Here is a 65,557-nt window from a genome sequence, read left to right on the forward strand (position 1 = left end):
TTATTTTTGCTCCCTCAACTGCAGGTGCCTCCAACTCTCTTTCTGGTACTCCACCATTGTGGTACCTGGTTTCAGCCATCTCCATTTTGTGTGCTAGGTTTTAGCCAGGCTCTCAGGCCAAACTCCCCCATGGATGATACGTGGCCTGCATAAGTTCTGAAAAGTGACTTTTATAGATAAGGATTTTCTATATTATTCTGGAACCCATACCTATTCTTCACAGTTTATGCCATTGTGCTGTGTGCAAGTTAGGAGTATGATGTCACTTAATGTTTCTCCCACTTACAAGTGTTTCCTGGAAAACGAGGAGCTTTCTGACAGAGCTCATGATTTTGATGGGACTGAGAATAAAATCTGCCAAGCTTCTTCGGTGAGAACTACACAGAAAGGGAACAGACATGTGTAGGCTTGGCTGCTGTTGCTCTCATCGGTGGAGCCAGCCAAGCAAACACAGAATTACCAGAAGTGGACCACAGAGGCCTCCATCAGGCACCACATAAGTTCTGCTAGACATGAACCTGTGATCTAGCATTGCAATTGCCCCAACCTAAGCAAATATCAGAGATAGGACAAGAATGAAAGAGAGCTTAGACTCAAAGATTCTCCATGCTATATGCAATTGTTGCTATCCTTCACTTGATTTGGGTTCTGTGGAGAGGATAAGAATAAAATGAAATGAACTCAGAACATTCTTATTTTAAAAATATATTTTATTAATTATCCTATTACAGTTGTTCCAATTTTTCTATCTCTGCCCCACTCCACCCAGTACACTCGTTCCCTTCAGCAATCCCTCCCTTAGTTCATGTTGTGCATGTAAGTTCTTTGGCTTCTCCATTCCCTATATTATTCTTAACATGCCCCTGTCTCTTCTTTATCTACCAATTATGCTTCTTAACCCCTGTACCTTTTCTCCCATTCTCCTCCTTTCCCCTTGCAGCTGATAACCTTCCAGGCAATCTCCATACCTATGATTCTGTTCCTGTTCTGGTTGTTGCCTAGTTTGGTTTTTTTTTAGATTCAGTTGTAGAGAATTGCAAATTTGTTGCCATTTTAATGTCCATAGTTTTAATCTTCCTCTTTAAATAAGTCCCTGTAATATTTCATGTAATAATGGCTTGGTGGTGATGAACTTTAGTTTTACTTTGTCTGGGAAGCACTTTATCTGCTCTTCCATTCTAAACAATAGCTTTGTTGGATAGAGTAATCTTGGTTGTAGGTCCTTGCTTTTCATCACTTTGAATACTTCTTTCCAGTTCCTTGTAGCCTGCAAAGTTTCTTTTGAGAAATCAGCTGACAGTCTTATGGGAACTCCTTTTTAGGTAACTCTCTGCTTTTCTCTTGCTGCTTCTAAAATTATCTCTTTATGTTTAACCTTTGACATTTTAATTATGATGTGTCTTGGTGTGGTACTCTTTGAGTCCCGTTTGTTTAGGACTCTCTATGCTTCCTGAACTTGTATGTCTGTTTCCTTCACCAAATTAGGGAAGTTATCTTTCATTATTTTTTCAGATAAGTTTTCAGTTTCTTCTTCTCTTTCTGGCACCCCTATGATTCAGATGTTAGTATGTTTGAAGATGTCCCAGAGGTTCTTATACTAGCCTCATTTTTTTAAATTCATGTTTCTTCTTGCTGTTCTGGTTGAATGCTTATTTCTTCCTTATATTCCAAATCATTGATTTGAATCCCAGCTTCCTTCTTTTCACTGTTGGTTCCCTGTAGTGTAACCTTCATTTCTTCCTTTATATTGTTGCCGTATTCAGTGAGTTCTCTGAGTGTCCTGATCACTGGTGTTTTGAATTCTGCATCTGATAGGTTGGCTATCTACATTTCTTTGAGTTATTTTTTTGAGGTTTTGTTCTGTTCTTTCATTTGGGCCATGTTTCTTTGTCTCCTCAATCTGGCAGCCTCCCTGCACTTGCTTTTGTGTACTAGGTAGATCTATTTTGACTCCCTGTCCCGGTTTTGTGGCCTATTGTAGAAAAGGCACCTATAAATTGTTTGAGGTGGAGCCTTAGTTGATCTCCAGGGCAGGGCGACCCACTTCACTGCTTTGTGGTTCTTTTGAGGGGGAGAGTTCAGAAAGAGAACAATACCACTGCCTGGCTTCTGAAGGTTTGCCTGGCATTTGTCTCATTTCAATCACTTCACCCACTCACCATATGTGACTGACACTCTTCCACATGTTGCCCTGGTGCTAATTCCAGCATGGGTGGGTTTGCATACATTATAAGACTGTGCAAGTCCTTTAAGCAGTGTCTCCTGAGTAACCAGCAAGTTTTTCTGCCACCCTGATGCCCCCTGGTTTTTACAGCTAAGAATTATGGGAATTTATCTTCCTGGCACTGGAACCCTGGACTGTGCAGTCTGGCCCGGGGCTGGGACCACTGGTTCCCAAGGTGTCCCTCCCGATTTTTATCCACCATATGTGAACGTGAGACTGTCTGTTCCTCCTCCACTGCCTCTCCAAGACACACCATACATATCTCCTTTCCTCCCCGACCGTCTCCATGATTCCATCCCCTCAACCCACCTGGATGAATGCAGCTTCTTTAAATCCTTGGCTGCTAGACTTCTACACAGTTCAGTTTTCTGAAAGCTCTGGTATTATTTGTTTTGAGGTTTAGTTGTAATTCTCCCTGTGGTTGCATGAGGAGGGGAAGCATGTCTACCTACGCCTCCATCCTGACTGGAAGTCTTCAACCACTTCTTTTATCCTTCTAAACTGAGGACAAATCTGCACAATGTAGTTCATACCTTTCTTTTTTCTTTTTTTCCCTTCCAGACAAAAAACCTAATTTTTATTAGTTTTTATTATTTTATTATTCTTATTATATTGTTGGCATATGATATTTTATTGGTTTCAGGTATGTAATGTACTCTTACAATGTACTCACCACACTAAGTCTAGTAACTATCCATCACCGAGCAGTTATCACACTATTATTTATTATATTCCCCTATACTTTTTTCACCCATCCTTCCACCCTACCCTCTTCCCTCTGGAAGCCTTGTGGCTAATTCCAAGCCTTTCAAAATGACTGACTGGTACTTTTATATGTTAGGAAGTACTGTGAGCACACCCTCTGAAGCACAGAGAAAACTCCTCTTTCTCTGTTCTTCCTCTATTAACGTACTGAGCCTACTACTTTTACAGTTTTACTCTCCTTGAATCAGAGAGAGGTCAGGGTTTTATCCAAAGTCACATCTGGTAAACAAAGTCAAGACTCATACTCAGTTCTTCTGCTTCGAGTCTACAGTATTTGTGTCTATACCATATTGCTTTTAACAAAGCTAATTTATAATTTAGGGATATATATCCACTTTAAGATATAAATTATTTTGACTTGGAAATATACAGCAGTTTAAACAACTTGCTAGCTTAATTCCTACTATAACAATAGTCTTCAAATTGGAACTCAGATATCCCTGATATACAAAAGCACTTCAAAGGCTACACATGTACAGATAGTTTTAAAGGAACCGTTTACTAGATCTTCAGCTTCCATAAGTACATTCTTTCCTTAAGTCATTTGGCTGAACATGTGGCCAAACGTGAGACATCAAGCTGGGTCTCCTCTCCCAAACCCCCTTTTAAAAAAGTCACACCTCTCACCCACTGCAAATATTACTGTTACATCATGACAAATTATAAAAGTATCTTGTGCACTATACTAAGGGACAATTCAAAATATTCATGTCAGTACTGAGAAAACAAACTGACTTTAAAACTCATAATAAATCTTTTTTGTAAGTCATGTGGTTTTTCAATCATGTATTTTCAACAAAGTTGTAAGAGGACATACTGGAGTTGTCGACTTAAAAATAATTTTTAGAGAGGGAGGGGTGGGGAGAAAATACAGACAACTGTAATTGAACCACGATAAAATAATTTAAATTAAAAACAAAGATGAACAGAAAAAAATCATTTTAATGCTAGATGACTCTGTAAATTTAAGTGATAAATTCAAAATAAGGTTTAAGAATTAATGACTGTGCTACTAAAAGAAAATTCCAATATCACCCACCTATTTATGTGAACAAGATTTTTCCCAGTACTTACAACTGAAAAACAAAACCAAGCAAAACAGGGTTGATGCTAAAATTTGTTTAATTCTAGCAGTAATAGTTGTTCATGAACTATTTTTTAAAACCTTCATCCATGTCTTTGCAATAAACTTCTGATAAAATTTTACTTCCTAGATTAATGATATTGTAACAAAACTTGTATATTTGCTGAAAATCAACTGTGCTGCTAATAATTGTAAAGCTAATTTAATCTAGAAGAAATAGATTTTTAACACCTATACAGTTATAAAAGTAACAATAATATAAAATTTCTAATCATATACATATTTTTGTTGCAGAGAAGTACCATATTTTGATCTGGATAGTGCACACTCAAATTTGCTCAAATTTTGTAGGTAAAAATAAATGATGAGGATGTGCATCCTTATATATGAATAGTACTAATTCTATATCTATATGTTTTTAATTCTTTTACTTATGTTTATGCATTAAAAGATAATCTAGAAAAATAATTAAATAAATTTAAAAAAATTTAAGTATAATCTAGAAAGCAATAATGATATCTGTATGCAGAATAATGCCATTTGTGATATAAATAATGAGTATTTAAATATAAATCAATAATTGAATTCAAAAAATTAAAACATAAGATTTTTCCCTGAAAGTTTGGGCCAAAAAAATGGGTGCACATTATATGTGGCAAAATATGGTAGGTTGCTCAATAAAATAAAATATATTTAAATATATTTAAGCTTAAAAATATATTCCAATCAGATGAACTTATGGAAGATATAATTCACTACATGGAAATAACATATAAGAATTCAAGGAGAAAAAGAAATGAAATAAAATTTCTAACTATTATAAAAGAATTTGTTCACCTATTTTTTAGTGGATGGAACAGTACCTGAAATAACTACAACACTCAAATCCTGCAGGATAATGTAACTGTTTATTTTAAAATATCAATATTTATAAATTTTTAATTCCATCCTTTGTAGCTATTCAAACTTTTAATAAAATTTTTCGATGTCACTATAGAAAATTTTGAAAAACATATTTTTTAAAGTTAAGGCTGCATGAACACAATCTTTTGAAGGCCTTTTCAAAACAATATTAATAGTGATCAACATAAACATCAATATTTTCCCAGAGCCAGAGGCCACAGTTATATAACAGTAAAGTTTCAGCAAAACCAGAGTAATTTAGTAAAATATCAGATGATTCAAGAGAAGATTTAGGTGTTGTGTAAGTGGATAGTTAAAAGATAAGCTGAGGCATATTAATTTTTTAAAATTTATCTAAGCCCAAATCGACACCAGAGTGGTTAGAATCATTGCACCCATAGAAGTTGGGGAAGAGTGTTTATCAAGAAAAGATGGAAGCAATGTAAAGACATCACTGATTGGCTTTAGCTTAAAGCCTAACTGAATGTTTGCGATTGTTTTTAGGTTTCAATTTTGTAGCCTTGAGGCGCTTACAAACTTAGATTTTGGTTGGCTTTCCTATGCTCCATGGGCATCAGAGCCACCTTATTTTAATGGCTTCCTGGATTAATTAATTTAACAACAACAACAACAAAAAATAATAGAATGGTGATTTGGGTCCATTCAGGAGCTGGTGTTTTAACACTGTATAGACACAATATTCACCTTACAGGCTTGTTGAAAGCTAACAGAAACCAGGGTGAGGATACAATGAAAAGGACCTGCCACATCTCTGAGGGGAAGCAGCATAATGAGGGGAAGCAGCATAATGAGGCTACCCTGATTCTCTGACACACCTAAGAAAAGGTCAAGAAGGGCAAGAGGGAGAGAGAAAGAAGAGAGAAAAAAGAAGTGGAGGAAAGGGTAAAAAAGAGAAAGTGGGAATCTGAAAACAAGGAGAGAGACCTTCTTGTTAACCATGGGCTCACGTGCCAAGCTCACTAACCTTCTGGCATTCACCAAGGCAGCCTTCTACTTATCCTTCCCATAGAGGACAGTGCCTGAGAATCACAGCAGAGGTTAGTCTGCAGCGCTAAACTGCAGAATCTATTGGTTCTCTTACCCTGGTATCCTATCATCACCTGAATGGAAGTTATACAAGGCAACCATCAAAATGTATGACATCTGCATGTATGTGTGTGTTCATTGACATGAAGGTTTATCATGATAATTGTTGAGCAAAAAAGATTACTAAATGATGTGTATATTACAACTTCTTTTGGTTTAAAAAAGTTACAATTTGCCTCTATTTTTGAACAAAAAGTCTGAAAAAATCTCCAAATATTAACAATAATAAGTAATCTCCAAGTAGTTAGGTTCTGTGTGATTTTTACTTTTCCTTATATTTTTTAGAATCATCTACTTTTCTAAGAAAAGAACATCTAACCCCCAAAGGCAATATTCATTATGACACGAAACACCTTCTGCAACCAAATAGTAGAAAGCCATCTTCTATTACATATTGAACTTTTTTTCCAGGTCTAGATATTTTACTAATGTCTAATAAAATGACACATCAGAGAGCAAGTGAGTTAAGCAGAAACACTATGCCTTACTGGTACATTTGTCATCTCTGATTTTCCCCACTCTGGACTCAGCTACCATTCCAAATCCCCACCTGCGCCCTTCACTCCCTCTTATAGCCCCTTAAAATCTGCAAAACCTGCTTTGCACACACTGCATCTGGTCATGTCTCCCTCACCTCTGTTCCCTGGATTTACTCCACTCCCTGAATCTCTGGAGTTCACAGTGGTGGCTTATCACTTTCCCAGCCCCCACTCTGCCTCTGTCTCCAACAATCTCCAACAACTCCGGAAGAGCCCTCACGTTCCCTCTCCTCAGACTCCCAAGTTGCCAAGTTCTACTAAAAAAGGCACAAAGCAGACAGGCTGTGCATTATACTCTTGCTTCCTAATGCCAGCTAGTCCTCAAGCTCTTCATCCACTGTAGAATGATAGTTTATTTTCTCCATTTAATTAGCTCCTTGTATTGCATCACACCTCCCACATGTCTTTCATCTCCTAACCTGAAAATGCAATCTATGATTGTCATTTCCACGTTCTCAGAAATGCGTGCCTTGACTCCAGCAATTTGGCTTATACCACTCACAAAGGTTTGCAAAAACTACCTGCTTAAGATCCCAAGAACTTCTCAGTGCCCAATCTCCTTGACCTTGCAATGAGACATGAATCCTTACATAGTTCCTCTTTGTCTAACTTCTTATCACTGAATTCCCTTATCACTGAATTCATTCAGCCTCTTTTCTGGCTACTACTCTCCTATCCAGTCTCTTCTTTCTGAACTCAGCTTGCTTACTCACCTTCCACCACAACGACACCACTGCCACTTTTTACCATTTTCATGTCAATAGAACCTGATCTGCACCCACAAACCTGGTTCCTTGGTCTCTCTGTTCTCTGCTTTTAGACTTCTTCCTTCTGTCCCCTATTCTAATAAAAGCATTACCTGTAAGATTCTCTGCCTACTTCGCTGATCTTCTTAAACTTATTCATATACTATCCTCATTTTCTGCAACTTATTCTGTTTAGATAAATTCCACTTCTCCAGATTTTATATCTATCCCAAATTTTACAGGCACATTAAAAATGAATAAAACAAACTTCAGTCATTATCTCCCTGCTGTGATTCTTCTGTTGACTCTCCTGTTATTATTAAAAGTACCCTTATTGCCCCAGAAAGCCAACTTAAGGCACCAAAATCATCTGACACACCCTCCCCTTGCACTCATGATCTATAAGCCTTATCAGTTTTTTATAAATGTCTCCATTCCCTCCCCTCTCCAGTTGCACATATGTTCTATGTTCTAACTATGTCTTACCTAAGCAATTGCTAATTCTTAAGTGTCTTGACTTCACGTGCTTTTCCCTTGTAATCTTCCCATCAAAACATTGACATGTTTTGACAGGTTTTAAAGATGATGTTTCTGTTAATCCTAGTATCTTATAAAATAAAGCCAAAACTCTTTAGTTAGGTATATAAGACACTTTGTGCCCTGCCTCCCAATGGACATTCCTCATCTTGTCTCTTCACTATTTCCTCTACCCTCCTGCTAAAATATTGTCTTCCATTCTGGAACATACTCTGAAACTTAATGCCCTTACACCTGTGTTTATGTTTTACTCTGACTAAAACAATTTTTTTCCCATCAACTTCTCTTATCACAGTAGCTTCATCCTGCAGAGCCCTTTCAAATCCCCATTCTCACATGAGGCCTTCCTGAAATCCACTTGATAACTTGAGTTGTCTGCTTTTCCTTCCACTGAACCCATGGGTGCCTGTGTTGAAGTATGCATCCTAACTTTCCTTGCTCTATTTATGTCTTTGTCTTCTTTAAAAGTTTAAAAGACACTGAGGGCAATGAGCCTATGTTATTAATTTTGTATTACCCACGTTTATTCCATATTATTAGCAAAATGCACACTTAAGAAATGAATTAATCAGAGAACATTGTCAATAGTTTTATGGCACTGCTTTTTTTAAATTATGCAAATTTATACTAATGTTGTGCTTTCTATAACAGGTGGTGCTGGAAGTAAACAGTGAATTTATTGTTGAGGTAATGTATAAATATTAAAACTATTTTTTCAATGTAAATTTGAAAGAAATAATAAATTTTATAATGCATCATATATCAAAAATCAGAATATTTGAGAATAGCTATAGTAATACCCATAATTCTATATTTCCATGCTTTTAAACATGATTTGTGACAGCTTAGAGTCATAGTAACCCCTATCAAACTACAGTAGTAATTTATTTATATCCTCCAACCTAAAAGAAGAGGAAAAGAACCATAGTAACACATTAGAGTTGGAGAAAGATTTTAGACAGTTATATCTACAAGAAAGACAATTGGATGGTCAATCAATGAGGGGGAAAAATGCCAAAAACAAAAAGAAATCTGTAATCACAACTAAATAAAGCAACAGAGAATCCCATCATTTAGACTGGGACTCAGGAAACAAAACTACTGTCTTCTCCGGCAGGGCTTCATTTTGTTATGGTAATTAGATTTTCAGTATGATAATACTAAACAATGAAGAAAATATCATTACTTTCGTAACTTCTGCTGACAAAATGGAGAATAAGTGGTACATTTTAGGACGTTGCATACAAATGGGGAAAATGTTAATGCTTTGGTTCTTAAAAGTAGAAGCTCCATTCACAGGGAACATTTCCTTCCCCCAAAGTGGTAATTAAATGAAGCCTTAGCTTAAACAAACATACAATTATCTATGTCTCAACAAGTACATTGAGCTACAAAAAATATATATGCAAATGTTTATGTGTGTATACAGATATGTTTATACACGTAGTAACACTTCTAAAGTCTTTAATGGTATAAAATTATTAAACAGCTCCCCACAATAGCAAATAAGACTATAAGAGAAAAACCTACACCCAGCACAGACACAAAAGGACAGCATTGAGAACCCATATAGGTGTCCATGGGATTATGACAACTACCATCATTTCAGTTAACATATTCTTCTAATCCTTTCATAATGTATGCCAGAGTGGTCTCCTCCCTTCCCCTCTTTTAGGTGAGTACACTCACCAGCACAACTTTCCTTTTGCAAGGGCTACACTTACCTGGAATAGCAGCAATCTTTTAAACTCTGGAGACCAGAAAGGTTGGTCAGAGCTCAATGAAGGGTGAGGTGGGCAAGGTCTCTACCAAGTGAAACATTTAATCCTGTTTAAAATACCCACAGAGACATCTGGTCCACACCAAAATGTCCTTGATATTTGGTGCTGTCCAAAACGTCCAAGCTTAGAAAACATTCCTGGGTTCAAATAGCCTGTAACACCCATTTATACTTTAGGTTTATAGGATTAATACATAAAAATACTATCATGTTTTATTAGTCCAATGACTATGGTGTTACTCTGTCTCTAATTATAACCCTTCTTGCCTTGGTAGCCTAGCTGGTCATGGCATGTGGGGTTAGGTAGATGGGTCAGCTTGGACATCTCCATGAACGTTTTTGGACAGGCCAAATATCAAGGGCCATTTGGTATGCACCAAATGTTTCTGCAGATGTTTTGGACAGAACCAAATGTCTACTAACTTGTGAAGACAGATTGAAAGAAAAAAAACTACATACACCATATTATCCAGTATAACATATTATGGCTCCACACATAGCTAATAAAATTTTTTTCACGAAAATCATATAGTTAGTAATGACATGATTCCAAAAAAAGTAGCTAGTAAGGATGGCCAAACTATATCTCTCCAGAATTGCAAATTAGTAAAGACTTTTTTTGTTCCTCAAATTCAATACCATTGCTTCTTCTGGGTGAACCTTACAGTGTTGAATAAATGTGCTTGCTAAGTAAAATTGTTCTAACACTGTATGAAATGTGAACTATCTTTGCTTAAGGTAAAAGAATTAGACATAGAAAATGGCGCTACAAAATGGCAAACTGTCAGAAGACAAAAGCGGGAGTGGATCAAGTTTGCTGCAGCATGTCGAGAAGGAGAGGACAACTCCAAGAGGAATCCAATCGCCAGAGTAAGCGATGGAATAACAGGAGCGTCCTGTGCTGATAACAAAGGCTTTTAAGAGGCAGGAAAGCCCTCAAACACTTTAAGGTTTTGCAGTCTTTGCTACTCCATAGAGATTCAAGAAGACAGGTGACATGCAGTCATCTGTTCGTGTTGCTGAGGCACCGTTTGGACCATCACATCCTGAGCGCTGCTACAGTGCAGAGGGTCCTTGAGTGATCCTAGAAGAAAAACTTGGATCTCCAGCACCACTGGGCTTTGGGTCTCCATCTGTCTTCTGCTTATTATTGCCTGTGCATTTTAGGAAATTTATGCATATACTAAAATTTTTCTCACTAGCCCTCCCCAAAACCAAAAGTATAAAGAATTCAGTCCTGGTAGATCAGTTGGTTAGAGCGTCCTCCTGACATGCCAAGGTTGCAGATTCAATCCCCAGTCAGGGCACATATAAGAAGCAACCAATGAATACATAAATAATAAATGGAACAACAAATCAACATTTCTCTCTCTGTGTCTCTCTCTGTTCTCTAGCTACCCCCTCTTCTCTTTTTCTCTAAAAATCAATTTTTTAAAAAAAATTAAAGAATTAACCAATTCTCCCCAAGAAAGTAAGGAAGCAAGGACAGTGTTGAAAGTTTTCACTAGACTCCCAGATCAAGAGATTAGGAGAGTCTTAAAAGGTATTTCAAATAGTGGCTCTCCATTTGGAAGGACCATTATGGGAAGAACCGTCACAAACTAACTCGTGAAGGACAGGATCTACATTAACCACTTCATTAGCTCTTTCTAGGCATCTTGGCCTTGGGCCATTCTTGAAATCAAAAGTAGTGATTTATCAGAATTTGTCCTTAAAACTTTACATCAAAAATATAGTAAGCATCGGAAATAATGTTATAGATCTATTCTCAGCTCAAGAAAAGAGATTTGTTCTTTCTCAAACATTTTCAAATTTTTGGAAAACTTTTACATTATTCTTTTTCAATTATTCAGCCATAGTTACAGCTTTGTATTATCCCATTTTATTATACATTCTTTTCTTTGTATTTTTATTTTAAGGGATTTTTCTGGATTTTTTCATCTATATAAATAAGATCTTCAGGCTAGAGTGGAACTCATTCAAGTTGCATTTCTAGCTGTCTTTAATTAATTGTGGATATTTAGGTAACAAACCTTAGTATTTTACCAAGTGTGCTCATCTTTGGTATATAGGTAAGATTGCAAAATTTAAATTGTCTTTGTTTAAATGTATGAACTACAGATACAAAACTATGAAAACATAATCTATATATCAGACCATTTGCCATAAAATCTACTTGGCAGATGAGTGATATGGCAGGTTTTGATTTATAAAATTATTTTCAATATCTCTGAGCATTGTATTTCTCTTCTGATTTTCTTAATTTAAATTATCTACCACTTTGATTAAATCTCAAACTCAAGTCTAGGCAGCTACATATTAATATGCCATAATCTTCTTACAAAATAGTAAAGATTCTGATTTCTTTTGTCTGTTGAATGATTTACGTGCAAAAAAATATCAGAGAAGTGAACAACACAATGTTAATAATAACAAATCTAGCATCAGGCGTGGATGTGCCATATGTCAGTCATTGGAGCGGGCTGTAAACAGGTTACTTCATACAATCCCCACAACAAACCTAGCGTATAAGTGGTATTATCCCATTATAAGCTGGTGCTTGGCAAATTTAAGTGAATTTTCCAAGGTCACACTGGCCTATGTCACAGTACCCAGCTTCCATACAAGACCCACCTGGCTACAAAGCCATTTCCTTCTCATTCAACTACACTGTGAAGTTCATGATCTGCTCTAAATCCTGGGCGTTTTCCTCACAGATTCGATCAGACTGCGAAGAGAACCAGAAGATTACATATCGCATCTCTGGGGTAGGGATTGATCGACCACCTTATGGTGTGTTCACCATTAATCCTCAGACGGGGGAAATTAACATCACCTCAGTGGTGGACAGAGAGATAACTCCACTTTTCCTGGTAAGCACAGCGGTGTGTTTTGATTTACGCAAATTATTTTTTTCCTTTAAAAACAATTATCTCAGGACTAATGCCTACTTTTGATCAAACACAGCAGAAGGAAACCAAATAAAGGGTTGGAGGAAATGGAAAGAGTGATGAAAAGGTTTATTTTTCAGAATTCTCTGGTGTGTTGTACATGCGTGTGATCAAATGTCTTTATAGTATTTAAATTACTAGACTGTAAAAATAGTCTGAATTTACTGAGAAAATGTTTCTTTGCACATTTCCTTATGTATTTTCAAGCATATTACTTCATTTCCTTTGCTGGAGAAAGATCGTTTTTTTCCCAACTTTCCACAGATCTATTGTCGGGCTCTGAATTCACGGGGTGAAGATTTAGAAAAGCCTCTTGAGCTTAGAGTCAAAGTTATGGACATAAATGATAACCCCCCAGTCTTCACACAAAATGTGTACACAGCCAGCATTGAAGAAAACAGCGATGCAAGTGAGTGGAATGGTTCTCTGTCTCTGCATTGTACCATATCTATTTCTCTTGGTCAAAAGCTTTAGGAGATTAAAATATTGCACAAGTAACTTCAAGATCAGAAAATGTCAAACCTGTATTTTGAACAAATCTCACAGATTCTAACTTAAAATTGAGCTAGAAAAAAAATCGTGTCTAAAATACTAAATATCCTCTTGTTTGTGAAGGATTCTTATGCATGTGGTTTAGCAGGAGCTTAGCACCGTCCTCAGAGATCATTACTGGGCTTGTGGTTAACTTAATCCAAATGGATAAACTGAGGTGACACCATTAATGTGAAGGAGGGCCCTGTTCTGTTCTATTCCTCAAATGCTAGGCTGAACCAAACCTGATGGAGGACGCATCAGCAGTTGTGCTGTTGGGACCAGAGTAGGCTGCCCCAAGATATTCCACAATCGCACACTCATTGTCTTGAATTAAAGTTACTTAAGAAACTGCCAATGCAGGAAGAACATGCTGATGTCTTCCACCCTCCCCCAACCCCTTAAAATCAGGAGATAAATGCCCCATGTGAGAGGTGACCTCCCTGCCTCTGGAGACACCCATAGAGTAGAGTTAGTGAACACAGAGCCAAAGAACCTATACAAACAAGTCTTGTTGCCTCTTTATTAATTTGCTGTCCGTGCCCAAACTTCATTTAGATTTTTCCAAATCTTGCTTCAGTTCCTTTCGAACGAACACTAAATTTTTTCTTGTCACATCAATTCTTCAAAAATGTACTTTTATTTTGTCTAAAAAAATATAAAATGTTGGCCAGACCATCATTTGTCAGAGCACCATTTATGGTTCTCCCGTGAGCACATATAAAGTTGGATTCTCCTCCTATTCATCTGGCCTTGGGTCAATTCTATTATTAGTCCAGTCATAAGAACTTAACAGAGAATTCCCACCTTTCCTGATAGGACCCTTCAGATCATTCATGAAGGATAATCAAGGCCTTCACAATGTTACATTATGTTCTCTCATTTTTTTCATTTTTTCCATCTTGCTTAATTCCATCTCTAGCTCTAATACGCTCCTCTTTCTTCCCTCTTTCTCTCAGTTCTCCTGAACCTCCTTTCTACACTTGAGCTTATCCTGTCTTGCTGCTTTCCTCCTTGCTCTCCCGCTTTGCCTTATGCCTCATTCTTCCTCAATCCTCTAATATTCCTTTTCCTGTCACATCTCTATCTGTACTTAGGCCTCTAAATAAAATTTGCAAAAAGAGAATAGAGAAAAGAAATTTCAGGAGAAAAGCAGATAAGAAAGAAAACTAGAGGGAACAATGGAGCGTCGAAGAAAGAAAGATGAAGGAGTCTGGAGAAGAAAAGAAAAGATATAAGAAATGATGAAAGAGAAAAAGAAAGAGCTAACAAAAGGCAGGGGTCAAGAGGCGTCAGGAGAACTTCTTCAGATGCCCCGAAAACAAGTGATGTTGAAAATCAAGTGGGAGAACATAGGCTAAGTGAGGACTTGGCCTGTGAGAGGCAGAAAGAGAGAGGGTCTCCAAAGTCCATCATTGTTTCCTCACTGACGTGCTTCAAGACAAGCTTGGTGAAGAAGAGAGGGTAAAACCCACATGCACCTCCACTCAGCTGCTGATCAGCAGCCTTGTTAATGCTTGCCCGTGATAGGAGAGTTCACTAGAGGGCAAAAGCCTAGTTTCACAAACTATGATTTCCATGAAACCTGGCTCTAGCTATTCAATCTATGCCTGGTTCTCTGTGCAAAGGTTTTTCACTTAGAAGCCAGGCTAGGAAGCACAAAACCGTCAGGAAACTGCCCATTCTGGAAAACCTGTCCGGTGGGCTGATATCCTTGAGGATTGACTTAGCACGTCTGTGCTTTGTCACTATGAATAATTTAAAACTTCTTATATAACGGTGAACAAGTCTTCTTTTCAATGTTTATACATTTAGGACTGTTCAGTAAAGTATTTTCTCTTCCAAAGCAATGAATAGTAATCCTCTGCTTCCTGGATGAGCAACAAAAAAGACGACTATAGGCATTCAATAAATAATCGCAATGTTGAATATAATTAAGCTATCACTTTTCTTAATTAAGCATTTAAAAATAATTCCACAAGACAATAGCCAAAAAGGAACTGATGAAATCTATTTCTTCAGCTTTATGATAAAGTTTATTGAACTTCTTTTTATACATTAAAGATCACTGTATTTTGCTACTAATATACCATTTAGGCATTGAAGGAGTGTAAGTGGTTTATAAACTAACTGTAAAGTGTTTTATAGAAGCAAACCATTGTTGTTTTTGTAATCAATGGTGTGGCTAAAGTTGTGGTAATACAGGGTGGGGCAAAAGTAGGTGTACAGTTGTGTGTATGGAAAATAATATAATAATAAATAATAACACAAGAATAAACTCTTTCACATACTCACAACTGTAAACCTACTTTTGCTCCACCTTGTATATTCTCATGGATAACTAAAAGAGAGAGAATGCAGGAGAAAGCCAACCACTCTCTCTTCCTTTGCCTGACAATTTACTGAATTGATTTTAACAGAGTCCCAAACACTCCCCATATCCATCTTCATTTCTAGACACATTGGTAATAAAGCTAAGTGCCACAGATGCAGATGAAGACAACAATCTGAATTCTAAAATTGCCTACAAGATTATCTCTCAGGAGCCAGCAGGCGCACCGATGTTCATCCTGAATAGGTACACTGGCGAGGTCCGCACAATGTCCAGCTTCCTGGACAGAGAGGTAAAGCCTTCTATAAATGAATGATAAGAAGTCAATACAATCCTGAAAATTCTTTGCATAGCAGGGAAGGAAAAATAATCCAACCATTATGTTGAATGGAAATTATATAGAAGAAAATGATATTAAAATACTGTGTAAAATTATAAAAGTAGAATAATGACATCAAATGTGTTGGATTTTATTCAAAACGAGACCTAAATCTTACAACTCCTTTCCATCTCCATTAAGGAACACACTACGTATAACCTCCTTGTGAGGGGCTCGGATCGAGACGGGGCTGCCGATGGACTGTCTTCCGAGTGTGCGTGCAGAATCAAGGTTTTGGACGTCAACGATAATTTCCCCATCTTGGAGAAAACTTCTGTAAGTTGTTACTCTTATCATCCTTTTTACATAAATGTCAGTAGTCACTTTTTTTTGCCAGTAGTGTGTGAACCTGGCTTTTTTACATGTATGATGTACTCAGCTTTGCTGTATAAACCTTGAAATTCCTCATATATAATAATATATCTTAATATTGGGTATTTGCCTTTGAGTCACTATTCCATGCAAGTCTCCTCTGTGAAAGCAACAGACCATCTCCTCCATACCTCCACTCACAGAAGTGTAGAAATGTATTATTATTCTGGGAATATGTAACGACATTGATATATTTTTATGAACCTGATGATTTACTGAATTAATTCTAACAAAATCCCAAAATCCCCAACCTTTCACTTTCATCTTTAGGCATGAAGAAGCTAAAATTGAAATCAGCTGAGCCAAATCTGGCTTGCCACTTGTTTTGGTAAAATATGTATATTGGACCAGAGTTGCGCTTATTCTTTTACATGTGGTCCGTGGTTGCTTTGATGCTACAGCGGCAAAAATGAAGAGCTGCAACACTAACTCTCAGGCCCATAAAGCCTAATATATCTACTGGAAGTTGTAGAAAATTAAAAACAAACAAGAAAAATGAAAGAAAAGGCCAGTTTGACCTTGATTTTACAGATAGCACATGAAAATCAGTTCTATTAACTTATAATCATTTTATACTTAGATTTCTGATCAGACATAATGCTGCAAAATCATTGACACCATTTGTTTTTAATACTTTAAATGCTAGGTATTAGAAAATATCTTTCCTCTTTTGAAAAATCCATTGACTATAACATTGATCTATGTCATGCAGTATTCAGCAAACATTGAAGAGAATTGTTTAAATTCAGAACTGATACGATTCAAGGCAACTGATCTTGATGAAGAAGGCACTGATAATTGGTTAGCAAAATATTTCATTCTCTCTGGAAATGATGGGAATTGGTTCGATATTCAAACAGACCCGCGGACCAATGAAGGCATTTTGAAAGTCGTCAAGGTACAGTATGGAATCTTCAACTTTTTCTTTTAAATAAGTTTTAAAATACTCTTAGAGACAGAATTGTCTCTTCAAAAAGCAACCCATCGCCTTGAGCACTGTTTATGTGAACAAAAGCCCTAAATAAGTTGGCTGTGCTGGTCTGAGACTTCCAGTCAAGCAGCACAACATTTGCCACCAAGAAAATATGAAGGCTCTCTTGTTCTCACAAAGCCCCAAAAACATGAATTAAAAGTGTAATAAAGAGTAGGATAGATGTCATATTAAACACAATCAGTTGCCAAATGGGTGCAATGTGAGATAATTACTAAGATAAGAGGAGGGATACTGTGAGCTAGATTTGTGCAAAAAGATTTCACACAGGGAATAAGGTTTCAGCAGGACCTTGTAACTGGGATTGCTGGTGTGAGGAATGAGGGAGCACACACAGAGGTGAGAAAATGTAAAGCACACTCAGGGCCCGCTGAGCACACTGTGGAGCTGTAGCAGAGGACCCACCAGGAGAAGCCACGAGGTTCAAGAAGCGAGATGCTGAGTTGGAACTGGTCTGCTGAGAAACCCGAACACCAAACTGCAGGGCTTTCCCTGTCCTACAGATTAATTTTTCTCAAGCTCCTTTCCATGTTTACATTATGGATTGCAATATAATCTAAAAATACGAATTAGATACATATCTACAAACTAATAAGATTCAAATCAACATTGATATAATAAAGGAAATTAATATTTCTCAAACAAAATTACTACTAATGACATAAACAGAACTTATAACTATGAAAATACATACTGGTAGACACCTGCACACATATCATTTACATATTGAGTCTCTGCTCTTTTTGAAATTATCTGGAGCAATTAAGGTATTAACACTACCACAAAATACAACTATTGGCACTGCAATTATATGGTGTATTAATTTATGAGATGGTCATCAAAATTGTGGAAAAAATCTATTTTTTACACTTGTCATTCTAATGAACACACAAATTTCAGAACTGATAATTCAGGCAACCATGATCTATGACTTCTATAGTACATCTTCTGTGAGAGCCGAGGTATTCTAAAGATATACTTACTTTATTGCAAAAGAAATATTGGGAATTCAATTTTATGAATAATCAGTTAAGGTGGGATTAGATATTGCATAGACAAAATATCTATTTTTTATTCATGGATGGTAACTTTACAAATCTCTTAAAGAGAGCAGAAAACATTCTTAAAAGCATCAAAATAATATGGAAAGGCCAATTGAAATAAAATGAAAAAACTTAATACGTGTGTTAGCATATAGCCAGAAGAATTCTGTGTTTAGAGAACATATGTGTGGTTTTTCTAGGATTTAGCATTTGAAATGATGTTCTTAATGTCCTTTTATATACCCTCTTCATTTTCGCTCATGTCACCCTGTTAAGAGCTTTTGACTAAGCTTTCTATAACCTTTTTCTTAGTCTGAGGGCACTATAAATGATTTAGTTTAACTCCAATTTATTGAGAATTACTATGTGCTAGGGATATGAAGGTGAATGAGATATGGTCCCTGTTCTCAAGGAACTTGTATTTTAAAAAGGCAAAATGTTTAAGAAAATTAAAAATCTGTCAGTCGCACCTTCCTTTTGCTATTTATTGATAAATGTGTTTTAAAATACTAACAAACATTATAAATACATGTGTGTATATGTACACATTCACTCTGACACTAAGAAAAATTGCTACTCAATTAGAATTTTAACAAAAATATGAATATCAGTATCTATAATAACTTTAATTCGTGTTCATTAAGTAATTATTAGACATCAACTATAGGGCTTTATTGTGTGTCTAGAGGCGTTGCACATATCAGAACTCTGGGAAGGAAATCTTAGAATTTCTTTTTTATAAAAAGTGAACTAAATCAAAGAGGAAAATTAACTTGGCATAGGATAAAGACATGATTCAACCAGCTCTTTAATCTCAAAGTCATTCTTCACTGCCACTTCCACACCTCACCATGTCATCTGGGGCCAGGAAAACAAGTTCTGGGGTGGGGGAAGTGCCTTGAGAGGCCCCTCCTGGCCAGAGTCTGTTCACCTCCGAAAGCTCTGTCCTAACTGTGTGTGCCACTGCCGGTCTATTCCAGACACATCTGTGCCAGAAACACTAGAAAAGCAGAACAAATACCCCCGGCAGACATTTGACCATTTCCTACCACGGAAAACTGCTTTTTTTTTATACAGAGACTTCCTCATGCACACTTAAGTCTAAAATGAACCCTGAATTAGCAGTGTCATGTTAAATTAGAGCCAAAAATAAATAAACAAACTCGATGTGATCATCTTGTAGCTTAGCTTCTATATTAAAATTGACAGAAGCGAAGAACTCACCAGAGGCCCTATCTGTTTCTGGAGAGGTTCCCTTCACTCTGAGCCCCTCCCGAGCCTCACTTTGGAGCCCTGAAGGTTGACCCCCCTCACTTTTCTAACACGTACCTGCACATCCTTTGTACGTGATTGTTCAGTCATGCCTTAACCTGCAGGAACTGAGTTTTCCCAGCCTGTTCTAGCTCCAAGCAGAGACTCAGCAGTCAACAGGTGTTTTATTGCTCTTTGTACAACCCAGACCCCAGATAAAAGGCCCCAGTAGCAAAGAGTGAATGAGGACTTGCTGACTTGATCTGCGTTTCATCTTCCCTGTGTGCACATTCTGTGAATGTCTATAATTGACACAACTTCACATTAATATATTTCACCACACTCTATTTAGTAGGGAGGGAACTACTCTGACAAAAAAAAATCACATTTTTCAGATTTTTCATTTATTTAAAGGTAGCACAAAATTCCAGAAAATGAAAATTGGGTTGTAGAAGAGGAATCTCTTTCAGTTAAAAATCTATTTTTCAGTGCGCAATTCATATTCAGCTCTGAGCTAGGTCTTATGTGGACCAGGGAGGGGAAGAGATGTACAAAAGCAATCAAAATCCCAAGCCTCGGGGGTTTTAGCTAATATTGAAGTGAGGCATGTTGAGCCAACCCTTGTGAAGAATTTAACTTAAACCTAAGAAAGCACCCATGATGCCCCAGAACTTCCATGAAGAGCCGAGATTTACCTCAGGGTCTTGCGATGGCCCAGATAGCTTGACCTCTGTTTTTGGTCTATGTGTTGCAAATGATGCTTATACTAGCTTACAGAAACTCCTAAACAGGTGTTGCTCAGTCCTCCCTTTCTTATAACTGCTTTTTCCCCTGTACCTTTTCATGGTACCACATCAATCATTCTGGATCAAAAGATCTTATTCGTCTTTTATCCAGGGAACCCATTTCAAAGGGCACTTTTCTCTGGGTATGGTATTTATTTACTTAAACGTGCCCTATGAAGGAATCTTCTTGTCCATCGTAATTGTCCAGCACAACTACATCATAGTTTAGGGCTGACTACAATAATCATAAAGTCTCCTTTAGAAGTCACTTACACCATATTTTTCTCAATGTTTCATGTTCAATTACATCATACATATATTGGTTCTTTTATTTTGCTGATTTACTTTCAGAAATTCTCAGATGTAATTCTACAAAGGAAACCAAGGCCTATATATTCGTTCACTGGTTGCAGATATTTTTTTTATTTCATTCTAAGTTTATTTATTTTTTTTTACTTTTTATAAATACCTTATTTTGGAAGAAAGATTATTTTGCATTCCAGGGTTTTTATATAAGTGCAAAACTGAAAATTTGAGTCCAACTTAAAACCACAGGCCTGAATTACCTATATGCCTCATTATGCTAAAAGATAAAGTCATGAACATGTCTGAAATACTTCATGCTGTACTAAATAAATTTTTTATCAATTTAAAATCTGAATTTCATAGCTGCTGAACTTTATTCTGGTGTGTTATGTTCTTATCATGACTTCTTGGCCTGTCAAAAGAAAGTTCTTTTGCACTTCAGAGTTTTTCACTTTCTGTCATTTCAGATGCTGGATTATGAACAAATGCCTAATGTTCACCTTGGTATTGGAGTTAAAAACCAAGCTGAATTTCACCCCTCAGTTGCCTCTCAATTCCGAATGCATTCAACCCCTGTAAGAATTCAGGTTATTAATGTGAAGGAAGGGCCAAAATTTGATCCAAATTCGATGACTTTCCGCGTGCGAGAAGGAGTAAGAAGAGATTCCTTAATGAATTACATACTTGGCACATACACAGCTGTAGATTTGGACACAGGAAACCCTGCAACAAATGTCAGGTACTGCAAACCCTTTATCTGAGTGATAAAGCATGGCTCTGCCCAGTGCTAATTCATGGAGCACGTGCTAGTGTGTGTGGGTTGAAATATTTTGGGGGGGGGTTGCTTTTCCTGCTCATCTGTTCCTGTTATAGAAGACTATGAGGTCTTCTATTGACATTTTCTTAGAATATTAATAGTGTTTTAAAGGCTGTAAGAGCTCCAACTGGTTCTAAGAGTAGTTGCATCCAAGGGGGCAATTGGAAGATCAGAGTCACCTTTGATTACTCTGCGAGGTCTCTTGTGGTCAATTATACCACCCCAGACCTGGGCTGATAAAGCTGTGTTGTAAACTACACAGCATCATAAAAGATGAGTCACTGCTTGTTGTTTTAAAACCGGTGTTATTTATAGTTTTAGGGCTAATTTCAACCTTCTACTTACCTGAAGGAAAAAAAAGAATAATAGATGAAGCTAAAGATAATGTAGAGAGTCAGAACTACCAAAATAGAAAAAGAAGAATTATGGGACCTAGGTATACCAATTATACGTGAATTAGACCTATATAAGGTATTCTGGAAAATAACTATGATGAAACATACAAGTATTCCATATATCCTTTCCTTGTCTCTCTTCTTATGCTCAATATTTTTGGAGTGAAGGGTGTATTGACATATAAATTGTTTTAATAGTAACAATTCTGACTACTTAATCGACTAACAAGTTCACAGACAACAAAAATGATGAAGTCTGTCAACATGGAATAGAGGAAAAGGACATGTCAGATAAGTGCCTTAGCCACTTAAAATCATGCCTGGTACAGGCACAAGACCTTCACCCAAGCACTTTGAAACCATTTATGTCACGAAACCCATATACACAAATGGAATGGATGACACCACAACCCCTGAAAGGGTTGACACCACAACCCCTGAAATGAGGTGCTCTCAAACCAATACACATAAAACTCAGGAACAACTGAGTACATCCATGTGAAATGAATAAAGTCTATTCCCTTGATATTGCTATGATTTAATGAACAGACCTGAAGTAGACTTATCCATTTTATTAACATTTTACTATACACTTTATTTTATAAAGAGCTAGATGAGTAAATATTATGAAACTTTAAAACTCTGTTGTGAACCTGTACATTAGTATGTTCAATACTAGAATTGTATTATACATATACATTTTATAATCCAAAGCAATTATTACTGTAGAGCATGCGACACCATATATAAGTTCAACACATTGTATATGACTAAAATTATTAACTTTCACAGAAGCAAATGATGAATTTATTTATTTAAAAACAGGTATATCATAGGACATGATGCCGGCAGCTGGTTAAAAGTTGACTCAAGGACTGGTGAGATACAATTTTCTAGGGAATTTGATAAGAAGTCAAAATATATTACCAATGGGATATACAAAGCAGAGGTCTTGGCTGTAGATGGTAAGAAAATGTATTTTTAATATTTTAGCAAAATTATTATCGTATCAAATATAAATATTTTAATATTGATAGTAGATTAAGTCAAATAAAACATCATTCAGTGGTATCTGCAAGTCCAACAGAGAGTTCCAAATACCTTAGACTAAGAACTGGATTCAGGTCACTCATAAGTATAATTTACATTTGTCATCATATATTTCAGCTACTTCTAAAAAAGAATTGTATGTGACTCATAGTGTAAAGCTTAAGCTTTAAAATATATCAATAAAATTCATTTTCTGTTAATGGCCTTACCTCCTGAGATGGTTGAGCCAACCTGCAGAGTATGTTAGGAATGTTTACCTAAAGTGCTACAAGATGAGCCCAGAGGTCATCTGGGGATGGCCTGCAGGAAAGGCAGTGTCCCAAAGAGTAGAGATATTTTAGAGTCACTAAAATTGTGCTGCATCGAGAGGCCTGTGTGAATGCTGCTCAATTAGATATGTTGTCCAAAGTAAGATGTTAAGAAGTAAGAAACATGATGTTATTCCAAACAAAAGATCCAAATTAAAAGTCATAAGCACAGATGCACTGAATTAGCTCCTAACTAAGCTGCTTTTCACATGGGAAAACTGAGTAGGCCTTTCTCTTGGTAAGTAGCAACAGACATTTGTTTATCAATAGTTAATGATTCTCTGCAGCACTGCCCAGGAAACCAGTTACTACAGAACAAAAGAACAGACAAAAGGTCAGCAACCGGGAAAGAAGGGAAATAAACGTCCCAGATACATAACTAATAGAAGATAGGTAGTGTAGGTTTGCATCAAGTACATACCTGACAGAAAGTAGCAAACAGAAAAATGAATGGGCAGCATAAGATTATAGAAGAAATCACGTCTCCCTTTTCTTCGCATCCTCACCAATGCTTGTTTTTTGATGTGTTGATGACAGGCATTCTGACAGGTGTGAGGTGGTATCTCCTCGTGGAGGATCAGGGAATGGCACAGGAAGCAATCTATGGGATAATCTGCTGTCCGTCTCATGAGAGCCCAAACCTAGAAAGTCCAGTGCTTAATCGGATAGCAAGAGCACACTGTACAAAACCGGGCAGGATGTGGATGGGCTTCCCGTTTATTGGCATTTGATTAGCTAAATGGCTCTACCATTTAAGTATGCAAAAGTCACCTTTAAAGCAGTTTATTAATTTCTCCAAAAATGTCCTAGTTAAATACTGAAGACATGACAATGTTCTAGTTTACAAATGATAAAATGAAGACCCTCGCCCTGCCTGCTGTAGCTCAGTGGATGGAGCGCAGGCTTGAGAACCAAAGCATCGCCAGTTTGATTCCCAATCAGGGCACATGCCTGGGTTGCCGGCCATATCCCCAGTATGTGGTGTGCTAGGGGCAACCTTACACTGATGTTTCACTCCCTCTCTTTCTCCCTCTCTTCCCTATCTCTCTAAAATAAAGAAATAAGTATTTTAAAAAAATAAGAAATTTTAAAAATGAAGACCCCTTGCAAGTCAAAAACAAAATAATTATTTATTCATTGTAACAGAACATAAAGTAGAAAAGTGGACTAAAACCCACTCCACTATTTCTTAGTCCTTTGCCCTTTCCAATAAACTATACTCACCCAAAATTTGTTGCAAAGAGGTTAGGGGAAACAATCGAATATTTTGATATTTGTTTTCATAAGTGTCTTTTCAGAGAGAAATGGCATCTCATGGATGGAATTAAAATAGACAATCAAAGTAGAAAGAATAAATACATACAATTATTTAATTTCAAGTGTGGCTATTTCAACAACACAGGAACCAATAAGCATCCTGAAATGGAAGGTTCTGAGCTTGGTCTAGGGGTCTCACTCACGGGGACAGGGTGGGAATGGGAAGCCATAGACCTTCTCTGAGGAAGGACATTAAATTTTGCATTTGGGGATGTGTGGAGTTAGCAGAATGAAATTGGGGTGGAAAACATTTTAGGAAGGGTGAATAGGATGAGAAAGAGTCTTGAGCTGGGAAGAAACTTGTTTAAAAAGAAGCCAGTGTGTCTGGAAGGTTGATATCTGGAAGGTTGTGGGCCAAGGCAAGAGTGGCTTGAGGTTGCTGAGCTAGGCAGGAACCTATTACGAACCATCTCGGAAGCCATCAGGCCACTCCTGTCTGTGGTGGCACCATCAGTGGATAAAGAAATTTCTCCCTGATACCATTTACCCCAACACCCGTAATGCTTTGCCATTTCAGATGGCTCTGGGAAAACAGCTACAGGAACCATATGTATCGAAGTTCCTAATGACAGCGATTACTGCCCAGTCATTTTTGCTGAAAGTGACTCCATCTGCATAGCCTCTCCATCTATCCTTATATCTGCGAGAGACATCAACCACCATTCATACGGGTCTCCTTTTACCTTCTGTGTTGTTGATCAGCCACCAGGGACAGCTGACTTATGGGATATCAGGTCAATAAATGGTAAGTGGAGTGCAAATGGGCTCGTACTTTAAAGACCACAAAGCAAAAACAATTACCAAATAATTAGTCAAGTCATGTAGTTTTTCTATCCCTATTTCCATGATCCTTGCTGTATTCACATTAAATGAAGATAATTTTTCATATACGTATTTAGGCTATTTGCAAAATTTTTGAACTGAAATAAAAGTAGAAATGTTCTAGCAATACTGTAGTTACAAAGAGTAGTATATAAATATCAGTTTATCCATCATTTTATATAGGTGGGGTGTTACACAAATATTTGATCAGTTCAAAATAAACAGAACCCTTGACAAACTCACCAGATGTCACAATTCCCTATCTTAAGTTATTTCCGGCAAGTCACTTAACTGTCTCTGAAACTCAGGTATGCTTTGGATTTACACACATACATCTTCTACTTACTTAGAAGAACATGAGATCAATGAAATTGTTTTTGTAAAGAGATAGGAGCTCAGACTTATTTTTAAGGGTAAAAATTGAAAGCCAAATTGTGCAATATTAAATGAATGGTTAGGCCAACCATGGTACATATCATTAAGATGTAATACTATACCTCATTAAAATTAGTTATGTGAAGCACTTAGATACAAAGGAATACATAAACCAATGTATGTAAAGTACAAAGATCCCAGAGCACATGTGTGTTTATGCTATTGCTATATAAAACTGAAGGCATTGATAAAAACTGGGAGTAAATTTTATATATTTCATATAATGCACATTTCATATTAAATATTCACAGAATATTTAATATATTTCAAGTTCTCTTTTCTGAAATGTTAAATGTATATTAGATAGTAAAATACTGTGAAAAGACCTCATTTGGGCTGAGACAGCTCCCTAATCTCACATTCATTTGGGAAATAAGAAAGATTTCGGGGGTCTTGGGGGAGAAATGAGGGTCATACTGCACAACTAGGGTGAGAGGAAATACTTCCCACCTTTCTAAGGCCACTAAACTTCTCGATTCACAAGGAGAAACCATAAGATAATGCCTCCACTAAAGACTTAGTCAAAGAAAGAAATGATTTCACCATAAAACACTTTAGCTCTTTTCCACAAAACCACTGTATTATTTTTTGAGGTGGTTAAGTGGTACAAATAGATAGTTACATACAGAATAGCCACAGGCATGTAAACTACAGTGTAGAAAATGGAGTAGCCAAAGAACTTACAGGCATGACCCATGGACATAAACAATGGTGGGGAGATTGCCTAATGGAATAGGAGGTGCTGGGTGGAGCGGGACAACGGGGGAAAAATCAGGACAACTGTAATAGCATAGTCAATAAAATATAATTGTTAAAAAACTAAGTACATTAATGCAATTCTATTAAAATCAAGACAATTGTGAATTCACCTTTTCCTGTAAAGTCCAATAGCTCATTCTTAAATAATAATTGCTAGCCACTTTTTCTTCATTCAGATCCTAAATATTGTAAGTAAAAAATATAAGAAAAATGTTTGACATGGAGGTTGGTTGACATATTCAAGTGATATTATAGACTTAATAAGAAATATATAAATATATATAATGACACTTGAGATAATATTCTTAGAGCCCTGTTTCACTGTTGATGTTGAAGAACAGACTAAACTTTCACATAACATCTTGTGCCCAAGTTATGTTTTGTATTCTTACTTTGATTGCTTGATTTGATTTGATTCTTGCTTTAGTTGATTCTTACTTTGTGCCCAGGTTACATTTTGATAGAATTAGCTGGTTTACCATATAACTAAAAGTAATAAATTATTATTATTATTATTACTGAGCATTATGGATTAATCCATCACTACTCATGATTTAGGTGTTAAACTTAATCACCTTTAAACTTACTTGTGCAGATAAATAAATTTCAACCAATGTTTAAGCAATAGTTTCTATAAAAAAATCAATGGGCCCTGACTGGTGTAGCTCAGTGAATTGAGCGCGGGACTGTGAAGCAAAAGGTCACGGGTTCGATTCCCAGTCAGGGCACATGCCTGGGTTGCAGGCCAGGTCCCCAGTAGGGGACACATGAGAGGCAACCACACATTGATGTTTCTCTCCCACTCTTCCTCCTTCCTGTCCCCTCTCTCTAAAGTAAATAAATAAATAAAATATTTTTAAAAATCAATGGGCAATAACAGCACAAAGAATTAGGAAAATAATAGTTATTGAAATAATTTTAAATGAAAGGGCTGCACTTTTGAATTAAGAGATAGACAAAATCCTAGGGAGGATATTTGTAAATTGTAACCCTAGATAGAAGACTTCCAATATTTCCTTTCAGCTCAGTACTCTTCATTCATTGGACAAATATTTATTGAGTTCATATCATAAACCATGAATTGCTCTAGAAAGAAAGGTTCAGCCTTTGTAGAAATAACAATCCAGCAGAAAAAAGTCTTGAACATTCATTATAAATGTTTCTTTTTTATAAATAAATACAGAGAGCTCTATTAGTAAGGCCCTAAGTTAGTCTGGAGTATTAGGAAGGGTGGCCCCCAAGTCATTTCACTTTCTCTTTTTTCTCTTCCCTTTCAGCTACCTCTGCAATCCTGACGGCTGAGCAGCCTTTATTTGCTGATACTTACCAAATCCCAATCCTGGTGAAGGACAGCTACAACAGGGAGTGTGAATTTCCGCAGACAGTCAAGTTAGTTGCCTGCGACTGTGACGACAACCACATGTGCTTGCATTCTAGTACCCCAGCCATCTCCACTGGGGACGGCACCTCAGCTATCAGTGACATATATGGGCCTGTCCCTGAAGACCGAATTAAGGTTTCAAATGTTGGTCTCGGACCAGCAGCGATTGGCATGATCATTCTGGGCCTGTTACTACTGCTTTGTAAGTACTGGGTTAAGTCCTTCTTTCAACAGTTCTCCAAAATAAGAGCGTAACCAAGCTTACTAGGAGGTTAGGTTCACTTGGCCATTTCATTTTGGTATCTCAGGCAATTTTTGCAGAACTATGGAAATAAACAATGGGAGTGAGTGATTAGGGCACATACTTGTTCCATAATGGTAACTTAAAAGTTCTAAAATTTGGGAGATAAAGATGGGAAATACATGCAAATCCTAAGTATAATATAGCAGAGCATAAAGTATATCTTAGAGTGAACATTTCAGCAGAATGCTTTAAGAGTAGAGAGGCAGAAGTAATCCAAGTGGGAAGGCTGGGGAAGTCTTTCTGGTGGGAGTGGCTTTGAGCCAGGCCCTAAAAAGCAGAGGATTTTCTTAGAAGGAGGATGGTGTGTGTTGGGGGTTGCAGGGCAGGACCTGAACTGAATCCAGGCCAGAGGAGTAATACAACATAAACAGGGAGGGATGGAAGGGTACAGCACACTCAGGAAGCAGAGAGGCTGAAAGGGCAGGCTGGGAGCCATCCTGCAGGAACATTCAGGATTTGCCCAACCTTCTGGGCTTCCGTCTACAGGCAATGAGAGTCAGTGACGACTTGTAAACTCAGGGGGCCTGATCACTCTGGTGTCATAAGAAGCAAGGAGAAGAGATGAGAGAAGAGAGTGAGCTCTGGGCTCTGGATGAGCATCTAAACTAGGACCATGCCACAGAAATGGCGAAGTCACTAAGCAAAAGTTTCAAAAAGGGTTCTCCTCTACCTATGCCATTTTTAAAACATCTAGATCTTTACAGGAGAAATTCTTCACATATTTTAAGTGGCCCTTGCAACACTTAGATTTTGTGGAGATCAAAAATTGGATTCTAAAATTAAAGATGACTAAATTCTTCAAACTATGATATTAATATGTTTTAATGGATGAACACAAGCTAAAGCATTATCATTTTTGATGTATTAAAAAATAACAACTGATTTGGGGGCAGACTTTCTTTCTTAAAATGATCTGAGTTTTCAAGGCTATGAATGAGTCTCATAATGATGTTAGAGACATATTCCCAGGACCTGACTCGACAGTCACTGAACAGAGGTGTGCGCTTACCTGTAAACCAGTAGCTCTTAACCTTAGCTGCACATTAGAATTACTTGGAAGTCTTTCAAAATCACTCATGCCCAAACAGTGATATTCAAAATGAGGCCTAAATTTCACCATGTTTAAGCCCTCTGGTGAAGCTAAGGGCAATTTAGGGATTGAAATCCAAGATCAGCTGCCATTTCCAGGAGATTAGCACTAAAATTTTCACGACTCTTCCTGAACCAGGCAAAGAAAGCACAAGAGTTGTGAAGCTGGTTATAGCATAGGAAGGGAAAGCATTTGAAGACGAATTCACTTGTCCTCCATGGAGAAGCCCAGGGTCAATCATGGAGAGGGAGGGGCAAAGTGATGTGAGGGGCAGGGGTGCTAACCAAAAAGGCCTCAGATGAAGACTTTTGATGTTAACTCCAAATGAGATTACACATATAGTAACTGTGTTTGGTGTGTGCTATTTGTTTTCTTAATTAGAAAATGCCTTTGTTGGACAGAGCTCATGCCCATCATGGTGCATGACCCTGCACACAACTACATTCACAGACATTTAGTGTGGGTGAAACAGCTGCTGGAGGACCCCAAATCTAGAAGACCTTATAGAAATGTAGAAGACCTTCTGGAAATGTAGAATTTGGTCGTTCGTTCACTCTTCATGGTGCAGATGATAAAACTGTAAAATTAACTCTTTTAATTTAGCAGCTTTGATAATTTTTCTGTGTTTCTAATTAACCCATTTGCTGAAATGCATGTTATGCTAGGAAATTAGAAAACTATTAAAAGCAACTAAAGTGGACCCAAAGAACTAAACTGGCTGTATCCTACAATCTCAGAAAACGTGTCTGTATTTATGAACTAAAGTATAGAATTGAGGTGAATTATTCCATTATATTTTATAGACAAAGTCTCAATATATAGAAATAGCTCCCTTAAGCTTAAGGGTAATATTTGGTTGATTCCTTTTAAGTGTAAATATAAGAAGGATGGAAGAAAGTTTCTATTTCTAGGTTCAGCCACTGAATCCTGCACCCAATTCCCTTGTAAATGTGTATTAATCATGTGTTTAACTTATATGTGTATATATGGTTTTGGTCACATGAATTTGTATATATGTTTCCTTGTGGGTATAGCAAATATATCAATGTCGACAGAGATGGTCTATGTATACCCATATACATATATTCAGGTACCTCACATAGACACATGTCCATGGAGGTAAATATGTAGTTATTCATGTGTGTACACACATACATATAGGCTTACATATACATACACAGATGATTTTATGTGAATTAATATGTGTATGTAAATGAGCATGTGTTTATGAGGAACTAGGAATCATAAAATTTGATTTGGATTCTGGCTCTGCCACCAACCAGTTCAGAAAGCTTGGACTAGAGGAAAGAGAGGACCTTACTTTCCCAACCTGTCAGTCAAGAACCCAGATTACATGACCTTAAACTCCATTCATTCCAGTTCTAAAAGTCTCTGTGATTTGGTGGTTTTGTATTTATAAACATGGATAAACCTGATGCTTCTAGGGAAAAACCGATGCTTTCTTACATTTGTATTTATCCTTCTGGTTCTAAATATAATACCACATTTTCCCAAAAATAATGTGCTGAGTGACTTCCTAAATTGAGCATGATGTGCTAACCCTTCCTTTTCACTTTCTTGGGCAGTGGCACCACTGTTGCTGCTCATATGCTGCTGCAAACGAAGACAGCCAGAAGGCCTGGGGACCAGGTTTGCTCCTGTGCCCGAGGGGGGAGAAGGAGTGATTCAGTCTTGGAGAATAGAAGGGGCCCACCCCGAGGACAGGGTGAGTTCACCATCCCTTTCCAGAGAAGCATGGGGTTTCCATGGAAATTGAGCATGTCTTGGCAATTATACAGCACACAAAAATAAAAAGATGGCGATTTTAAATGCTTATATAAATCATTTATATTTAATATCTTCTTTTTTCAGGATGTGTCAAATATATGTGTACCAGTGACAGCTTCTAATACCCAGGACCGTATGGATTCCTCAGGTCAGTGAATACCAAAATCTGGGGCTTTTTTTAATTTGCAAAATTATTCAACCAGATAAACCTCATGTATAAGTACCTTTAAAAAAAACAGCATGTCTGTTGATCTTCCTGTGCGATAGTATATGAGAGCGTAAGTTACGTGTTAGAATTAGGCACCTTAGTTTTGTATCTTCAGCTACAGACAGTGAAGTCATGGTATAGCAATGAACATGGGTAAACTTTAGAACCAGATGCATGGGTGTGATTCCTAACTCTGCCTCTTACTGGTAAGTCCCTGGGCAAAACACAACCTCTCTGGGCCTCGATTTTCTTATTGTTAAAATTAAGTTTATGATAGCACCCACTACAAGGTGTTGTTGTGAAGAGTAAATAAATATATATACATATGTATATGTATCATACCTATATTATGTATAGTATATATTATGTATGTTTGTTATATATGTGAGATAGGTATATGTGAGTGTATCACAAAATATGCAATGCAATAATGTCTGGTCCATACATGCATTCGCCTTACCAGTCTATACCCTCCTAACCTACCAGGCCCATGCACACCTAACACTACCGAAGAATACCCAGCTACCAGACAAGGATTGAACAAAGTAGAGAAATCGCCCAATTCTAGAGCAGACAGGGGGTTTCTCCAAAACGCTTCCTTAGTATCCCAAACCTGACTCTTTGGAGCCTAAGGAGACTTAACGCTCCTATGAAACCAGCTCTCCATCCAGCACCAGGGTGAATGAGTTCCAGTTTCCACAAACACATAACTGGAAGTTTTGTAGAATGGGTGCAGACCTCAGACAGACCCCAAGAGCTTGCCAGGGGCAGCTTTGGGAGGAACTGGTGCAGGTACAGAGGCCCCACTCCTCCTGGCTAGTTCTATACCTTTAAGTCTAGGAGCAAAGTCTGCGAAAATGGGAAAAGGCCAAGTCAGGTAGCCTCTGTACTTGCTTTTATCAGCAAGCCTGGAGACAGAGGCTGTGATTCAAGTCTCTCCTTGCGTAGCGTTCTACGACCTACTTGCCGCTGTGTGGTGGTCGTGGTGCACTGCGGACAGCAGCTGGCAGTGGTTTACTGGGATAAACAATGCAGACAACTCAAACGTTGTGGCGTGCACACTCTCTCCTCACAGAAATCTACACTAACACCTACGCGGGAGGAGGAACGGTCGAAGGGGGCGTGTCAGGAGTGGAACTCAACACAGGTCTGGGGACAGCTGCTAGCCTGGCAGCTGGCGGAGCAGTGGGAACACTGAGGAGGAGGGGCTCAATGCTGGGACTCCAGAGGGAATACGCAGACACCGGCCTGAACATGGCGTTCTTGGACAGCTATTTCTCCGAGGTAATTCCCCTGCACCGTTACACACAGAATAGTCTTGAGACTGAACAATAATAATAGTAACAATGGCAGTGGGCTCTTCTGAAAAGTTCAGTTATTCTTAACATTATCCCAATACAAAATATGTCACTTCTCTTTAAAAGTACAGAAGCCAATTTGGTGAAGCGTTTCACATTTAATACTGTGAGAGAGCCTAGCATCTCTCATCATTCTCCCCTTCCCTCTTTTCATTTTTCTGCTTCTGTTTCCTATGGTTTTCCCACTTTATTTCCCATAGCAATCAGAGAGCAGCAACATCCAAAAGAAGAACAAAAAAGTGCGTATTTATGTCCTTTCTCTGTGATATTCTTCCTGCTCTGCAGGTACCTCCCAGAGAAAGGAGAAAAAAATAAATTAAAAGCCAAGATTAGGGAAGAGAGACAGTGGTAACTCAAGAACAGAGCATCAGCACAACGTGGTGATAGACCAGGGCCTAGAACACAGGTGTCCTAACCTCTGTCCAGGACCCCATCCGCCAAGTGTTCCTCAGTTAGTGAAGGGATCAGGGCTCTAGCAATATTCCAAATTGAAAGCACCTTGGACATTGGATTGGCCCGGCATCAAGGGTAAATAAACGCTCTTGCGAATTCCTATTTAATATGTTTATTTCACTTACTTAGCAGCCCATTTCATTTCTTCTTTCAATTAGCCTGTCTTACTTCCCATGTAATGATGCATTAATTTCACCACTGTTCTTAACAAAAAAAAAAATGCTTAGAGTGCTGTTATAATTGCCAGCTACATCTTAAAATTGGTGGTTACAAATACTATTGCAGGCCGTGCATGAATAGTATCTATTATTTAAATGTAGGATCAATACTATGATGCACATTTCACAAACAGGAACAAACTATATGTATCTTAGAAATGTCATAGAAATGCAATTTAACAAATCATTCATAAAAATCTCATGAATTTTTAAGGAACTCTGCCATTCATGTCAAACTGCACCAGGCATTTTTTTTTCCTATGGTTAAAATTAGTGCTTTATAGGACAAACAAAAGCACAGTGCATTCTCCTTTCTCAGTGGGCTCCGAGGTCATCCTTCCCCAAACCTGTCAGCTCTACACTTTAAAAATGGCCCCAGATTTCGGCGGTCGTGAGACACAGCCTCTCCTTCACCAGAAGCCTCTGAGGAGCAAAGGCACTGTTGCTTTCCTGTCACTGTTTGCACCAGCACTGCCCACCTCGGCAGCTAACTCCGTGCTAGAGGATTCTCCTCCACCTAGCTGTCATTTAAAATGTTAAACAGCAGAGTTTTAAGGTAATCCCCGTCTCATAAATAATTGACTTCAAGACCTAAAATCATTTCTACCGGTAGAATTTAGACTCTGGTACAGGCCACAGGGAAAGCAGCGTGATGCAGTATAAAAAGGATAGTGGGATGTGAAGTTGTATTCTATAGTTACCCAGGTGCGGGGCATGCCATTCTCCCCCTCTGGGCCTTTGGTTACCTTAAATTTATTAAATAAAGAGGGGGTCACATTATATGATTCGCATGGTGTTGGGCAGGCCCTATGGGACTTTGTGGGACCCAGCAAGGGCCATGGAAGGTAAGAGAAAGGGGATGACAACAGCCGGTCTCTGCTCCCACCCAGCCTTTCAAACAGAGATATGCCACTTTCATCAATGCTGCTCGTTGGCTTCCTGCCTAGGATTTCATATAAAGGGTCTGTCATAAAAAATAATTTGAAAATCACAGTGAATAGCCTCTTAGCATCTGCCTCCCACTAACCAAACTCCAGAGACATCCCAGTGCTTTTCCCTCGGGCCACATAAAACTCCACTGAACATTCTGATATGTCTCTGAAGCTCAGAGATAGTAGCATCTTTACACTTGCTTTTATTCTAAATCGGTCAAATGTCTCTCCTTAGCATTTTAAACATAACTCAATATGTTTTATCATTTCTAGACCACCTCAGAAACAAGGCTACAAATCCAAAAGGTTAACGCACTATCTTTGATTCATAATCTGAATAAAATGTAAAGATTATCACTTACCAGCTTTCAAATAAGAGAAATACACATTTATTCAAATTCTATGAACCATTAATACACAGTGAGCTCCTTAAAAAATTCCAGTTATTTAGAAAGATGACAAAGAATCAGTGTTTTTTTTTTTTTTGGTTCATTCCATAAAATGTTCTTAAATCAGATGCTTCTAAGGCTCTGATTATTTTAAGGGAAAAGAAACTTCTAATTCCCCATTTTTCTTCTGATTTTAGAAAGCACATGCTTATGCAGATGAAGATGAAGATCGGCCAGCAAACGACTGCTTGCTCATTTATGACCATGAGGGAATAGGGTCCCCTGTGGGCTCGATTGGTTGTTGCAGCTGGATCGTGGATGATTTAGAGGAAAGCTACATGGAAAACCTAGACCCCAAATTTAGAACTCTTGCTGAAATCTGCTTAGGCACAGAAATTGAACCATTTCCTTCACACCAAGCTTGTATACCTATCAGTACTCACCTCCCTCTGCTCGGGCCTAATTACTTCACTAATGAATCTTCAGGAATGACCCTCTCGGAGGCTGAATTCCAGGCAGAAATGGCGATGCCGGAACCCATGGTCCATGGGGACATTGTGGTGACTGAGACTTACACTAGCACTGATCAGTGTATGCAACCCACGACGATTGTTTTTGATCCGCAGCTTGCACCCAGTGTTGTAGTGACGGAAACAGTGATGACGCCTGTCTATGACGTCCAAGGGAATATTTGTGTACCTGCAGAGTTAGCCAACACACAAAATGTAATCTATGCTGAGAGGGTACTGTCTAGTCCTGGTGTGCCTGACATGAGGAGTAGCAGCGTGACTGATGGTCGTTCGGGCCCTGTGATGAGTGGTGGTATCTTAGTAGGGCCAGAAATTCAAGTGACACAAATGATGAGTCCAGATATTCACATAAGCCAAACCATTGGTTCCACATCCCCGATGACACCTCGACGCAGAGTAACACGGTATAGTAACATACATTACTCCCAACAGTAAGTGCTTTATGGTCCGTATTCTTTGCACCCTGTAATCACCAACATAGCCACCAGAGATGTATAATGTACTATATTTAACACTTTAACAGTCAACAAAATTCAAATTGTTGGGATTTAATGGCATTCTTTGATTATATCTTTTTTAAAGGTAAATATGGCTAAACACTTACAAGCTTTTTAAAATTATTTCTGATTTTAAGTAATAAGCCAAAAAACTTGAAGATTGTGTCACATCCTTTGAGACTGTCTGATAAATAGCACATGACTCATAAGGAGAGTATTAAGAGGTCTTCAGGCCTGTAGAACTCATCATGTACACCAAGTTGCCCTTGGCCTTGGAGGTTGCAAAAGAAGCCTTGTGCACAGTCACCGGTCATGTGTACCTTTAGAAAACTATCTCTATTAAATATGTTTAATTGAAAATGAATAAAGTGTACATTTCTGAAAGGAAAATGAAAAGGAAGATGAAGCATTTATCAATAGAAAAATAAAATCATTTGTCTCTTCAAACAGTTTCTCAAGATATAAAATATTTAGAATACACTTAATATAACCCAGGGAAAGAGTTTGCCAGCTAAATGTGTCACTGAGAATGAATACTGTATGCATATAGACATGCATACAGACATATATACATAAATCAATATGAATTAATTTTTGTTGCACTTTATTGATTTATATCACTAAATGTAAATTAGTATAGCAAAACATATAAATGACAACACTACAGTAGAAACAGTTCTTAGGGAAAGTAGTAGAGTTTTCCCCCTTCGCAGAGAATTTTTTCCCTACTCTTGCTACTTCTACATATTCTTACTGCAGAATATGGTTTAATAAGTATCATTGACCTGAGTCATAGAGTTTTTTCTTGGTAACAATATCATCTCCCAAATCACCTCTAGAAGTATGTATATATTCAACAATATGTACTTAGAAGCTGCTATTTGTTGAGTGTTGGTCTTTGCTCTAAATTTGTAGGGAAAGAATCAAGTCTAAATTTACAGACTTAATTCTTGTCTTAGTAGGAGTTCTAATTCATATCTAGACTTAAAATTCTGAAAAAAGAGGTTTGAGTTCCTAGCAAGAATAATTAACTAAATATTTAAGTCCATTACCAAGTTCTGTTTTTCCTTTTAACACGGCTACTTCTATTGAATGAGCGAAATGGAAACACACACACACAGGTTGCTTCTTTTAGTATGCAAAAAGCTGCCTTAAGAAAAAATTCTAGTGAGATAGTTTTATTTAATTCTGTAGAATATGTAAATTATATACTAGTAACAATAATATGACTAATAAGATAATGAAATAAGCTTATTTTCAGGGATTTTTCCTTTTGGAAAGAATTTTAGTGCTTGTTTCTTCATTTTGTTCCTTTGTAAATAAAACTACTGTAGAAGTTGGGGCATCTCCCATATACTCTTGCCCAATTCTCTCATTTCACAGAAAAGAAATCTAGAACTAGAGACAGTAAAGGACCACAGCCAGCCAGATGTACAAAACTCGAACTCATTGTTCAGGTCCTCCGGCCACTGCAGCTTTTGATATTACAACTTCATCAGACATGGAAGGGATCTCATTTGGCCTGTTGCATGGTCTTTGCTATTTCCTATTTGGAGGAAAACTTTTCTCAAAAAATAAAATAAAATAAAATAGGCTTTGTGAAGTTTAAGTGTAGAATGAAGAAAAGAGTATAATGCCAGATCATTTACATGTCCCTAATCATTTCTAAATTGTATGTATTGCCAGTCATTATAGTCATTCCTTATTTTAGTTATTCACAACCAAGATTCTGCTACATTTCATCACTCCACAATTTGGTGAAATCCATAAGATAGCCCCAGAGCACTGGCACCAGGGTCAGAAGCCAGCCACATAGCTTATCCTTCATGCATTCAGTCCTGTGGCATGTCCTGACGTTACTATTTCTTGAAGTTTCCATTCTATTAGGTCAGTCATTCTAAGAATTTTGAAACAATTAGTAAATAATTAAGTGTAAGATGCTGATGGGTTTAAAACTAAAAAATATTCTATTCGAGAAATTATGGATAAAATAGTAGTAAACATTTAACTGGCAGATTAACATTTTAAACTTGGGTAAATCCCTATGCAAGAAGGATAAAAAATTCTCTGTGAATTCCTTCTTCTAACTCTATCGCTATGCAGAGATTTAAGGGTGCTTCCAGGATTGGCAGTCTACCTCTGACGGATGCCTTCCTCCATGTGATCCACGGGAATGAGACCAGAAACATTTCATTTTTTCTGTCCACATCATCAGTGAGGAAGAACTTTTCTATCATTCCAACATTGTCAGTATCGTTCATGTATGACTCAAGTCTCTGAAACTGGCATATTTTAAAAACATCATCTCAAACAAAATATAAAGCAAGATATTCACTTCACTGTTTAAGGATTAGGGTATTGTTTTATCCAGTAGATAAAAGTGGTATCGCACTTAGGTAGGGTTTTGAGTCATATCCCCGGCCCTGTGTGTTTACTTGAGGGCATAGCATTATTAAACGAATACATGGGTTTTCTTAGAAAGGTCTTATCAGGTGAAGGGAAAGAAAGACTTTAGAGAAACAAGGAGTATTTATAAACTTGTTTCATAAGGAAAATGTTTAAAAATTCATTTTGGGATTAGATGTTTCTGATTGCAATGTATTAGTCATGTAATAATGTTTTATAAATTTCTTCCATATAAAAATATGTGATAAGAAAAAAATGTTTTGCCCTGACAGGTGTGGCTCAGTTGGCTGAGTGTAGCTATCCTGCAAAGCGAAGGGTCACTGGTTCAGTTCCCAGTCAGGGCATAGGCCTGGCTTTTGGGCCAGTCCCCCACTGGGACATGTGCACAAGGCAGCCGATAGATGTTTCCCTCACACATTGATGTTTCTCTTCTTCTCTTTCTCTCTCCCTTCCCCACTCTCTAAAAACAAATAAATAAAATCTTTTTTTAAATAAAGGAGAAAAATGTTTTTTCTCTTGGGTGTACGTAGTAGTCCATACACAGCCACACATTCAGAAAAATTTTCCCCATTGTGTTTCTAGGCGAATGCCATCTGTATCATTATGTGTATAATACAGGATCATAGGTTCATTTGTAAATTAAAACTCAGAATAACCTGCCCTGGCTGGTGTAGCTCAGTGGATTGAGCACAGGCCTGTGATCCACACGATCGCGGTTCGATTCCCAGTCAGGGCACATGCCTGGGTTGCAGGCCAGTTCCCAGCAGGGGACTCACAAGAGGCAACCATACATTGATGTTTCTCTCCCTCTCTCCTTCCCTTCCCCTCTAAAGATAAATAAATAAAATCTTTAAAAAAAACTCAGAATAATCCATTTATCTTGACAATAATAGAATTTCGCAATATAATCATTACTTTATTAGTAAATGTTCACTATAAAGTAACAAATCAATTGAATAATTCCCAGCTATTCCAGATGTCATGTAAGTTATAGAATTAAATTAGATCTTTTCCCATCAGATTTAAATTCAACAAAATTATTACTTTTCTTGTATCAGAGACACCTATTTTTGCTGAAATAACGAAAGAATAATTAATTCCAATTAAGAGAATTGAGGATGGTTTTTGAACAAGGTGAGATCTGAGCTAGGCAAAGAAGAATTTTGTCTAACAGGGATTCTAAAAGGTATAAAACACAAAATCACAGGATATAGCCAGGGAATATTAAATAGTCAAATTAAATATTTTTTAAAATGTCTAAATCAAATTCAGGATTATACAATTATTAAATAGCCATTTTATATGATGCTTACTGCAGTAATTACTCAAGATATATTATCCTATTGAATTATCAAAACAACACTATGTGATGCTGTGAAAAGGTAGTAAGAAGCTAGGAAAATTCCTGGGCAAATGGGATGAGGAAACTGAGACAAGAAAACTAAACAAGGTCAAACAGTTTGAGCCAGCCGGTGAATTGCAAGACCTTATTTCCCATAACCAAGGACAAAGGACACTTGAGAGTGAATGGTCTCCCCCCTAACAAAAGAATGCCTAGCTTAAATCTACCAGGTGGGGAAACAGAGAACAGAGACCCAATTAACCCTTTTGTGCCAGGTAAACCCAAAGACAGGTGAAGTCAGTGGAATAACAAAAACCCCATTAAAAGACAGAGCCAAGGTAAAAGTAAAACAGTATAGCAGTCCAAAGAATATTCCCAAACCCCTCTATACTCTCATTTTTGATGCATCAACATATTAAAAATGCACCTGGAAAAATGATGACTATTCTTTTGAAATCTTCCACTAGGATTCTCACCTGCAGAAGAAAGATAAAAAGCCCTCGGGACAAAGATTCAGGGCAGCTTGCTCAAGAGCACGCCCTGCCCCTCCCCAGGCGTGAACATTTTATTCCCTCCTAAACTCTAAGGGTCCCCAGAGACATACAGCCAGAGGAGCAGTAGGAGGCAGCAGCTCGACTCAGAATTACAGCTTGTTCCTGCCTCCAGGGCCCCCTTTTTCTCTGACTTCCCAGAGAGCTAAATGCAGCCCTGCCTTGGTTCTCTTCTATAATGAACGTTTCTGGGGAGCCAAAGCAGGGTACCACCTAGGCTCCCTCCTGTTATTTTTTCACCCAAAGTCCTTCTTTTATCTTACTGTCCCCAGTCTTAATAAACATACTATCAAAATCACCTGAACACAGGCTGACAGTGACTAGAGGGGAGAGGGGAGGGAATTTCAGGGGAAATAGGGGAGGGATTTAGAGGAACATATATAAAGGATACAAGGACAACTGAGAAGGGTGGAAATGGGAGGGGGAATCACGGGTGTGGGATGGGATGGGAGTAATAGACAGAAAACTGTACTTGAAAAATAATTAAATAAAAAAATTGGAAAAAAAATCACCTGAACTTGTGTTGTGAAGTCTTTACTACATAGAGTCAAAAACTCACACACTAGAGGCCATTCTGAAACAGACCTGCTGTGGACCACTTCCTGTCTGGTAACCATACAATGTATCAATGTCATAGATGAAGACACTAAAGCCAAGAGAAATTGGTATTTTTATGTTAGAGCTTGCATAGCAGAGTTAAAATTCAAACCCAGGATAGACTAATTCAAAAATTTTATTCTTACCAAATTTTTAAAATTTAATTATGGAAGGATATGTGAGAGGATGATGGTAGAGGACCTTGAATCCCATGAGGGGTGTGAATTGAACTTGGTAGAAAATGAAGACCCAGTTAAAAGGTTTTCTCCTGGTGAATAGCTAGGTGCCATTTCACAAGACAACACTGGGGCAGCCCTCCTTAGTCCTCATGAAAGTTGACGGGATGTTGACCAGCCAGCAGGGTGCAGAGTCACCGCCATGGCTGGATCACAAAGGCAGAGAACCAAGTGTGGTGGTCAGGGTCTTCTGCAAAGCCATCATTCCAAGATGAGCTCACTGGCCCTGAAATCCGGGACCTCCACTAAATCACCACTGAGGGGAGCAGGTCCCTGTCGTGTTGTCTAAAGTGACTTTAATCAATCATTCTGTATGTCGAGTATTTGTACACTGAATGGTCTTGACCTTTTTTATTACTTTGGGTGAGGTGTATGGACCACTTGCAGTTCCAAAGAATAGGACATGCTTTCTCATACCTGACACTTTGCCCTGCCCTGGTTCCTTAATCTGAAACCCTCTTCACTCCCTTCACCTACTTAACTTTTCCCTACTCATCCTTCAACACTCCCCTCAAGCTTTGCGATTTCCTGAGAGCATGTCTTGATATGTCTTTCACTGTCCCAGCCAGCTTGCTTCATTAGCGCTCCTTCTTTATTCCCACTGTCAACACATTATTTAACATTCCTGTGCCCGACAGTCTGTGAGCATCTGAGATAACAACAATACTTCCCTCATGTCTCTACCTCCAGTGTGGTAGAATGTCTAGCACATAGCATTTACTCTTTAATTTTGGCTGAGAACAATATAGTCAGATCCTCTCAGGCACCTAGAAGGAAGTACCTGCAGTTCAACAGGCTGCCTCTAGGTAGAAGCCCTTTGACCAGTTGCTGAGCTCATGTAAATGTTGCACTTAGCAAGAAAATGCAAATATGTAACTCATGAAGACAACTGTATTTCGGGAGAAATTTACCTTTTGCAAAAAGAATAATAAAATTATTGAAAACAGCTTCACATTCCTTTTGAAAGAAATTATGGCATAGCTAAATCAAATAAAGTCTAAAATGTTAGAGAAAGTGCTTTTATACTTTAGAAGAAAGTTAAAATTTCTAAAAATTTGAGAGACTGCTGACAATATTACCTTACTCTGTAACCATTGATTGGTTGATAGTTTTTCCCCCTTTTCAAAACCATTTCTTCTATTTCCTATGCATTAATTCATTAATAGTCATGTCATACAGCAGGGAGCAAAATAGAGTCCTTAAGACAGAAGTTTTTTTTTACTTTTCATCATAAATAATGAAAAACAGAACAACCATAAAAATCAAATAAATGAACCCTAAACATTACATTCACATGATACATGAAAAAAAATCATTCCCAGAAAGTCAAAACGTATTAACACTAAACACATTATAATGTTTTACTTTTTTCTTCAGTGTTCCAATGTGTAAATGATTGTTACAATATTTTGAACATGGACTAAATATTAAATAGAGATAATGAAAATTGATTTACTAAGACAACTTCTTTAAATTCTACTTCAGCTTATTTAACATAACAGTAAAACTGAAGAAACTGAGTTGTACTGGGAAAGAATTAGTAGAGAGGATTTGCCAGTGTTTTGTGGATTGTGGAGAAAGTTAATAAACAAAAGATTGTGAGATGTCTCACAATTTAAGAAAAAACAAGGAAAAAGGCAATAAAACCATTCCAATAATGACACAAATACGTTCTGTGTCACAGACAAAGACAGCAATTGTCTGGTCCTAACCTGCTGGCAGGCAGGCATCACGTGCTAGCACGAAGTGCCTGTTCATTAGCTCATCCGCAGGCTGAACTGTGCATAAGAAAGGCAATGCAAAGGCACCAACACACAATGTAGACAAAGTGAGTTGCGGGAAAGTGGAAAAACTAAAATTGAGGACTGCCTGTATTTATTGTTATTGACATAAAGGGTCAACTCGAAGCATTGAAAATTGTTTTCTTAAAAAGAGGACCATACTTTGGTTAGAAAGTCATAGTTTCTCTGTGATTAGTAAGATGACTGAGTTAAAGGTGAGAGAGATGCTGAATGTACACTAACCAGGGAGGAGATGAGTATGCGAGGTGAGTGATAGTGAGGTGTTAGTACAAAGTCACAGCCGGCACCCATGATCAGAGTAAGTATTGGTGGACGGGGAAATCTTCATTATGTGTTTAACAGGGAGGCACTAACTGGGTGGAGACTTTGGTATCAGTGAGCCATAAGCAACCAGGTGTGGGGAACATAAAACTAGATAAGGGTTATAAAGAAAGAATGAAAAATGTGTATTATTCTGTGCTAAACAGTATGCTAATTACTTTTCAAACATTTTCCTACTTAATCCACCTTTTGATCTTCCTTTACAGAAGTTAGGAAAAAATGATACGGGAACTACAGCAACCTAGTTCCAAGCTGATTTGTGCATTGAATGTATTTTGAGCATTTCAATAGTTCCTTGCAAGCTAAGCGCTAGAAGTAGAGGGGTGAACAAGGGTCCTTGCCATCAAGGATCTCACATCAGATGCAGGAAGTGAGGACCCCAAATACGGGATGACAAGCGTTACACAAGGGGAATGAGTGAGAGGGCTACGGGAGAAAAGAAGGGGCCCCCGCCATGTGGAGTCAGAAAAGGCCTCTCAGAAGAAATGACCTTTGGCTGAGTTTGGAAGGGCCCATAGGAAATAATGCAGACGAAGAAATGGGAAGGGCGTTCTAGACCCATAAAATGGAGTGGGGGAGGAGAGAAACAGGGAGCATGGGCAAAGAGATTAGATCCTTTTAAAACTGTTAAGTGTCGTAGTCGGTAAAGCTGGAGAATGAAAGATGGTTGCTTAGATAAGAAGTCAGAGACCTAAATATATATGACATCCTCAGGAATTTTTACTTGAACCTGAAAGTTGAAGAGAACCGCTGAAACGCTCACAGGAGAACAGTGAATTTGCCATCACCTGTGAAGTTCACTCTGAGACATGCAGGAGGAGGGGCATGAGGCTGCTGGTAGGGAGATGAGTGAGGAAGCTGATTCAGTGAGACAAGACAGTGAGGGAACGATCTGAGTTTCATCTACCTGGCATAATCCTTGAGATAACTAACTAATGGCCCATATCACAAGGTCACATTATAACTGCATTTCACAACTGGCAGCAACAATGTCACTCATGATAAATGGCTGCAACCCGTTATGCCAAAGTCATCGCCATCACCTACAAACACCAAGAACAGTAAAGACTCTTCAAACAGTAGGATTCTCCCTGGAGGACTATCTGCTGAAGAAGCAGAACATGCAGGCTACCACCCAGGCTTTCACGTCAAGGATAACAGACTGTCTGCATTTACAAGAAATAAAAAATAAAATGTATGAGAAAGTCAGTGCTAAGATTTTAAGCTAATTTTTGTTGTTAGTGCAGCCAGCATTGTTTCCTAGTACGAAACTAATGTCTACTTATTGTAAAAAAATTTAGAAAATGTAAACATGTTTTTTATTTTATTTTTTTAAGATTTTATTTATTTATCTTAGAGGGAAAGGGAAGGAGAGAGAGAGAGAGATCAATGTATGGTTGCCTCTCGTGCGTCCCCCACCAGGAACCAGGAACTGGCCTACAACCCAGACATGTGCCCCGACTGGGAATCGAACCGCGATCGTTTGGTTCGAAGGCCCGCACTCAATCCACTGAGCAACACCAGCCAGGGTTAAACATGTTTTTTAAAAAGTGAAAATCATGAACTACCCCCGATGACTATTGCTACATCGTGATAGATTTCTCTCCACTTAACGCTGCCACAGCTTACCCTTCAGCTGACACACAGCACCCTAGCGACCCAAATTCGTGACTGTCACTACACTCTTTCTCTATGTCCTTATTCATTACATCTTTTAAATTGAGATTATTACATATAAAAGCTTGTGCTTGCTGTTTTAAAGAAGATTACTTTTATTTATTTTTAGAAAGAGGGGGACAGTGGGAGAGAAACATTGATTGGTTGCCTTTCGTATGTGCCCCCACCGGAAACCACAGCCTGGACATGTGCCCAGACCTGGAATCCAACCAGTGACCTTTGGCTTTGCAGGACAATACCCAACCGAGTCACACTGGCCAGGGCTGTGCTTATTTTTTACATCTAAAATTCTTTGTGAAAGTATTTTAAGTGATATTTCATCCCATGAATGAACATTTTGGTTTCTTCTACTCCTTTACATTGTAAATAGTGACAGGAACTTTGCCCATGCCCTAAATTATTTCCATTAGAATTGAAATTTCTGGGTCAAAGACTGCACATATTTAAGAATCTGTATATTATAGTACATTATTAACAAGATAAGTCCTGGATATTAGTGAAAATACCTTATACACCAAAATGCAATTATCACAGCTATAATAAGATTTTTAAATGTTTGTAGTTTCAGGTTCCCTTCTAGCCCTGAAATTGAATCCACAAACCCAAAAGATTTAAGATATCATTATGAATCCTACACTCATTTGTAAGGGTGCCAGTATTACAAAGAAATACTTAGATAGACACCCCCAGCCCTCAAGACTTAACTTGTCCCAGGATATTTTTGATGACCATAAAAGTTACTCATTCTTTAGACTGAAGACAATACAAGCTCTGCTATCTGTAATGTATTCAGCCCTGACCTAGGTAGCGTACAATCCTAGAACCAAAATTATGAGCTATTGTTTTCTAAGAAAGTACCAAATTGTCCTCTAACAATTTAACCCTGAAAAAATCTCTCCCCCCAAAAGCCGTGAGAAAACCTGAACCACCAGCCACACTGGCATTGCTCAAGCGCCACCTGTAGGCTGGTTGGCAGAAGTAGGTTCACCATCCGTCGTGAAAGATCCTTAGATTTAAATGTGTGCTTTGCTGGGAAAAATATTCCCAGCCAAGGTGAGACATGATCTGACACGATGATGTCAGATCCTAACCTAAGGTGGTACTTATTAGTTATCTTTGTTCTTAATTTTTAATTTTTTTAAATGAGATTTTCATATTTTCCAGATGCATTAAACTATGACTAATCTTTCACAATTTGTGGATTTCAAGTACCTGCCTGCTCCCTGTTATTTCCCATTTCCATCGTTTCAAATCAATGTTTCCACCCCTCACCCTGCCTCCTTTAACTTAAGGAATCTACAATCTCTTTAACCTGCACTGACATACTGGCAGCACAAAAGCTACTGTGACAAATGAGGATGAAAAAGTGAGATAAAATAATTTGTTTTAACTGTTGAACACAGAGGGTGGAAGATCTAGACACCTGAGGGAACATTTGGCTTATCCAGTAATCACTTTTTAAAAAGATTTTATTTACTTACTTTTAGAGAGAGATGAGGGAGGGAGAAGAGAGGGAGAGAAAGATCAATGTGTGAGAGATGCATTGCTCATTGCCTCTCATGCCCCCCACTGGGGACCTGGCCTGCAACCCAGGCCTGTGCCTTGACTGGGAATCAAATTAGCAACTTTGGTTCGAAAACCAGTGCTTAATCCACTGAGCCACGCCAGCCAGGACAGTTATCATTTTCATTACAATTTCAAACGGGGTTGCAAACTTCCCCAAACAAATATCACAAGCTAATAAATCCTTCCTTCTTTCTGATGGGTGTTAGGTATTCCTAATCCTCACAGCCTGGTTAGAGTCCAGCTGCTTTCACCGACTACTGAAATCTAGCAGCACTTCAGAACAAAATCACACAGCAAGTGCTACAAAAAGTTAACTGGAACCTTAACACTTTCCACTCTCCCCAATTTCATAAAATATATCCGTGAAAAATAATTATGAAAAGAAAAAATTTAATCATATTCTGATAATTAGCTAGTCTAAGTAGTGAGTGCCTTCCTTCTTCCTTCAATTTTCAGTTTTCTGCTGAGAGGCTAAGGCGAGCCTGGCTCTCTGCCGAGAGGGAGCAAGCTAAGAGCGGAAGGAGGGAGCGGCTGCTCTCCAGGGAAGAGGAAACAGGACACCTACCCTCCATTCACTCCAGCCTCTCCCTGTCTCTGCAGGTCGACAGATTCTTTCCACCCTGCACCACATGCTGCCTTAGAACTGAAAACCCAGCAGGTCTAGGGGGCAGCAGACTCCTCCCAAATTCCTCCCCGACACTGTTCCCTCCCCTAGAGAGCAAAAGGAGGGGAGGGGAGAAGAGACTACAGCAAATCTCAGGGGTCTAGGAATATGACTTCCAAGGTATCGAAAAGCGTATCCTTCCTCTGAAGATCAGGGTGTGTTCTGTTCATTGCATGTTTGGACGATGTACTTGTCAAGCACGCTCAGCTAAGGAAGCAAAGTAGTAGCTTAACAGGAAAAAGGCTGAAGTTGAAAGTACTAAGCTCCATGAGGGCTGATTAGCAGTGAATTCTTAAAAGAAAAAGCATCCACCACTTTGTCAACTGGAAAATCTGGTCAAATGAGAAAATGCCTTATAATGAGTTTTGCAGTTTGGAGCAATTGGTGATTCTTAGGGTGATGTGTGTAATGAATACCAAGCACACCTTCTGGGTTTCTAGGACAGATTCATAATTACTGATGAATTATTATCACCATTCATTTCAGTCTAAACTTAAAATCCTCTACCTATTGTGCTGTTACTCATTTTGAGAGACAAAGTTGAGTTTTAGAAAATACACTCACCATTTTAGGCATTCATTCGATATTTGTCAATTTCACATGACAGTCATGTGTTATAAAATCCTTTATGGCACGAATTAAATCTGTGCCTTTCTTTCCAAACTCATGCCCACACCCTGATCCAGGATTCTACCACTATCTCCTTCATCTTCGTATCTCCAGGCCCTAACTGTGCTTGGAACATGTTAGACACTTAATATATGCCTGTAGAATGAATACTTACTGACTGAATTAGCCTCCTCAGTCACTTCTTAACATTGTTATCAAAATTAGCTCCCCTAACTATGTGTAGACTATGGGGGACTCTATCTTTCTAAAGGAAAGATCATAAAAAGATATTAATCTATTAGGAAGAAAAATTAATTAGATGCTTCAACTTCTGCCTACCAAGGTTTACTGCTCTGCATATAACTAGACTGAGAATTCTGTTGCTATTGAGTCCAATTCTTGGATAAGTTACTTAAATCTGTTCACCTTTTTTATAAAATTAGAAAATTTCATTAGGTTAGTGTTTTTCATCCTGTGAGCTACACCCCCCAATAATGGGTCATAAAGTCAATTTAGTATGTCTAGCTGGACATTTTTCATGGCATTAAGTTGAATGTAAAAGAAAATAGCAATGCATATCATGTACAGTGTCTGTGCATGTGTATATTGGTTGGTGATAAACAATATTTTTGCTCATGTTTAAAAACAACATTGAACATAACCAGACTATATCATCTTAAGTTCCTTGGCCTCTCGAATGCTTGAATTTTATGAGTAAGTTGGAAGAGAAAAAGGGAGTTTTAGTTCTGGGAATAGAGAAGTTAGACAAACAAGCAGAGACAGAGCCTATTGGAGCAAAGCAACAGCTGTGCGGGTGAGAGACGCTTCAGTGTACTTAACTATACAAGGGGGAACCCCCCAAAATGAAATGATCTTCTGGAGGGTGGGTCCCCTGTAGTACAAGTTTCCCCCACTAGGTAAGTGCTCTAGGAACCCATCTGCAGCAGTGTACCAGCTGGCATTGTTGTGAGAGGCTGTGTCGGGTTTCAGTGAATTTGTTTTGAAGACTCTCCACACATTTGCCCATTTCATGGTGGGTGATTTACAAGGCACCTGCCTACACTGCGCTGAGTGTTCAGAAGCGTTATACATGGCATAACCCTCATGCCTTACCCTCCCTATTCACCCTACCTTGCCCTAGGCAACTTTTGTTTTGTTTTCCCTATTAAAAAAGTCATCAAAGGGACACACTTTCCTAATGTGGAAGAGGCGAAACAAAAAATGGCAGAAGCACAAAAAGCATCAAAATCGATGAGCTCAAAAATTGTTTGGAGCAGTGGAAAAAATGTTTTGACAGGTGTATTGCATCAAACGGAAGTACTTTGAAGGTGACTGAAGTTTGAACATGAAAGAATAAATGTACATATTTAATAAATAAATTCCAGTTTTGGCAGGTCTACCCTCATATACACATCACATGAAGATAAGCTAAGCATGAGGTAAGATCTTTTGTACAGAATACCTCTTCCTGGAAAGCACTGGAAAAATAAGGAAGTCATCAAATCCCTGGAGTACCGCAGAACAATATATAAAAATGAACACTCAGTGGTCCTCATCTACCATAGGCCTATTATAATTGTTACTAAAGAAAGACGGTTCATCTACACAGAGAAAAGACAGTGGGTTGTAGGAGCATCATAAGATGCTTTCATTTAAATTGAATCTATCAAGCCCCACTATTGACTCTTGGCTTGGATAGTCAACTTCTGTAATATGAAATAGATTGTGCTTTATAGATGCTGAGACAAGTGTCCATGATTCCTGCTCTGTAGCAATTTGTCATCCTAACTTGGACACTGGGGTCGGGATTCTCACCTAGGCTCCACCACTGAAGTGCTATGCAGTGGCAGGGGAGTTGCTTACCTCTCTGGGATTCGTGGTCATTGCTCCGTAAAATGTGAGTTCCGGGAGCAACATATGTTCTCTGGGTATGACATTGCCCGGCTCTCATCTGTTCTCACTTAATCAGATAATCCTTGTTAAATGCTAAATCTTTCCTGCAAGGAGAGTGATCTGAGGTATTCCAGGCATTCCAGGTTCGAGAAACCAGTTTTGGAACATTCTATTTGTGAGTAAAACTCTAGGTATGAAATCCCCAACTGAGGAAGCTGGGAATAAAGCCTTTTAGAGAACAACGGCCCCCTGAGAGATAACTGTTCTAAAAGGTCCTCCGAATTCCTTCAGATTTTGTGTTACCCCACCCCTTTCCCGGAGCTGCCCTCTGGATGGGCTGGGTGGGGTGGGGGGAGGTGTCAGAATCAGTGTATCTACACTGCCCCATACACGGTAGCTTGCTTCCTTCACGCTTCAGCCAGGTGGGTTTTACGTCAATCTAAATAAGTATCAAGCAATCTGGGGTCTTCTTTTAAGAATAAAAATAGTTTGGGAGCGACACACTTTCTAGTGAAAATACAGAAGAGAAAATCTCCTGATAGAGAGATTAGTACAAACTTCAGGTGTACATTTTGCCCAGAAATAGTGTGAATGAGGGAAAGGAAAAATAGAAAATGGATAGGCAGGGAGAAGGAAAAACCCTGAAGCAGCAGGAAGGAGAAGAAGAAGGAGGGGAAGGGAATGGAGAGAGGGGGCAGCATCCAGAAAGACTCACCAGAGGAGGGAAGTACCCTCAGGGTGCTTAGGAGTCCCAGCCGGGCTAGTTAGCCCCGCAGGAGCCTGCCTTCCTTGGGAACCAGCCACACCCACCCAGCCTGCTCTGACCTCACCGGGAAGCCTGCATAACAAAAGAGCGGACTTAGTCCAGTCCTAAAGTAGACATTCTAGTCCGGAGTTGGAGCTGGGTGAACTGACTGGTTGCTTGCTGTGACTTACGAAGGATTGTTCCTAATTCATACTCCATTCCCATTTTTGTTTGTTTGTTTTTTTTCATGCTAGTTCTAAACACCTACCTCTTAATTTTGACTCTGGCTGCTTCTCCCTCCTACCTGACTTGGATTTCTGATTGCTAACATAACAAGACTTTCCAGACACTGATACCTACTGTCTAAGGTCTGGCCTAGTATGTCTGATGCTAATCTTAGATTTTCTCCCGAGACTCCCAAACCTGTCCATTCAATTGTGCCAGAGGCACAATTCCTAGCCCACAATTTTCTCAGGCTTTCAGCCCACTGAGTTCATTTCATTTCAGCAAATATTTACTGAGTATCCGATATGAACAGGCAAGGTACTGGTGCTACAAAGGAATAAGACAAAGTCCCATCCTTGGGGACGTGATACATTTGTAAGAGGGATCAGCAAACATTTCAGTATGATCTTTGAGTAGGCTCCACCCAAGGGGCTTTGTAGGGGCATGAGGCACTACACAGACTAGTCTGGAAGACCAGAGCTACAACCTGCAGACATGAACCCTGAGCTTCGTGTTAAGGAAAAAGCCAGCAAAGAGGGGGGGAGGGGGGACTGGAGGGTGGGAAACCCCAGCAGTCTGCAGTCTGGTGTGACACAGCCTGAAACGCATAAAGTACATGCCAGGGAATGGGAGGCCATGAGCCTTAAACACCCATTGGACCATGTCATGGAAAACATGCGTCCCTGTTAAAGAGCTGAAAGTTTATCGAACGGGAGCTGAAAAACACTGGAGGGATGTAACCAAGGAAAACACGTGCTCAGAGCTGCATTTCACATGAATCTCTTCGGTGCCTCTGTGCTGCTGAACTTGTGCGGAGTAACTTGCCGAAGGGAGGGAAATGGGCTGACCCTGCTTTTAGTTCTGAACTCCAAGGATGCCTCCCTCTGTGACAGTCTGTGACAGTCTGTGACCCACCAGGCACGACTCCTGGCAGGTTCACAAACTGCTTTGTCTTTTGACATTGAAGGATATTACCAATGAGCTGGTTTAATATGTAACGTATTTTTGCAACAGTAGGCTTTAGCAGTTTAAATGTTTGGGGACTTTTTAAAAATTTTTTTAAATTTTTAATTGATTTGAGAGAGAGACAGGGAAACATAGAGCTGTTGTTCCACTTATTTATGCATTCATTGGTTGATTCTTATATGTGTCCTAACAGGAACTGAAATCGCAACTTTGGTTTATCAGGATGGTGCTCTAACCAACTGAGCTACCAGCCATAGTTTGGAACTTGTCTCACAGGCTAAAAAGACCGATACTTCAGATCATTAGAATCTTCCCTAAAATCTGCATAACCTGAATGTTAATCAGCAGCGTTAAAGCAAACAAATAAGAAGCAAGTGGGTCACTCAGATATTATCCTGTTTTCTGATGAGCTGCAAAATGAAAAACATAGGATGCACTCTGGACAAAAATGCATGATTTTAACCTGAAAAACCTTTAGCTGGCTGGTGTAGCTCAGTGGATTGAGCACGGACGGGCCTGTGAAGCAGAAGGTCACCGGTTTGATTCCTAGTCAGGGCACATGCTTGGGTTGCAGGCCGGGTCCCTAATAGGGGACACATGAGAGGCAATCACACATTGATGTTTCTCTCCCACTCTTTCTCATTCCCTACCCCTCTCTCTAAAAATAAACAATAAAAATATTTTTAAAAAAACCTTTAACTGGATAAGGAAAATACAAGCAATTTTAGACAGGGGTAGAGGGAATAAGTTAACAAGACCAGTCCAGTAGTGAGACATTCTGTAAGTTAACCAGCTCAGTCTCTACCACAAGTTGGTGTGATTTTTTAAAAAAGACAAAACAGAACCAAAAACAGATTAAAATAAATTTAAGATGGGATTGTGATTCTGAATTATATTCTAATTAAGACAGGATAAATCAGCTTTAAAAGCTTTTTTTTTTTTTTTGCTTATTTGAGGACATCTTAATATGAACCAAGTATTTTAAAAGATAAATATTTATTGACATGGAAAGGTAGACATCACTCATATAAAAAAGCAAGTGACAAGCATGTACAATAAACTCCCATTTTGACTAAAACAAAAAGTCACACTTGAGTGAATAGGAAAATAAGTGGAAGAATTTCAAGCAGGAAATGAAACAAATGTTTACCTTCCATGTATTTAAATGTTATGCTAAGTATTGCCCTCACATCACTTATTGAATTATTTAATTCTCCCAAACACCCTGCAAAGAAAAGGTAATTAGCCTCATCTTCCAGACAAGACCTGTACAACTTTACAGGTTAAGAGAAGTGATCTCTAGATGGTCAGAATTTGGTGAACTTTTCTTCTTTGCCTGCTTGTATTTTCTAACTTTCTATACTGCACATTTACTGCTTGCATCATAACAAAAAGATGTTTTTATTGTTAAAAAAAACGATATTCCTTAGGGAAGCCCCACTACATCAGGTCTCCTATAGGTCTTTGGCTCCAACTCTCAGTCCTAGCTTTTATTTGACTTTTCTGCTCAATCTGGAGCTCAGCTAAGAATTACAATTCTATTCTCTTCATCTCTACCCCCTCATCCAATGAATTCATCCATCCACGTATTTACTCAACAAGTAGCCTTGGAGAGCCAAGTAGTGGACAAGGTAAAAAGTGGCGAGGACTGGGAAGGGGCAGTGGGCTAAACGCAACGGGTACCAGTCCTGCCCCCACACTCACCAGTCAGATGACTTGTCCTCCATCCATGCACCAGAGCGAAGGAGGGGTGGGAATGAAGTCGGCTTTACTGTAGCTGAATCCCCCTCACACAGAAACAGGGTCCAGAAGCAACAGTAGTAGTGAACAGTTGCTTTTTGAATCATAACAGTATTACAGTGAGTTTGGCTACCTGGTGAGGGAAGAACCCTTCAATACTCTTCTTAATCCTGCGTTTATTAGCTGTAGAGGACATTTTTTTCTACCATATAAATTTTTAGATTTTTTAATCCTCCTCCACTTGCATCTCTCATATAGACTGTGGGTCAAGACTAAGAACTGCATTATTTTTTTTTTCCTTTGAGGAATTGACATTTTAAATGAGAAATTCTTCTCATCCAGAAACATAATAATATCTTTCTGTTTTCTTAGATCTTGTCTTATGTCCTTCATTAATATTCTTCTGTGCATTCTTGAGGAAGTTACTTCCAAATATTTTATAGTTTTTAACTAAGACTGAATAAAATATTTTTCTCACTTTACTCTCTTGATTTTCATTACTAGAATAAAGAAAAATTATTGAATTATTCTATAAAATCTACCTCAAAATTTCTTTTTAAAAGTCTACGTGCAAATTTGTCTATGATGATAAATTTGAAGACACTGGAAGATATAAATAATTCCCCCTCCAACTATAAATTATTAAAATGAGATCCTCCCAAATGGAAAACCTTCAGTGTAGTGAAATTTAGAATAACTAGAGATAAATTTTGTAAGATCAAAGCACTTTCTGTAAAGGAAGGCTGGCTGACCCAAATTAGTATTAATTGCATCACCTCAAAGTCTAAAGGAATTAAAAGGGTGTTCTGAGAATCTGTCAACCCTAACTTCACTTGCAGAACTGCAGATTAGCACTAAGTCACCGTGTTGCCCAAGTTCATCAGCATGCACACATCCATGAAATCAGCCTGTGTCTAACCCAGCAGAAGCTGACTCATGAGTGTGCTGTGCCAACAAGGAAGAACAGAGGCAGAGTTTTCTCCACCTGTCATCTCTCTTTAGATGTATCCTTCCAGAAAGAGGTGGGATGTGTTCCAGCCAAGCCAGCACTGGATCAAAAATCAGACATAAATTCACACTGTGAACATTGCACTTTCAGAAACATTTAGGTTTAATACACCCATAGGAATCTTCAGAAGTTTCAACAGAGGAAAGTAAATTGAAATGGTGTTCAAAAAAAGTGAAATGAAACAACATAGAAAAATTCTATAGGCTAAATGACATTTTGCTGTACAACCTGGATTTTTAATCAATTCAGGCAGATAATGGATTCTGATCCCCTTCTTAATGACAATGAATAAAATAATGGTGCTTGTTCAAAGGAAGGCCAATTAGACATGCCCCGACTACAGGGGAGGAAAAGAACGTGTTCATGTGTTTGAACGCAAAGTTTGGTGCATTCCTGAGTAACTGTGTGATTACAAAACAGATCTACATGATATGAAAGCCATTCTACCCTCCTGAAAAGGACAGAAACAAAACACACTTTAAATTTTTGTTCTCTCTGTCTTGTCAGGAAGTTTTGTAACTCTTAGTCAGGACATCAGTAATGAAATGCACAGTACAGTATGCTGTGCAAGTTTTACAGGTTTGCCAAATTCACATGGAACTTACTAATCATGAAAACATTAGCATATGAATCCTCACCAGGTAAAAAGCCAGCAACACATGAGTCTTTGGTAGAGAAATGCACTGACCTGGACGGATAATGAATGACAGGCTACTCATTTATGAGAAGCATCCCCTTTCCTTATCACATCACAGGTAGTGGTTCTCAACTGCAGTCATTCCTGAAATCTTCAGATCATTTTTCACTGCCCCACGGTGTTTTTAGAGTCCATCTCTCTACAGACCAGTCTGCAGCCCAGCAGGGGGCATAGAGGCTGCTTCATGCATGGCCGTTGGCAGCCACGCCCTGTGGCAAGTGGTTTGAGAAGTTGGTGAAGCATTCTACACATTTCTTCCCATGGGTGGAGTACTGGGTTGAGATTTAAATTAAAACAATTATCAAAAAACTTCCTTCCTCGGGAATGATCAACAGTAACAGTGGTACAATTTGAGTGCTAAAAAAAAACATATAGTAATGACTCCCGTGACACTTAAAAATACTTGAGGACTATTCTCTGACTCAGCTGCAGCGTACACCGAAAATGTTCTCTTTATCCTCAAAAGGAAGATTAAAAATGTATAAATACCCCCAGCCAGTGAGGCTCAGTTGGTTGGAGCATCATCCCATAAATCCAAGGATTACCAGTTCAATTCCAGATCGGGGCATCTGCCTTGCTTATGGGTTCGGTGCCAGGTCAGGGAGCAAACAGGAGGCAACTAATCAATGTTTCTGTCTCACACATCAATTTCTCCCTCTCTCTCTCTCTCTCTCTCTCTCTCTCTCTCGGCAATGAAAAAAATGCCCTGAGGTGAGGATAAAAAGGGATAAACAAAAGGATCATAACAATAACTACAAGGCATAGAAAATTAATATTTGACTGTGCACATTTGATTATCATACCTTGTCACGTCATATCACTTGAGATAGTGGAAAGGCCAGGATGATGCTGGATCCAGGAGGGATATAGGTCCTTTGGAACTCATCGAGGTCCAGAACTTACTCTGTTCTGAGTCCAGTTTCTTATACTGCTATACTCAGATCTTAATTTTATTTTACTATAATAGAATAAGTTATTAGCATTCAAATAAACAACACTCAAATCTTTTCATAGCACTAAAATATTGTTTTCTCACAAGAGTACTTTTCTGAAAAAATTGCCTATAACAAACTTTATGCCTGATGGGGAGGAGGAACAGGCATTTTCTTACACCATCAGGAGGAATGTAAATTGGTATAAAGCCTTTTAGAAGACAATCTATTAAAAACTAAAACTAATACTTACCTGGTAGGGGCAATACCATGATCATGAAAAACTAAAGCTATGTGTTGCTCTTTGATCCAGCAGTTAGACTTGCACAAAATTTTTAAAGACGTATTCATTTATTCACTCTGCAAAGCCCTGGGAATATACTGCTAAATGAAACAGACATGATTCCTCACTGATAGAGCTCACAGTCAAGTGGTGGAGAAAGGCAATATAAGCAATCCTACCAGGAAATAACAACATTACACTTTACTTAGCCCCAGGAAGCAATTCGGAATGACTGATAAAAAGAATAACAATGGAGCCCTGACTGGAATGGCTCCGTTGATTGAGTGCTAGCCTACGAATTAAAGTGTTGCCAGTTCAATTCCTACTCAGGGCACATGCCTGGTTTGCAGACTAGGTCCCCCCGGGGTGGGGAGGTGCGTGAGAGGCAACCACACATTGATGTTTCTCTCCCTCTTTCTCCTCTCTCTAAAAATAAATAAATAAAATGGTTTTTAAATTAAAAATAATAATAATGCTGATAAATGTGTTCATGTGTGGGTAGCAAGAAGACCTCTCTGAGAAGGTCACAGAAACTACCATCTAATGAATGAGAAGCCAGCTAGGAGGGAGGGAGAGAAACTAAGTGAAGACCACAGGCAGAAAAAATCGTTTAGGGTTTTTGAAGAACAAGTGAAGGTGCATGTGAGAGGGAGGCTTTGCACGTTGTGGTTGGAAGAAAAACAGGGAATGGATCAGGCTAGTTCCCAGTAAACCATGATTGGCAGTTTTGATTCTGTTCCAAGTACATTGGAAGCTACATCCTTTTAAAAATAGCACTCAGGTTGCATTGAACAAAGCAAGAAAAAATAAGAGTTGAGTCATAGACCCATTGCCTGAGCTACATGAGAGGTGTCAGGAATTCGGACAGTGTAGAGGAAGCCCAGGGAAAAGAAACTACATGGATTCTAAATACATTATGTCAGTAGATCCCACCTTGTCAATTTTACCTGCAACAAACCACAAGAACCAAAGAAAAGCTTTTCCTAAAGAAACACTTTGTTGAATGAAGTGCATTTCAAAAATTCCTTCTTTACTCTGTTTACTACCTTACAAAAAATATTGCCACAAATAAGCAATGGCTTGATTAAACCAAGTCAAAGCAAAAAGGCATTGACCTGGGTCCACAGCTTAAGTAAAAAAAAACTTTTAATGTGTATTCACCCATATGTACCTTTCTGAGTTTGATTCAATATATGACAAAAGGACACAAATTTTAAAATAAATAATTCCAGGAATCACAGGACCATGGTGAATCTTGCTACATACTGTTATCTACTGGGAAGTTGAATCACCAGCTGTATGTTTACTAATTATAAAGTGCAGACTGTTCTCTTCAGGTGCACAGCCATTACATTCTCTGACGTTTCTGAGTGTCTTCAGGTGAAGATCCTAATGGAACAAGTGTGTGATTTCCATGGCTTACCTTAAGTAACCAACGGTGACTATCACAACTTCTGAGGCCATTTCAGGGTATACGTATAATTTTGTTAATATATAATTTGTGGGACCAATATCTTAATTCAATGTGGAGGCATTCAGAAACATTTGCATATCAAAAGTAGTAATGTCTGACATACAAAACATATTAAATATATGCTTCCAGTCAAAACAAACGAAGACAAGGGAAGGCTTGCCAGTGAAAGCAAAGTCTTATTAACATTCTCTACCTGATGAATAATAGAACTGCCATAGATAATGAGCATTAGAAATGTCACAGAAACCTCTGAAGCCACCGTGCATTTGAACAAATATTCATTCTTGCTGCTTCACTCCACATGCCCTGCTTCAGGTTCTAGCAAATTGAAGAGCGGTTTCCTCAGCTTTTTAAACCTGTGATGTGTTGTATCCACCTGTTATACTTTCAATACAGTCCATGAGGAGAAGCACAACATACACATACAGTGAAGCTCCCTTTCAATGATTATGGTTATTATTATTCTGATGATCCTCCTTTTTATTTCAGCCTCTTGAATAAGAGCCAGTTTCAGTTTGGGCTTAGATTTCCAAAGCCATTGTTATCCAGAGCATAATAAGATAACAACTCAACAGAACATTCTCCCTTCTTTTCTTTTCACAAAATAGCAAGGGAAGGCATGACGGTGCCTTCCAGACTACCTCCCTGTAACCATGTACATGCGGCCCCAGCACCAGGATGGTTTATTACCTGACCAAGGTCCCCAGTCCTCCAAAGGAAAGGAACTGTTATCTTAAAGCACTATGCAGAGCACGCAGAAGAGAGCCCCGTCTGTCTGTGGAGTGCGAGTTGGTATTTGGCATGACTCTCTCCAGGTCTCCTTGACTGGACAAGTAGATGAAACCAGCCTGCATCAGACCAAGAATGGTGTCTCCTAGGAGTGCCCCGTCCCTGATACAGCACCCAACCAAGAGTCCTCAGGTGGTGTTTCAAAATACAATAGAGAAATACCAGTTAAATCCTTAACCTATGTCCAGGTAAAGAAAGAGTGGGATGATAATTAACATTGGTAAGCCCTACTTAATTGAAATTGTCAGAGAACTGGAGTTTTAGAGAAGTCACATCAGACACAGCCAGAGCAAAGTAAGCCCTATCTAGAATTTAGTCCACAAAGCGGCATGTGCATGCGCCTAGGAATATCATAATTCACTGCTGTTGTTTTTAAAATCTCTTTCGTCTTTAGCACAATAAAGCTCTGAAGAATTGCAAGATTTTGACTAATGGTAAAGGAAGGAATCAAAAATTCATTACATTTTTTCCTCTTCCCTGACCTTAAGTTTACGTTATTTATAAAGGCTTGCTATACTCATATTATTTTTTAAATAACTTTTTAATGATAAAACTAATACATTCTCACTACCAAAAAATCAGAAAGTATATAAGAACATACTGAAAAAAATAAATTAAATACAACTGTTGGAGGAGAACCCACAAATTTAGGACCGATTCTGAAGAACCGACACATGGCTGTATCCAAACTCATGAACTTTCATAGAAGAAACTTACCTATGTGGGCAAAGCAACTTCTTTCAGTGCTCGCAGGCCAGAAGGAATTCACACTGCACCCAGGACAGAGGTTCTTTTTATAGAAGGTTAATAGCAAAATCACATGGTGGGTGGTCACATAGACCACCAGAAAGAACAGTGCATTCCTAAATTAACAGATAACATCAGGCAGTTATTACACTGTGTACATTCATTAACCTCCTTCCTGGGGGCATGACATTTGTCTCTGGTTGGCATTCTGGTTCTCTGGGTAGTCAGTTGAGCCTGAGGTTACAGAGAGTCAAACACTAACATAATTAACAATCACAGAGAGTTCGACATTTCCCAGATGCCTTTGCAGCTGGAGCCATATTGCATCTCAAAAGTGAGTTCCCCTACAACAGCTATAATCACCCCATTAAAAAAAAATAAGCTCTAGCACCCTGGCTGGTGTAGCTCAGTGGATTGAGCACGGGCCTGGGAACCACACGATTGCAGTTCAATTCCCAGTCAGGGCACATGCCTGGGTTGCAGGCCAGTTCCCAGTGGGGGACACATGAGAGGCAACCATACATTGATATTTCTCTCACTTTCTCCTTCCTTCCCCTCTAGAGATAAATAAATAAATTTTTTTAAAAAATAAGCTCTAGTATATTATGGTGGTACCTTCTAGCTTTTGCCTATGCATATGCATTTCCTCTCATTATGTTATAAGCAAAAAGCTCAATATATAAACACATAAACCCAAAATTCTCACCAATCTGAAACAAACTCAAATACTGAAGTCAGAAAGTAATCAACATTATGATCACTAAATTCTGTATTATCTAGACTTCCGCCAAGATGGAGGCATAGCTGGAAACACTTTGCCTTCTCCCACAACCAAGTTTGAATACAACAAAGGTTTGGAGAAACAAAGACACAACCAAAGAACAGAAAGTTGAATTATACGGAAGTCCGACAACCATGAACCGTTCAACGGGGAAGGTAAGAGGGGCGGAGCCAGCAGCAAGAAGGGTCGGGCAGGACAGGTCCCCCGACCCAGGCGTGCAGGCAGCCCGGAACCAGTTGGGGTGCGGGGCAGACTGACCTCAGGCGCACATTCGCACACAGTGAGACAGACCACGCAGGCCCCAGGGGGCAAGGGCTGACGGTGGTGGCACACTCGCGTGCAGTGGGATGAAATGCGTGGGCCCGGTGACGGCAGCAACTGCGGCACCGGTGAGGGCCGGGGCGGCAGGCGGCAGACGGGATGCCATAGTCCCTCTTTGACCCCGCCCCCACATACAACCAGCGACTTAGTTGCCCTGTTCTAGTGAACGCTTTAGGGCTCTGATCCTGCTATGGAACAGGCACAAACAGCCCAAAAGATGGTGCAAGAAGAACTCAAAGTCCCAGAGCCAATAACTCTAAGCGACCGAGAAATCGCCAGCCTCTCAGAAGCACAATTCAAGACACTATTTATCAGGATGCTCACAGAAATGGTAGATTATAGTCACAAATTAGAGGAACATAGTCACAAATTAGAGGAACATATGAAGGCTAAACTAATTGAAATGAAGGGAGATGCACAGGAAACCAATAGTGATGGAAAGGAAACTGGGACTCAAATCAATGGAGTGGACCAGAAGGAAGAACAAAACATCCCACCAGAAAGGAATGAAGAAATGAGAATTCAAAAAAAATGAGGAGAGGCTTAGGAACCTCCAGGACATCTTTAAACGTTCCAACATCCGGATTATAGGGGTACCAGAAGGGGGAAAGAAACAGCCATGAGTGGAAAACTTATTTGAACAAATAATAAAGGAGAACTTCCCCAGTCTGGCAAAGGAAATAGACTTCCAGGAAATCCAGGAAGCTCAGAGAGTGCCAAAGAAGTTGGACCCAAGAAGGAACACATCAAGGCACATCATAATTACATTAGCCAAGACTAAAATGAAGGAGAGAATCCTAGAAGCAGCAAGGGATAAGGGGACAGTCACCTACAAAGGAGTACCCATCAGACTGTCAGCGGATTTCTCAAAAGAGACCTTACAGGCAAGAAGGGGCTGGAAAGAAGTATTCCAAGTCATGAAATCCAAAGACCTACAGCCAAGATTGCTTTATCCAGCAAAACTTTCATTTAGAATGGAAGGACAGATAAAGTGCTTCTCAGATAAGGTCAAGTTCAAGGAGTTCATCATCACCAAGCCCTTATTATATGAAATGCTAAAGGGACTTATATAAGAAAAAGAAGATGAAAAATATGAACAGTGAAAGGACAGCAAACACACAGTTATTAACAACCACACCTAAAACAAAAGCAAACCAAGAGGACAGCTAGATCAGGAGTGGAACCATAGAAATGAAGAACACATGGAGGGTTAGAAACAGGGGGGTAGGAGGAGGAGAAGGGGGGAGAAGGCACAGAAAATAACATAGATGGTAGGTAGAAAATAGATAGGGAGGAGGGCGAGAATAGTGGGGGAAATATAGAATCCAAAGAACTTGAGACACGTGGTTATAAACTAAGAGGGGGAGAATGGTGGGGGAGGGAGTGTGCGGGTGGAGGGGAATGAAGGGGGGGAATAGAACAACTGTAATGGTATAATCAATAAAATATATTTTAAAAAACAAAAACAAAAAAATAAATTCTGCATTATCTAAATCACTAATACATTTAATAATGTTCATCCAGCCTGTATTCCTCATATTTGTTAATTAGTCCAGTCACAAGAAACTATTTCCTAATTCAGAAAAGACTTTTCCCTATGCTTCCATATTTCCATGTTGGAAAAGATTCAGTAGTTGTTCACTTTCTGATTCTAATAAAAACCTGCATAAAATATGCGCCCTGGAATTTAGAGGGACATCTAAAAAAAATAAACCTGATCTTTAGAAATTTTCTTTCCAAGTGAAAGCAGATTTAAAATATTTACTAATTATAAATGTAATACACCACATAAACAAAACCAAAGACAAAAAACACATGATCATATCAATAGATGTTGAAAAGGCTTTTGATAAGGTACAATACCCATTTATGATAAAGGTACTCAGAAAAATGGGAATAGAGACAGCATTCCTCAGTATAATAAAAGCCATATATGAAAGACCTACAGCCAACATCATACTCAATGGACAAAAACTAAAAGCTTTTCCACTAAGATCAGGAACAAGACAAGGTTGTCCACTTTCACCACTTCTATTCAATATAGTATTGAAAGTTCTAGCCATAGCGATCAGACAAGAAAAGGAAATAAAAGACATCCAAATCAGAAAGGAGGAAACAAAACTGTCATTGTTTGCAGATGACATGATAGTGTACATGGAAAATCCTATAGCCCCTACCAAAAAACTGCTCAAACTAATAAATGAATTTGGCAAAACAGCAGGATACAAAGTCAATATCCAGAAATCAAAGACATTTTTGTATACCAACAATGAAACAGCACAAGCAGAAATCAAGAAAAAAATCCCATTCGATATAGCAAAAACAAAAATAAAAAAATATCTGGGAATAAACCTAACCAAGGAGATAAAAGACCTGTATACAGAAAACTACACAACACTGAAGAAAGAAATCAAGGAAGACACAAACAAATGGAAACATATACCATGTTCATGGATTGGAAGAATTAACATCATCAAAATGTTCATACTACCCAAAGCAATTTACAGATTTAATGCAATACCTATTAAAGTGCCAATGGCATATTTCACAGACATAGAACAAACACTTCAAAAATTTATATGGAACCATAAAAGACCCTGAATAGCAACTGCAATTTTAAGAAAGAAGAACAAAGTAGGAGGGATTACAATACCTGATATCAAACTGTATTACAGGGCCACTGTAATCAAAACAGTCTGGTACTGGCATAAAAACAGGCACATAGACCAATGGAATAAAACAGAGAGCCCAGAAATAAGCCCAAATCTCTACAGTCAATTAATATTTGACAAAAGGAGCAGTAACATAAAATGGAGTAGAGATAGCCTCTTCAACAAATGGTGTTGGGAGAACTAGACAGCTACATGCAAAAAAATGAAACTTGAGCACCAACTTACACCATTCACCAAAATTAATTCAAGGTGGATAAAAAACTTACATATAAGCCGTGACACCATTAAAGCCCTAGAGGAGAACATTGGCAGGAAAATCTCAGATATTCCACGCAGCAATATTTTTACTGATACATCCCCTAGAGCAAGGGACATAAAGGAAAGAATAAACAAAGGGGATCTCATCAAATCTAAAAGCTTCTGCATGGCTAAGGAAAACAGTATCAAGGTAAAAAGAGAAGCAACTGCTTGGGAAAACATATTTGCCAATGATACCTCAGACAAAGGTTTAGTCTCCAAAATATACAAAGAACTCACATGACTCCACTCAAAGAAGATGAGCAACCCAATTAAAAAATGGGCAAAGGACTTGAACAGACACTTCTCCAAGGAGGACATACAGAGGATCCAGAGACACATGAAAAGATGCTCAGTATATCTAGCTATCAAGAGATGCAAATTAAAACCACAATGAGATACCACTTTACACCAGTCAGAATGTCCATCTTAAACAAAGAAACAAACAACAGTGTTGGAGAGGTTGTGGGGAAAAGGGGACTCTAGTTCACTGTTGGTGGGATTGCAGACTGGTACAACCACTATGAAAAACAGTATGGAATTTTCTAAGAAAACTAAAAATGGACATGCCTTTTGATCCACCAATTCCACTGTTAGGAATATATCCTAAGAACCCTGAAGCACCAATCCAAAAGAACCTATGCACCCCGATGTTCATAGCAGCACAATTTACGATAGCCAAGAGTTGGAAGCAACCTAGATGCCCATCAGTCAATGACTGGATCAAAAATGGTACATTTACACAATGGAATTCTATGCTGCAGAAAGGAAGAAGGAGCTCCTACCTTTTGCAACATCATGGATGGAACTGGAAAGCATTGTGCTGAGCGAAATAAGCCAGGCGGTGAAAGACAAATACCATATGATATCACCGTTAACAGGAATCTAAACAACAAAACAAACAAGCAAGCAAAATGTAACCAAAGACACTGAAATACAGAACGTGCTGACAGGGTCCAGAGGGGAGAGGGGAGAGAATCACAGGGGAAAAGGGGAAGGACTCACATGAACAAGTATATAGGACACATGGACAATAACTAAGGTGGGGGGTAGAAATGGGAGGGAGGTGGGGAGCACTGGGGGAGGGCAGGGCTGGGAATACAAGACAGAAAACTGTACCTGAACAAGAATTTTTTTTAAAAAGAAATTTAAAAAATAATAATAATAAAAATAAATAAATAAAATATTTACTAATTATTTCTCTATTGCAGTCAAAGCCCATCAGCCTTGTCACAGATACTACTATTAAGGTGTATGGTGGCAACCATGGGTCAGCAAACATTTCCTGAATGTAAATAAATAAAACAAACATTTTCTGGAAGTCAGTAAATAATTTTGGTTTTGTGACCACACAGTCCCTGTCCAACTATTCATCTACTCGACTTCCCATTGTCCCACAAAAGCAACTATTGACAATCCAATACATAAACAAATGGGCATGTCTGTATTTCAACAAAACCTTATTTACAAGAACCATATGACAAAAGCAAGATTTTTCTGTAGACAAATGATGGTGACGGTTGTACAACAATATGAATGGACTTAGTGCCACTCAGCTGGACACTTCAAAGTAGTTGAAATAGTAAATGTTGTTATGTGCATTTGACTACAATTAAAAACACGAAAACTGTTCCCCCTAGATTTTTGCCTACAATGTTCTTTTCTAGCTCGTAGACAACAAGATCTTTTCTGCCTAAAATATTCTGTGATTAAATGGTCTCCCTGAAATTAAAAAGCTTCCAAAACCTGATGCATAAATATTTATAAAGATAAAATTGCTCTTTCACCAAACCTTTCTTTAAACATTCTGGAATATTTCAAAGTGCTCCTAATCCTAGTATGACAAGCAACCTGAAATGGTGCTGGTAGTTTCTCGCTATCCCCTAACTCAGGCTGGAGTCCAGGTGTCGGGAGGTGCACAGATGTGGAGCAGTGGGCAGGTGGTCCACTCTGGGGGAAATGTCTTAAGTGAGTAAAAGTACACAAAGATAACCTACTTTAGTAGGCAACCTACCTTTTTTTTAAAGATTTTATTTATTTATCTTTAGAGGGGAAGGGAAAGAGAGGAGAGAAATATCAATGTATGGTTGCCTCTCGTGAGTCCCCTGCTGGGAACTGGCCTGCAACCCAGGCATGTGCGTTGACTGGGAATCAAACCGGTGAGCCTTTGCTTCACAGACCTGTGCTCAATCCACTGAGCTGCACTAGCCAGTGCTCCAACCATGTAACTTTTTACTCCAATTGTATTTCTAATTATTTTTGTTTAAAACCTGCATTAATAGTTGCTTGATGTGCTGGTTTTTTCTTCAGATTTGTAGTTATTTTCAATAAAATATATTACTACTTAACACCTACTTTTTGCTTCACTTTAGATCTACCCACATACAGACAGGCCAGAAATAAATGCTCTTCCACCAGTTAGGTTTTGGGGGATTTTTGTGTTTTGTTCTGCTTTTCAGTTTTAACTGAAACCCTGAGAAGAAGCCAAGTGGATTCTTTTTCAGTGTAGTCAGGGCTAGCTTGTGCACAGCCACACCA

The 65,557-nt window shown here is 38.5% G+C and overlaps 1 protein-coding gene across 1 annotated transcript; it reads left to right on the plus strand.

The window, feature by feature from the left end:
• Positions 1-259: 259 nt before the first annotated feature.
• DSG4 (desmoglein 4) lies at positions 260-35,714 on the plus strand. Its single transcript, XM_037036506.1, is given in 16 exon segments — positions 260-370; positions 8,494-8,592; positions 10,424-10,555; positions 12,403-12,558; positions 12,901-13,045; positions 15,625-15,791; positions 16,020-16,154; positions 16,963-17,148; positions 21,094-21,365; positions 22,664-22,803; positions 25,031-25,258; positions 27,807-28,112; positions 30,891-31,030; positions 31,177-31,240; positions 32,376-32,584; positions 34,848-35,714. Coding segments are annotated over 16 exon segments (3,258 nt in total). The 3' UTR covers positions 35,616-35,714.
• Positions 35,715-65,557: the final 29,843 nt, after the last annotated feature.

The sequence above is a fragment of the Sturnira hondurensis genome, unplaced genomic scaffold (assembly GCF_014824575.4).
Source record: "Sturnira hondurensis isolate 20B ecotype Veracruz unplaced genomic scaffold, ASM1482457v3 Scaffold0001872, whole genome shotgun sequence".
In the NCBI taxonomy this organism is placed as follows: Eukaryota; Metazoa; Chordata; class Mammalia; order Chiroptera; family Phyllostomidae; genus Sturnira; species Sturnira hondurensis.